At 28.4% G+C, this 63999-nt stretch overlaps 1 protein-coding gene across 1 annotated transcript; it reads right to left on the reverse strand.

The window, feature by feature from the left end:
- Positions 1-20234: 20234 nt before the first annotated feature.
- Positions 20235-60607, reverse strand: LOC119675679 (neuronal PAS domain-containing protein 4). The gene is made up of 9 exons (XM_038086886.1): positions 60550-60607; positions 53719-53780; positions 46404-46493; positions 32704-32964; positions 24262-24446; positions 24052-24158; positions 23758-23911; positions 22001-23325; positions 20235-20498 (listed from the first exon to the last, which is right to left on the reverse strand). Exons 1-9 carry the CDS (start codon positions 60605-60607, stop codon positions 20482-20484), a joined length of 2259 nt encoding a protein of 752 aa, XP_037942814.1. The 3' UTR covers positions 20235-20481.
- Between the last annotated feature and the right edge of the window lie 3392 nt (positions 60608-63999).

The raw sequence follows: 63999 nt of genomic DNA on the forward strand, positions 1-63999 counted from the left end.
CAACCGTTGTGACTGCACATTTTAGTGAGACTATGAGGTTTGGCTTAATAAATAACCCGTTGAGCTATGCTTGATTGAGTGATTTGTCTTTGGACCTTTCGATTAATGGCATAATAAATGGGTTATAAATTTTACATATCTGTGGGGGATTATTGATAAGATTTAAGAAATAAAATAAAAAGTTTATAGCTGCAGATTAAATTTGAATTCATTTCAAGCTTTTAAATGTTTTTCGATTCGAAATATATGACCCTAGTCTAGAAAAAGACATATTGAAAAACTCAAATCAGTATTGCAAATATATTTATAACATGTCATTGTGTATTAATATACATAATGTTTCTTAAGTAAAAACTTAATTTTGTGATTTTTTGCTAGTACGGAAAGACGTTTTTGTTATCAATATTTACCAAAACACAGAGTGTTAAGTAAAAGTATATTTAAAAATAAACTTCATTCAGAATATCCATGATATTTTATAATTGGTTTATTTAAAACGATTAAATCATATAATAATTTACAATAACTTCCCTAATCTTCTTCGTCTTATTCATTTTATTGAAATAAAATAAATAAATTACAAATCATATATTGTTTTTGTTATTTTAAGAGGTGCGATAAGTATTAAAAATTTAATACAGGTGGAATTTAAATTAATGGTTATTCTAGTTAGAATTTTAATCCATGGGAGTGGACACAAATTTTATTGACTTCTTCAATAACACATTTACTAAATATATAAATTATTGTAGACTTTTTATAAACCAATGCCACACCATAATAGTTTATCTATGCATCTTAAAAAAGACAAGTCACACATAGGCTACATTAATCCAGTATTTAATTTTTTTCTTTGTTCTTAGCCGAATTCTCCTAATTTTATGTAGATATAAAGATATATATATATATATATATATAAAATAATACTAAAAGTTAGTGTGAATCGGATTAATTTTACCCAAAGCAAGCAAATAGGAATCCATTACAATATTAGCTTTTCGAATGTAGCTCAGTTCATAGTAGCTCCTATTATAAAAGTTGATCCTACGAAAAAAGTGTCACTTCAGTCACTTTTTTTATAAATAATTGTTCTTTGTTTTCATGCTATATTTGTTTCATGAAGAGATCGTTGAGACCTTGAAGAGACCATATTCTTTTGAAACGAAATGCATGTTATTTTGGAAATACATTTTTAATATCTTATGTTCAAAAATCATTTGTTAATATCTTTTAATTTCAACGTGTTTATTTAAGACATGATTTGTTTTCCAAACAATATCCAAACAATATAGTAAAGTTTATGGCTACTAAAGCCTTTACACCAAAAGCAAATTAGTTCGATAGTGTATTACTTAACATTAATAAAAATAAAATTCAAATTTTAATATGCTACAGAACGTTAAAAATTCGAAATACAAATTCGATTTTCTTAGAAGTAAGAGGATAACATAGGCATGTTGGCTGAAAATAAAGTTGTGATTTGATAAAAATATACAATTCGCCCTTATTCATTGTATTATCCAGGCGGTCTTTCAAAGAATGTGTATTTCAGTATTATTTTTATATATTTAAAAATAAAATATATGTAATAATTAAAATGATCTTTCTTACTCTAAATATTCAAAACATTTTAAACAATGTTTTTCTTTTAAATGAAACTTCAATTATATTTCAAAGGAATTATTTTAAATATTTAAAACTTAAACTATAAATTGTAAATAATAATAGACAGTTAAATCAATAATTAAACAAGAATGAAATCCAATAAGATTATACATTTTCCTAAATACAAGTCAATAGTGAAAAACCTGCTCATAGCAAATTTAGTAAAAGACGAAGGCATTGCTCTTTAGTGAAATTTGTCGAAAATATCAATCCTTTAGCACTATTAAATGTCTTGAAATATATTTAAATAGTTGATTAAAATGGAAAGATCATATATAAGTAAAAAAAAAACAATTTAATTTGAAAATAAAAAAGTGTTACAGTTTCAAGGTCTGCTTCAAGCTTTCGTAATAAAAAGGACTTACATACAAAGCTATTATAACACTAATCTAGACATATAAAATATAGTTGTCGAAAACAGCTAGTATCTCCTATGTAAGAATACTAAGCATGTTCATTCCAATCCAAAACGTTTTTATTAAATATCAGAGCACCGGTTAGTGTCTAATAAATCTATACATAAAGATCTGAATAAATTATACTTCAACATATCTTCAAATATTTAGCAACCACATAAATCCATTGTGGCTCTGTTTGCAAATCTTAGATCTGCAATTCAGATAATAAGAAATTATAGTAACAGATTATAGTGTAGTACAATACCGTAAGTTTTAATACTAAGATCAATATATTTAATGCATGCGTCAAAACGACTCTTTTATACAGCTGAGGGATATGGTCTATCACCAGAACAAATATTAAGAAAATACAAAGGATCATAAACAGAAGTTTAAGGCATATTATGCGCATTTGGTGGTCAGCAAATACCTTGAATTCAGAGTTATGGAGAAAGGCATAACCATTCCCAGTGGAAAAAAAAATCAAAAAGCGTAAATATAAATGGTTAGATCACACGCTTAGGTGACCAATCAATGATATCCCTCATACTGTTTTGGAATACAACCCACAGGGTTAACGTAGGAGAGGTCGTCCTAAATTAACGTGGAAGAGAACGGTTGCGAGCGAAACGAACAAAACGATGAATCAGCTCAGATACATAGCGAGTAACAGAAAGAAATGGATAGAATATGTAAAAACAATTCTGTAAATAAACTATGTTTCTGATGCACTCTATGTAAATTAGAAATATGTCATATTAATAATAATAATAGTATATTACGATATTATAAACCGTAATATTCAATAGACATTAAATATTACCTAAGTAATAATGTACATGGCATAAAATGTACAATAATATAGCTAAATAGATTGTTAATTAAGTATTTAATTGAAGAAAAAAATGTTAAATTTAGATTTAAAAATGTTGAAATTTGATATGCAATCCTTTAAATTTTTTTTAATAAGATTTGTGTTACTGTTTATATATATGCTACACCACCAATCAGGTCTAAATATAGCCTATAACCTTCTCCTTTCATCTGATAAAATTTTCTGATGGATACTATGTAAATATAAAAGCAAAATCCCACTTCGTATATATAACACATCAGTCAATAAGACGAGTGACTAACTAAGAAAAACAAATTTTTTCTGCCAAAAATCGATTTTATTCATCAATATAATCTCCTTCAAGGGCAATACAATCATTCCAACGCTTCTCTAACTTTTCGATGCCGTGCTTGTAGATGGATTTGTCTTTTACCTTAAAATAGGCTTCAGCTGCAGTAATTTTTCAATTCAGATGAATTTCTTACTGGCGAACATTTTTTTTGAGATCAGCGAATAGCCAGTAGTCGCTGGAGGCCAGATCTGAACTATATGCTGGATAAGGAAGCAATTCGAAGTGTAATTCGTGCAATTTTGCCATCGTATTAATTGACTTGTGACATGGTGCATTCTCTTGGTGAAACAAAATTTTTTTCTTCGCCATATGCGGTCGGTTTTTCACAATTTCTGCTTTCAAACGATCTAGTAATGCCGTGTAGTAGTTACCATTGATGGATTTTCACTTTTCGAGATAGTCAATGGAGATTATACCATGTGCATCCCAAAATACTGAAGCCATAATCTTCCCAGCTGAGTGTTGTACCTTTGGACGCTTCGGACGTGGTTTACCTGCTGCAGTCCACTCAGATGATGATCGTTTTGATTCCGGAGTGAAGTGATGGATCCATGTTTCATCCATTGTCATATATCAATGCAAAAATCTGATTTATTACGTGTATGTTAAACATGGCTAAACACTGCTCTGAATCATCAACACCTTGTTGTTTTTGATCGAATGTGAGTAAATGCGGCACCCACTTTGAAAAAAGCTTTCTCATGGTCAAATGTTCATGCATAATTGTAAACACACTGCCGTCTGATATCCTTACGGTCTCAGCAATCTCACGCAATTTCAATTTACGATCAGATATAACCAATTTCTGGACTTTATTGATGTTTTCTGGAGTGACCACCTTAATTGGAAGACCAGACCGTTCGCCATTAACCACGTTTAAATTCAGCAACCCAATAACAAATGGTTCTTTTCGATGGAGCAGAGCCTGGATAACACTTTTGAAGCCATTGCTGAGCTTGTACAGTATTTTTTTTCATCAAGAAGCAATGATAAATGAACACACGAAACTGTTTTGAATCCATTGTTTTGAAAATAACAAAAGTAGCTTCCCTTAAATGGCTATCACTTTTTTCTGACTAATCGAAATGTCATGAAATTTTACACATAGTCTTTTGAAGGTTCGTACTTCATAAACGTCATATGGATTTGACAATGGCAGCGCCATCTGTGTGTCAGTTACACGACTTATTGACTTATTGACTGATATATTATATGTACTTTTGAAATTAACTTTAACTTTATATATTTTAAAAGTACTTAAGAATCCACCCAATTTTCTTGTTTCTTTACGAATAAAACGTTAGATACTCCTTAATATTTCATATTTTTTAATATTATTTTATTTTATGTTATTGCCAATTTACCTCCCTTTTCTATAAAATATAGTTTACTTAACCATATATTTATCCTAATGGGTTAAGAGGTTAGTGAACATCAATAAAATTTTATTTGTTCACAGCAAAATTAATCGTGATAAGGTTAAATATTAATTACCAATGCGTTTTGAAAGTATTCTGGGACTTATTATTAATAAATTGAAATAGCTGAGTATCTGCATATGGCTTTAAAACTCACGAGATGACTGCATGAATGTGATGAGTCCGCCCTACTGCCAAGAGTTGACGGGAAATATATTTAAAAACTAATTTGCTACTTTAAAAGTTTGAGTTCACAAATTTTTTTATAGTAACTGAAAGTAACAAAATACTTAAAATTTGTTAAATCTAAAACAAGTTATTTTTCATTCATCAAAGAGTTTATATTGCATGCAACATAAACTAATAATTTCAATTAACTTTTCAGGCAAGCTGTAATCTAATCGCCAGTAATGACTTTCAAAGCTCAACTATAATATATCTTGTCTCCTAAGTATAAATAGATGGAAAATATGAGAAAACGAAAAGCATTTTTACCAAAACAATTTTGTTTTAAATTATTTATATTTCAAATTACTGGAGCAATAGTAAAAAAAATATATGTACGAGTATAATGTTTTGAAGGCGTATTTAGCAAATATTTGCATTCATTTATTAAATTACTTAATTCCCTCCCCCCACTAATAATTTTTGTGTAGACGTAATGCCATAGTTGAGTTACATTTATGAGAAACAGCAATTTTTCTATTTTGAATTACTTTTTCGTATAATTTACTAAAAGATATATTTCTCCTTTGCAATTGAGAAAGTTCAAAGTGCTTTAAAATATACTGCAGGTACATGTATGTAAGTAACGTTAAAATCTCTTGAATTGAACCTGTGGAAAGATCGCTTCATGTCTGCATCTGTTAAAACTAGCCAAAAACACTAGCGCCTGGTTTGCCATTAAAAATTGCTAAAAACTCCGTAAAATCATCTTCTTTGTCTGTCTGTCCACAACTTCAGTATGTCTTTCTCCTTAGTGTAATTTAAAGTAAATCGGTGCGCGGGAATGTATGTATAGTAGAGTTGTTTAAAAAATGTACTCCGTTGCCATGGTTAAATGTATAGCTATGATGGCTATGAGAAGTTGCGCTTTCACATGCGTAGCAGGATAATGCACATCTTTTTTGCTGCATCATAGTATTTAGTAGTACAACCAATACCACTGGCACTAGTCTGTAGTATTTTTTCTGTTTGTTTTGTAGCTATGCAGTGCAGTATGGTGCACTGCCTGCCTCTTGCCAACTGATTCTCGTAATAATCAATTATTTCTGTGTAATTTATGGTAATGTTCAACCATGATGGATTGACTGCTCTAATGTCGCTCTAAATCTTTTAAAGTACGTTGTGGTGGTTGTATATGTAGTACAGGCGCATGCCCATTAGTTCTTATTTCTGTTTATTTTTTGCTACGGTTATACAATCCTAGAAGGTTATATTAAAGAATGTAATATTTTGTAAAAATAATTAATAAAATGTGTGATATATGTGAAATTTCAAAATTATTTAAATTAATTCTATATAATTTATAATATATAGTAATATGGTAATATAATGTTCATAAAAGAAATATTATTAATATATAGATTATAAATGTATTGTGTTAATAGCTACGATTCATTATTACATTACGCGAAATTCTTAGCCAGTAGTAGTGCTGTTTCTATTATTTAGATTACTACATTTTGGAACAATTTTGAAAATATAAATATCTGAATTTGCACCGAATAATTCTAATCACATACAGAGATATGCGAATTGTTTAAACAGTTCGAATTCTGCGAATATCTCAAATTCTGTGTGCAGAATTCATATTATTCGAATTAAGTGATATTTGATAACTGATATATGATATAATTGAACTATACGGCAATTATGAATATTTAAATTTGCATTAAATAGTTGTATTTATTGGATATATGATATGCATAATACTGGATCCACACTGGAGTTTCAATTTTAATTTTTAACTGTCAAAAATTTTCATTTTGCATTGAAAGCAACAACTATTAACAACTAAACTTACAAACAAAGCTCTCGCGTGAATCCAGTATTATATATTGTCAATTGTTTGAATAGTTAAGACTTTTTTATAATTTTGATTCTGTACGTTATGTTTTTTGTTGGAATTGTTCCAAATGGTAGTAATTTATAATTTTTATACCCCTTTTAGTTTAAACTACTTATATTTGTTCATATTCAATTATTCAAAAATATAAGATTATTTAAATATGTATAGCACCAACTGCTATTAACAATAACAATTTAAGTGTTGTGCGAGGTTCTCACGTTTAACAGACCGACTGTAGTTCGGCATATTAATTCAAGCTATGGCTTTATCGCATTTCACAGTTGTTCATTCCAAAAACTGTTGATTCCTTGCTCCATAGTGTTTATGGAGCATATGTTTCGTTGCTTTCATTGCAGCTTAAGTTACATGTGCATCATATGATTTAAGTGGAGAAGGAGTTTTGTTCTCGTATATTAAATATGTAGATAGCAAAAAAATAATTGTAAAAAATTTTATGCGCTGCAAATTTCATTGCACAATTGATGTATGATTTCTCTGAAGTATTTCAGTGTATTTCGGTTGAATTACAAACTTACTTTTTTCTTAAGATGCACTTGATTCTACATTGTAAATAATTTGAACGTGAAGATAATATTTTAACTGCATTTAATTTTGTAGTAGAAAATATTGTATGAAGTATATAAATAACATATTCGATAATGGGCTTGCTACATTATTTTCAAACCTAAAACCAACAAAACCTTAAATTATACCAAATTGTAGGACCACGTAAATGTATAAAATATATTCCTATGTTAAATTTTTAAAAGTTTAAAAACCCAAAAAAAAAAAAAGAAATTAATTGATGTATCGAATGGTCTTTTAAACATATGGGCGATAAAGTTCAAGAAAAATGTTAAAGAAATCATATTAAAATCAAAATTGTTCGTACTTTTCTTTTTTTTATTTAAAATTATTTTTCTTAACAACATTTATGATTTATATTAGTTCTGGACATGGCAAGCTAAGAAAACATAATGTTGATTTTAGCATTGCATTTCCTGTTAAATTTATAATAACCAATTGGCCCCTAATTTAACCGTACTTAAGTCTGCTCTTTGTTTTCTGTATCTGTTGAGGATGAATTAAAATTCATGACTCTATTTTTATTGAGGGGACACATTCCCTTGATTTAGTTTAAGACAAATCTGTGATGTCTTAGTTAGTTGTCTGTTCTAGTAGTATCTAATAGTTATGTCCATGTTTTGGAGAATGTACTGACGATCAATAGTTATTCACTTCAAGTTTGCGACTGGCTTTAAATTTTAAAAGTGAGTAATCTGCAATTAATTATTAAACAAAAATTTCCAATGCTCTCAGTGTCAAATACTGTATTTGGCCACTCAATCTTGAAGGTGATCTATTCTAAACAGTTACAGATTTGCTAAAGGATAATAGAGTACTAGTTATTAGAAAAGTATAATCCATCAGTATAAACTTTATAGAAGACTTTATCTTAAAATACTGATAACAATTAACTAAAAATATTTTTTGTTTGTAAATAGCAAAAAAAAAAAAACGCAAAAGTTAAGAGTTTCTTAGCTGTAAAAAGCACCATTTTTTAATGAATGTTCTAAATTTTAAGCTTGAAAGTTTTTTAGTAATATGCTAAGCAATAGTGTTGAAAAGTGTATTAAAAAGGTGAAAATAAATTTCAAAGCATTAAAATAAATCAAGCCTTTTCGATATTTTGACATTATTATGAAGAAAATGTTTTTACTTTCGTAAGTTGAAAAGTAGTTTCATATTATAATATAAAATTATAAGGAATGGGATCCATTTTTTGATGTTTTAATATATACAGCCATAGTCAAAAGTATTTACACAACGAAAGTTTTTGTACATGTTTTATAAAAACATGTTCTTATTGTTGTTGTTGGACGTAAGTTGCAAAAAATTTTTTTGTTGTTACTTAATTTTATTTATGCAGAACCAAATAAAAAAAAATTGGTAAGATAACTGTTCATTTGACAACAATATAAGCAACTGCGCTGATGCTTATTAGTTGCCAAAGTATTTACATACATTTTTTTTGCGTCAAAAGTATTTACACAAAACATTAATTAGCATTTATTATAGGATTTTCTTAAAGTAAGTGCAGTTGTTGGCTTTTGTCAAAAGTTACGCAAATTTAGAGATTTCAAAATTTCAGAAATTATTTAGGAAAATGATAAAAACCAAGGACTTATCAGTTGAAATTTGATCTGAGGTTGGTACCTAATATAAGAGTGGGATTTCTGCGACGAACTTAGTAAAGTTGTGCAAAATATTACATAAAACGGTGTAAAATCTAGTTAAAAATAGGAACATAAGTGAAAATTTAAAAAATTTGGAAAGGACTGGGCGGAAACCTCCCATGAATCAAAGAGAATGCAGAAGATTATTACGAGTAGTCGTAGAAAATTTTACAATAAGCCCGGTCAAAGTAGCAGCATCGTCGGAAAAGTTGATTGGCAAGATTATTAGTGATGCTACACTACATCACAGGTTGAAAAATATTAATATCAATACCTACGTGGTGCACAAAAGAGTCAATATTACTCTAACGACCTTATCAAATATTCTCTCATTTGCTTTGAAGTATTTTAAGTAACCTATACAGTTTTTTTACAATGCGTTATGGACAGATGAGTTTGAATTTCAATTCTAGGGTTCGTTTGGTAAGCACTCCATGCACTTAAGACAACGCCAAAAGAATATAGCAGTGTAGCCACTTAATAGAATTGAAGGTGGCACGGGTTTGTTCTGGGGATGTCTATTATGCTTTGCATTTGGAGATTTGGTACCAAAAAATGGCACCTTAAATGAGTCCGGTTATATTGGTATTTTAAATAACCATGTCTTAACGTCAAAAAATAGACATTTTCCAATCAATAACTGGGTTCTACAACATGACAATGCACCATGTCATCAAGGATGTAGACTTAATCCAATTTTAAAAGAGTTAAATCATGCTGTTTTTTTATAGCCTGCACAGAGCCCTGGTCTTAATGTCATTGAGTATGGTTGAGACTTCAGAAAACAACAAAATACTACAGATAAAAATCCAAAATGTAGTGATAGCATAATTGAAATAGGGAATATTCGGTTCAAATTGATTCGCAACTTGATTGGATCAATTCCAGCTAGGTTGCGGGCAGTTATTGATGCCAAAGGTGGTGTAACCAAATATTAATTATATTAATTAAATAAATATAAAAATATTTTTAAAAAATTCATCAATTAAGGAGAAGAAAATGAAATTAACATTTTGTGTAAATACTTTTGACGCGAAAAAAATGTGTGTAAATACTTTTGACAACTAATAAGCATCAGCGCAGTTGCTTATATTTTGTCAAATGAACAGTTATCTTTCCAATTTTTTATTTGGTTCTGCATAAATAAAACTAAGTAACAACAAAAAAATTTTTTGCAACTTAAGTCCAACAACAACAATAAAAACATGTTTTTATGCAACATGTGCAAAAATTTTCGTTGTGTAAATACTTTTGACTATGGCTGTATATCAATATTACTATATTTTATTACTTTTGATGATCATCAAATTTTGACAGAAAATTAATGATGAATCTACCTTAATATGTTATCGATGCACGTGATTGTTAATAGATGACTTCAGTTTAAAGATCTATTTTTATAATGTCCTATTTAGCTTGGAAGGTACATAATACATCTATAGATATCTCAATTATATTGTACAAGTATTTACTCGCAAATATTTTATAATATAATATGGATAATTTAAAAAAAAAGTTTTTTCTTCTGATACACATTTGAATGTTTCACATGTATTACATCTTTATTTACGCTTAAATCCTGCGGTTGTTATATATGAGTATTATATAACAAAATTGGTGTCTGATAAACTCAAATACTTTCCAAACAAAATTCTGATTTGAACCGTTTTGTTTGCATAATTTAGAAGTAGTTCCAAGATCACTACTTTTTATATCTAAATCTGAACTGATCTGAATGTCACATATGAAAGATAAAGATAGATGAAATATAAATTTAGGTGGTTCAATTATTGCTTTTTAAGCCACTTCAGAAAATAAGGTGATTTTTTTATTAAGTCACCCAACTCTTTATGGCTACTCTGAGATCTTTCTATATAATATATTTATTAATTCGGAAATATATATTATTTTTAAAAATTTGTATACATGTATGTAAAGATAATGTGCTGATACTTAGAACTAAAAAGTTCTCTATTTTCTTTCTACTGAAAAATATTACATGATTTAACTTCGTGCAGCCAAAATGGTTGTAATAATAATACAACAACAACGAATCATAACTTACTGTGTACGCGATTGTATCTCTTATATTGCCAACTTCAAAGAAACTTAAGATAAAACAACAATAAGTTTAGCCACTGAAGTTGCAGTAAAAAAAGAGGAGAAATTGTGAAGGCGGCAGCAGTGACGATCATTGTACAATTTGGTATCTGTGGTAAATCTAATCTCTTTAACTGCTTGTGAGAATGTGATGGGATACGACGTAAGTTGCGCCAGCTCCTATCTACTAAATCTATGTATCCATTACTGTGCTGCTAAACACAAAATGCTTACCAAAGTTGCACTTTTTTGCGCTTTAAATTGTTTATAACAACAATAATAACACTAACAACATTAGTAGAAACATCAGCAACAGTAACACTAACTGCAACACCAACAACAACAGCAGAAGCAACAACAAAGCATCCAATACCAGCTCTACATCAAAACGGCAACAGAACATAAAGAATATCAACAACCAAAATGTTTATACGCTTTGTAATTAGAAACGCATCCTCGAGCTGTTTTATTTGCGTTGAAATTCAAGATCTTGCTTTAATGGGCGGCACAATGTATCTTTTTGTAAATCTTGTATCTACAAGATATTCAATTGCTATGTTAGTTCTGCAGTTAATGCGTAGTAAAATTGTAAAATCACTTTGAAAATTGATTCGTTGAAGAGCGTAGTTGATTTGGTATTATTTTTATTTAAACGTTTTTACATGCAGTTTTGACGTTATTTATTATTCTGATATTCCTTTTATTATTATTAATATATATACATATTTTTTTCTGTGTAATTTTTATGTTATGCTAAAAAACTCTTTGTTGAGTTGGTTTCAAGAATATTCAAATTTGTTTTGCAGTATCTTGACCCTGTACTAATTTGAGTTGCATTTGCGCTTGCCTTTAAAATGCATTATTATCCCTTAGCTAGCAGCTGTCGATTGTCAGTAGAAAAAACGCCCAGAAGCTTTTTGGTGGCAACACGTTTGACCCATTGAATGACCCCCTGTAATTGAATTATGACGAACAAATTTTATATGTATTTAATATTAATTTCCCTTAATTGTGATTAAAAGTGTACTTTTTCCATTTTCCAATTAATCAATCAATGTTTAAATAACAATTTTTGTACGATAAGCATTCACTGATTAAGATAAGATGTTTTTTGCATTCTGTCTGTTATAAAAATTTTTTGCGTCAATAATATCTAAATAGTTACTGGAATACTTCAATAAAATATAATTTGTTTAAATGTACATAATATATTATAGTTTTTATTAGGACCAATTAGTTCGCTCAAAAATTATTATATAAAATTTTTGGTCAAAAAAGAAGAACAAAATGTTCTGAAAAATTCTGTCGAACTAAAATTAACTGTTTTTCAGTTTCCATCTTCTGCAAAAAATATTTTGGGACACTAATATCTAATTGTACGATGGAAAAAATCGAAGACATAGAGATCACTTGACATGATTTGACGTCTCTTACACGACAAGTTCTGCCTGACTATTTTGCGACGATAACACTCAATGATAGCATGGATAAGATTAGCATATTCAAGAAACTAACAGATGTAATATAGAGATAAAAATCTTGTTATAGGATTGCTGATAATTTAATGCTGATTATAAAGGTTCAATTTTAAATCTAACTTATCTATGGTTCTAGATTGAGTATTGACATTCATTTCATTGATATTTCATTGATCTCATTTATGATATTCATTTCAACAGCTGTATGGAAAATAAAAATAATGCTTGAGGGTCATTTTACACCGTATGTGTATCATCGATTAAATATGCTATCAAGATCAAATTAGTCAGAAGTAAGGTCGATCTTAAAACCTTTTATTAAGGAATAGAAATTACTAAAATCTGTTGGAGAGTTATACAGTGACTTACTAGGTTTGCAGTGTTTGCTTATAATCAACTAATATTTTCATTCTGTCAGTTGCTGGTTCTAATTTAATTTAATTTTTATTTTATTTAAATTAAAATTAATTTTTTTTTAAATTAAAATTTAATTAAAGTCAAAAAAAAAATTTGGGTTTATTTTATACAAAACAATTTTGTGTTTGAAGAACATTAGAAATGTAAACGTTTCTTCTACAGTTTCTTCTAAAAGACCCCAGTTTTTTAAAAATATGCTGAATATATTAGATTTTATGGTGATTCTACATTACAAATTGTTAACTATATACGGGTTGATAAATTCAACAAATAGTCAGCTAAAATCGAATAAGATGTTGTTTAAAATTATCTTCATATTTGTGTATCAGTAACGCATTTTAGAAACTTAGTAAGTTAATAAAGAAATTAATTTAGTTTAATTGTAGCGTTTGCGTAAGAAAATCTATCGCAGATATGCAGGTTAGTGGGTATTATAGTATGTGATGTATTATAGTATGTGATGTGTGTATTATAATATCACATACTATAATACCCACTAACCTGCATATTTATCATCATAAAGCGTTATATTAGATAACGACAATTGTAGTTGTAATTCAAATTATAAACAAGTATATATCATTAATAAATCACCCTATTTATCATGTCTGGATCTAAGTGAAACCAAAATTATAATTTTCGTTTCCATTTTTAAATCGAGAAATGCTTGCAAATATCATTTTAAAGACTAAAAGACCATTATCATATATGTGTTTTATTAAATTAAGTCTACTACAATAAATAATTAATTATTTGAATTAATAAAAATAGTTCGTTTTATTTCATTTTCTTTTGTGACAGAATGTAAATATAATAAAGCTAGAGTGATGCGTGAATTGTATAAAATCCGTAAAATAAATTATAAAATCCGCAATTTTTTGCTCCCACGAATCTATTTTTCTATAATTTTACAGTGGTACGAAATTTTCAATTTACTTTCTTCTTCAATCTATGTACCTATTAAACACTTTTAAAAAGTTTAATTGTCAATGCCTCATTAAACGATTATTTGAAATGTTAACTATTTCTTTAATATTTGTAATATCACAAGTATATTCAATGTCTTTAAATTCCAAGTACTGTTTTGTATTTTACTAAGAAATTAAACAAATACAAATAGAAAATCACCGTATTCTGACAACCACAAGTAGAAAATAATTTTACATATCTGAGATATTTCTACAGCGTTTATCGATAAAGTGAGGTAGATAACACACAAGTGAGAATTCTATATCTGTGCCTATGGAATAAAATGAATTCCAAAAAACTACTTAAATGTATAGAACATTTGTACATTGCATTTAAAATTGCTATTACAAGAAAAACAAATACTCCGGGCTGCAGGAAAGAACCCCATTTGAATCTTACTCAATACCAATTCACAATAGTCATGGATTGCAGTCGCATAGATTTGCACTTGCGAAAACAAAAACAAAAGTAAGGAAATGTCGTGACCTCAATGTGAATGCGTTTTCAAAAGTACATTAAATGCTGCTAAATCGTCGCTAAAATGGTTTCATTTGTTTTATTTTCTTTGACTTGAGGATTCTACAGTTTTCTGTATATTATTTAGCAATTTCAAAAGCAACTGTGAGTAGAATTTTACATGTTGTTTTAGTAAAATGTAAAAATGTACTAAAAAAATTTCAATAAAAAATTTTAAGATATTTTTTTTTCTGAAAACTATAAACAACATATAAATATAACAACATACCCCTAAACCCCGTTATTAGCCACGTATTCCAAGTTGCAGTGTCCAGTTCAATGAAAAAAGTAATTGTTTTTTAAATTAAAAAAAATGCAAATAATGAAAAAAGCACAACAATAAAAGATGAAAAAACACCTTTTCAAAACAGAAAAAATGCCAAAAATTGCAAAATTCAAACCCTTTTTTGCCACCACAGAAAACACCAAACTACACCGTTTGAGTTTATATATTTCTTTTATTAAAGACTTTTAAGCCTTTTTGGCACATTTGCATACAATGAGGTGCACAGCATGTTATCTTATTGTGACCTACACCAATATTTCTGGGAATGCTGCCGTCGTCGTTGTGGATGTCGTTGTCACTGGTGCTATTGCTGTTTGCTGGCACTGAAACATTGAGCTGCTGCATTTACTGCACTTAATACTCCATGGCAAATATCCTGGCCCAGCTGCTAGCTGCTAACTGCTAACTGCTGCTTGTGCTCTTGGTAAATCTCTGGTCCATTTGTCCGCTTCTCGGTTCATTTGATTGTTTATTTGTTTGTTTTGTATTTTTGTCTCTAAATATTTACTTGTGTCTTTTTGTTTTTTGTTGCATCTTTCTTTTTATTGTTAATGCAACTTTTTATTATATCTTACATTCAAGATTTTTGTGAAAGGGCTTCTTGAAGCTGTGATCTTGGGATCATCATCATCTTGAGATTCGAGTGTCTGGCGTCTGCGTCATGTAGGAGCCAAGTGTGTATATGAATTGGTTGAAATTGTACATTGGTAAGTATTTGAAATTTTTTTGATTTTGTTTTTTTTAGTTTTTATATTATTATTGTTATTATTCTTTTTATTTCATCACAAGTTTACAAAACAAAAAAACTATTAAAAAGCGAGTACTAAATACATTCTTATTGCAAATATAATTTCTTGCGGTTTCATGCAATTTAAAGTAGTTCACTATTATATTAAAGTTTTTAGATATTAATTCTTAACAATAATAATTTTATTTATAATAAATAGCTTATAATTGATATTATTGACAAGAAAAAAGCATTAAGAATCTCTTCCTGATTTAATTTAAAAGTTTGTATGTTATTCTTAGTTTTCTTCTTTATTCGAAGTAAACCTTTTTACACTGTGTAAAGAGAAAACGACTTATAAAATGTTATATAATATAGTAGGACTTATATTAAAAATAAATTATTACACTTTCATTTTAAATAAAAAGATTTAATTTTATTCATATCACTTAAACAATCTTATTTTTCATTATTATATTTTTTAAATTTCTGTTATAAATAGTTCGCTAATTTGCTTTTATATAAGGTTTTTCTGTTTAGATATTGAGTGGTACTACTTCAGAGTCTAGTAGGGAAGCACCTATCAGTACTTCTTAGCTCTGCTACTGAACTCATGAACTCTTTTATTCACGCAGTACACATCAAACTAGTAACAAGTAAGATGATAACATGATATAGAAATAATAACAATAGTTATATTTACTTTAAGTCTAGATCATGTAAAATTCAGTTTATATCTGCTATTCAACAATTTTTTGTTGTTTGATATCATGTTATATATATACAAAACATCATTTGTTGGAGTTGTACCAGTTTTAATAACATTCTTTTATGATTATAGTTCTATAAGAGTTTATTCTTCGGATATCGTGGGCTATGCATATCATAAATAAAGTGCACCAAAGAGTTACACCAAATACTTGAACTTTAATTTCTTAATTCGTATATATATATATATATATCTTTTTCGAAAATCTTATTTTCTTATCTAGATATAGATATTCACAATTTCTTATGTTGTTTTTTGTACATAACTATAATTAAAGATATTTTTGTGCAATATTATTCATATTTACGTTAATTGTAGTTACACTATTATACATCCTACAAAGTCTTATTTTCCCAGCACAATAAAATTGTCCATTCTTAGAATTTTATTACAAAGCAACCTTACAACAGTTGTCATACAATCGCTATCTTATCTAAAATTCTTTTATTCTTATAACAGCAACTGGACTACCATTATTAAAACAAAAATAACTCCTAACAATTAGAATTGCAAAATGGGTTCGGTTGTGTTTGCTTTAGAGGCTATATCTTATCCGCGTAAAGAAAAAACACCCTACTTAAGATACTTACTTAGCTTAAGATAAATTTATTTTTAAAGAGTGTTTTTTTGTTTTTAGCTAGCTTGTTTGGCTTGTTTGCAGTTTATGTGACCTGTGGAAATTATTAAAAAATTATTACAAACACTTATTGAAAGAGAAAAGACACTAAAACAACATAACCAACAACAAATTACGGCGTTAGTACTCGTAGATACTTCAACAAAAAACAGCAATAAAAACTGCATTTGTTATATGCTACGTAATATTATGGGTGCATAAAATGGCTACAGGAAAAAATGCCATAAAAATATTGTATAAAAGTTATGTTTGAATGCTTAACTAACATTCCTCGACAGCTAGAAAATTGTAGGTGTACACCCTACATATTCAATAGAAATATGAACATTTAAATATGCAATATTTATTATTTTCCGATCAATTGTTTAGAGTATTGATCGGAGTATTTGTGTTTGCACTTTGTGTATTGATTACAAAAAGGTAATTTTGGTCAGCAAATGAGTGTGTTAAGGATGTAACTGTTAGTCCTTAAGTAAGTGCTTTAAAATAATCTTCTTTTGTTTAATAAATTATTTTAGTGAATTGCAATAAATTGTCGGATTCCTTTTATAATTGATTTCGTGCTTTTTAAACATATATTATTATGTGATTATTTTATTACAGATCCGTATTTTTATTTTTTAACCAATGTATTTTTGTCCCAACAAATTTGACGTTCCATACCTGCTAAATTCGCGTTCAAATGTTATGTTCTCAGTTATAGGGGTGCACCTTGGTGTGGAAAATTTTTCCGCGAGTTAAGCAGTATTTGGTCTTAAGTATTTTGTGTTATCGAGCAGAATTTGTGTTATCGCATTTAATTCTTAGCTCTAATTTAATTGGCTTTAGCTCATATATCGACATATTTTCATATTTTCGCTGGAGCCATCAAAGGCGTTAACATTATCATAGACACTGATTTATAAAAGTCTCTATTTTTGTTTGGATTTCTATTTCAAGTTTCAATACTATACCATACATACAATACAAGTGTCTTTTACTTGTGTTGAAGAAATCTAGTTTAGTAGTGCTAGATATATGATTGAAGTTCCATATTGTTTTAAGTGCAATTAAATTACCTCTAGTCTTACTGATTCTAGAAATAACATCTTCAACTGATCGACTGGTGTTTTATTATCTTATTATTTTATAGGCTGACTTCTAACGAATTTAAGTAAAGTATGTTATATTGCTATGGAGTTCAACGCAACTATGGTATAATGGTTTCCATAGGATGCTCGCTGGGATGTTGATTTGAATTTCATGCAATTTTAGTTTCTTTGAAACTGGTTTACTAGCGAAATAATACAAATTAACTCAAATCAACTTCCTTTACATTAACTGTATCTTTTTGTATCTTTCTGTATCTTTGCTACAACATTTACATATATGCTTAATGTAGAGTGCTGATCTATACTTTGTTGGTGCTCTTCTTGAATATTTATTATTGTGTTTACACAAAACTAAATGGTAAGATATATTTTAATTTTGCTTCCTAGGGATGTGTACAGCAGGATGGGAGTGCGTAGGATACGCATTTGTACATATGATTGACTTTTATTGCTTTTGACCCATGGCGTTTCGTACTTTGTTTACAAGTCTTCAGCTTTATAGTTTTATTATTTAGTAATTAGAAATAAAATTTTTTATTCTTTTATGTGTCGAGAGTGACAGCGTAATTCTTTGAGCAAAAAGTTATGTATTTTTATTTTATTGTTTTTAACTTTGGTATTATTTAAATAATAAAATTGTGAAGTCTTACACCTAGAGATAGTAGTATAAAATGATCCAGTAAAATATATACTTCTTATAAGATATTTTGCTTCCATTCTAAACTGCATTTTTAAGTAGAAACAGATATGGGTTAAAACGTTTTTTTGCAACGTTTCTACTATATACACGGTTAATGGGCTCAATAATCGAATGTTTATATACTTTATATATTTTTTCAACTTTCAACAAGAAAGAAATGTCAGATAAAAAGACTGCTATGTCAAAAGAGCAGCAGTTAAGTAATTAAGAATGTATGTTTAAGGATAAGCTCTCTGACATTTATTCTTTAACTATTAAATATTTAAATTTTTTGATTTTCTGAAAAAACCTATTGAATGAAAATAGGTACATTATGGTCTCATATTATTGTAACCATAACGATTTTACTCTCTCATCCGGCGCACAATTTTACTATACTCGAAAGCACAAAACTTGCTAAACTGACCTATATTTATTTTTTAACTATTTAATAGCTGTTTGTTCTATTGCCATTGTTCAAACAAACGTACAAGGGTAAGGTAAAGCAAGGGCAAGATAACTCACTTTTGTAATTTTTAATGTTTTAGGAAACTTGTAATTCTTTAACTATTCATCAAGTCTTCTTAAGTTTGGTTATCTTTTCATGGAGTTATTAAGAGTGTTTTTCCTTAACTTTGGTCAGATTCTTCACCAAATAAGTCATATAACATGTATTCTCTATGTTACACATATTTTCTTTATCATTATTTTCTTTCGAAGAAAGTATTTTGTCTCTTTGTATGATTGCTAACCAATAGTTAATCGCCAACAATTCCACCAGACGAATAGTGTTTCTACAGGATATCTGAATATGATCGCCAAATTTATTATTGAAGAGGGATCATGTGGCGTACATATGTGAACATATCTTTAATCCACTATACCTTGAAGTGTTTTTTTTTTAGAAACGATCGGACTTAGAATTCATTCATGAAATCACTTAATTTTAAAATTAATTTAATTTATAAATCACTAAAAAATTAAAGATTAAAAATAAAATTTTTTGATTGGTTTGAAACATATCATTAATATTTTAAATTTCACTTACACCTTTGCTAATTATTAACTTATAAACCTTTGTAATATATGTATATGTACATATACACATATATGTGTTTGCATACTCTATTATTATTATTATCTAATATTATAGAACTTGATTAAAAAAAAACAAATATTTTAATATATAATTTGTTTATTTTAATTTGTATTTGATATATTCTGCGTAAAATTTTACATACAGTACTTTAATTTTAATTTACATATATACAGTTTCATTTACAATAAATAAATCAATTACCTGCTATATAAAATAAATATATTTTAAATTAATATTTACCTCCTTATACATAAATCTATTTTAACATATTACATTACATACAATACATATATATAAATTTGTAAAAAAAATACTTCAACATTGTATAAATATTTTTCTTTAGCTTATCAGAAAATTAATTTTCTTTAATTATAAAATTGCACTAATATTCGTTAAAAACTAATTTACGTGCTTAGATAAAAAATAATAAATATTTTTATGGCTTTCATAAAATATTTTATAACTATTTTGATAAAAATTGCTTCAAGAAATTCCATAAGTTTCCATTTGTTTATAATAATAATAAAAATTATTTATGTATTCTTTAAGATTTTAATTAATACACAACGAAAAATTATTAATGCTAAATAGTTAACATAGTTCGGGGTCTGGGAGCGTGATAGGCGCGTGATCTCTAGCTCTATTTTTGCAATGGTCTATCATGACTACGTAAAAATTCTTCCAAAGTTGGTGAGATGGTTTGATATAAACAAACTTGTTGTCGTCCAATGACCTTGCTAACGCCGTGGGGAGTCTGTAATTTTAGGTGTGAATTAATTAGGTGAGAATTTGAAATAAAGAAAGAACTAATAAAAGAAAGAAGGAAGAAACCGTGCCTTAAAATATTAGAATTAGAATACTGTTATTGCTTTCTCTTTTTTAATTTGTTGTTATTACATTTAATTTTCTTCAGTATATGAAATTAATAATCGATAAATGAACACTTAGAAATGCTTCACCAAACAGTAGTCGAGATAAAAGATATTAGAAGGAGAGATATTTGTACATATGAAAACAAATTGGAAAAAGTTTCAACTAGGACGTTGATGAAAAGGCTATTGTTGGCCATAGAGATACAAAAACAACAATACACAGAATAATAATATCACAGAATAACAATAAACCGAATAACGAATACAATAACTTGGGATTAATGTCGGTATAAGAACTATCAATACTCTGGGCAAGGATACTGTCACTTAGGATGAAATTAAATTTAAATTATTTCTGAAACAATAGAGATTCCGGTTGCAGAGGGCGAGTTGCTAGATAAGGATCAATTTTGTATCGACTTGTAAAGTTACGAAAGCGAAAGAGTTACCAATTTAATGTATAAATGCATTATGCAAAAAGTATTAAGTGAAAGATATGCTATTCTAAACACTATTACTAAATAAAAAATGTATCACTGGTGAATTAGTTTTATTTAACTTATAGGACCATAGAAATGTCAGTGAACACAATTATATATGAGTGAAAAGAACCTTGTCGAAAGGAAATAAGATAAAATATGATGCTGTGGAGATAAATAATGACTTCATACTTTTAAAAATATATTTAAATTTATTGCATATTGTACACAGAAAACGTATTTAAACACGAGACTAGAAAAAGGTGAAAAGCTGTGAGGGGAATTTTGCAATGTCATTTTCTCTTGTTTCTCTCTTGACTCTTTTTTATCTCTATCTTGTCTCACTCGTTTCTCTCTCTCTTTTTCCCTTTCTTTGTTTTTTTCTAATTTTCTTCTTATTTTTTTTTTTATCCTTTTGATTCTCTCATGTACCTGCCTTATCTTTCTGTTGTTTTTTTTATACCTCTTTTGTTACTATCTTGTACTTCTCTTGTTGTTTTCCCTTTCTTGTCTTCTCTTTCTTTCTCGTGTTTTCCTCTTCTCATTCTCTTCCCACCCCTTCGCACCCTTTTCTCATCATCTTGTTATTATTTTTGTCTCGATAACTACGTTATACAGTAAAGAGAACACAAACTTCTAGAAGTTAAAAAAAAAGAAGAAAAATATAATATAATACTGAGGTTAGTTTTGTAAACATTTATAGAAAACCTATGTATCAACAGCTTTAATGTCTATAAAATAAAAAACCATGTGGATAATTCAATAATAGAAAGAAATAGGGTACAACCAATTTCCCAATTATAATTAATATTACAATGTAGTGTTTAATGTTAAAAAATTCTTCAAATTTTTATTAAATAAATTGAGAATTAGAAAAGAATTTCAGCAAACAATTTTAATTATACCTTTTTTATCTCCTTTATCAACGATCTCTTTTTTTGCGGTAGCAGAACTAGTTCCAGTACTTTCGGTTTCATGATTACTATTCAGGGAATTCGTTAAATTAAGCAGCCGATGACTATGAGAAGCTAAATGCTGCGTTAAGTGGTGGTGTGCATCAGTTGTCGGTAAAGAAGCTGTTGTCCAATGTGTATGCGGTAAACATGGATCAACAATTGGCACCAATTGATCAGTAACCCACTCAAATGAAAATGCTGGACCAATTGTTTGTATGTTGTTACTAGGTGCACTTGTTGGTGTAGGCGGTGTCGTTGTAATGCAAGGACTAAGTTCTTGTTGGGAAGATGAGGAACTATCAAGTGAAAGTTTCTGTGCATTTTCTGACCAAGGTGGACTTGGATTCCATTGGTCTATAAAGTCAGGTGGATCGTTTGGTAGAGATTTATTTAGTAACCTCGGTCTTGTTGGTACTACTGTAGCGAAAACAACAGAGGCATGCGTTTCAGCACCACCCGTATGAATCTGTTGTAAATAAGGTCTCTCTAATTCAGTATTTATTGTTCTTGTAGAATCATCTGGCGAGTCATCAGGTAAATACAAAGGTTCTAGTTTACCTATAGCACGTTTTTTCACAGGCGGTGAACTTATACGTTGATGTGTTTGACCATTTTGACTTTGATTATTGGTCGCAATATGCGGTGCATAAGTAGGCGTTGGTGTGTTATGACTGGAAACCGAACTATTTGTACTACTACAACGCATGTCATTTACACTAAGTGCATTACCAGGCGGTGAATTTATGCTACCACTGCTTACTTGACTATAGTCAACAGGTTCTGGACCAAGTCTATGCTGATATATATATTGACTGCTAGGAGCTTGATGTCCATTTGAGCCATTTGTCAGTCCATTACTTGTAGAATTTATGCCATTGCAGTGCTGTTGCCCCACTAAGTGCGCAGGTGATGCAGTTCCATTACTGCTGCCCGCAATGGCAGATGTATGATATGGTACATATGGTGCCATATGATGGTATTGTTGGTGTGGATGATGATGATGATGAGTGTGATGCATAGCTGGATAGACACCCGCTACACTATTTGGCGTTGCAGTTGCCGGAAGTGGATTAGTTGAGTGATGGTGATGATGATGCGTGTGATGTGCGCTGTGGTGATAATAAACTGCTGCTGCGGCTGCCGCTGCTACAGCTGGTGTTGTAGGAGGTACACGTGTTGTACCTTCATAAGGTAAGCCGAAGTGGATTTTTGATTGCACTGAGTAATAGTGATACAGCCATGAGTTTGCAATCATGACGCTTGCCTCACGTTCACTATAGTATTAAAGTGAGAATAAATACAAAATACAATGAAAAAAAAAAAAATTAATATGTAAAGCAAAACTATAGGAAAATAAATCAAATTGCTTAAGAGAAGAAAATAATAATTAGATTAGTATAACTCACTCTAACATAGAGTTTGTGTGGGTAGTTTAAATTGTGTGTTTGGAAAGTAAGTAAGTGAGAACGTGATTTTTCTATTTTATGTGTATAAAGTGAAATCTTTAATAATTTGCTTTTTGGTGCGAGAATATTGCCGAAGGAAAATATATTTGAAGTAGTTTTTTAAGTTAAAAGGGCGCATTTTTAAAGTGTGGGAAAGATATCACTGTTACAGTCCTGAAGTTAATTGAAGTTATTGAAGTTAATTTAAAATTTTTTTTCTCTTAATTTTTTTAATTTCCTATTCTGTAAAATTGGACTTACTTCAACACTTGGTTTGTGCAAACTATTACTGGTTGTTGATTAGTATCCTGACTATCTCGCACTTGTAGTACAACGTGCACCCAAATAAAATCACCATGACGTCTTTGCATACGCACTAATAAAATGCAAGAACGATCCTGTTCTGATTGGGTTACTAAAAATAAAATTTAAAATAAATATAATTTATTTACACATTTATTCATTTATCCAATAACAAACATATTTAAAAAGTTTTTTTGAAATCTTTTTTGTTAAGGATACATAGGTAGTGTTTTAAAAAATTGTGATACTTACTCAACCTATGTTTACTCTGCGCTTCACGCAAATTATCCGAGTGTATTAGATTGTACCACGACAAACCTTGTATCTCATTTCTGCTGTAATTTAAATGAAATTCACCGCTGAAATCAAACAATTGAAGGAAAAAATTAAATTATATGCACTTTTAGATCGAAATTATATTTTCAATTATATTTATTTAAAAATAAATTTAATTCGACTTACTTTTTGTCAATATGCGCTATTTTCATATCCATTGAATGAATTGTAGTAAAAACGTTTGTTGCGCCCTGAACCACACATTCGCGTGTCTCCGGCATTGCAATGGGCGTGCATGTGGCCAAAAATACGGGCTCATTCCGGCTACAAAGCGGTAAAAATGACAAGTAATGACCCTGAACTAGCACAACCTGAAATAAAAATAACGTAATACAATATTAAAATAAAAATATTAAAAAACTGATATAATAATGGAAAGGAAACTTGAAGAAACACAAAAAAGAACTATTAGTAAGAAAATTTGTTACACATAAAACTGTTAAATGTTTGTTCCAATTGCTAATAAACATATTCATGGGCATAGTCATGTTCGCTACCCACCGCTCAAGTGAACGTGCTGAGTTATGGATTTAGTTCTGCTGCGATAAACCCATGTCATATCAATACGAAAAAAACATCAATGAAATAAAAAAAGGAATATGGATTGTTGTTTTTTGCAAAAAATTTTAATATCAGTTTCAAAAATTTAAAAGTCGTGGAACTGCTTTGAGTGTTTGTTAGTTTATTGTTTTAGTTTTTTGAAACGCATTTTTTCTTCTACATGCGAGTTAACAATTTTTTGTATAGATTATATATATTTCAAAAAATTTACTTAATATCAGGCTTATAATAACAGGTGATCAATTAAGAGTTTCTTATATTTTTTTTTCTCAATAAATTGATAGAGATGTAATTCAGATTGCACTTTTCGTCGAGACAATATGCCATCTAATCAAATCATAAGTCATAAGAATAACTGAATCAAGAAAATACATCCAATTATATTTTCAGACTATAAACCACATCAAATCCTTAAATTTTGATGTAAACGTATTTTATGCTGAGTTTTTTATTTACAAACATGACAATTGTGCTTATTTATGAAAATGATTCTAATTAGTGATGAATCCTTTCAAATATTAGTTTTCAAATGAAAACCAAATATTTTGATAAATATTATTATAAATATTGAAATAAATAAATATTTGTTTTATAACAATTTATCTTTTCCCATCCCTACCAGAGCACACTAGATGTAGAGCTATGCACTTCCGTATAGGTGTTTTAAGGTTTACAGAGATGTGCCTAAAATCAAAACAGATATGTATTCTTAGAGAAGCTATAAAAAAATTATTTTTCCGACTGGTTGATTATTTTATTATGCTTGAGTTAGAAGTTGCTACTATTCATCTCGCAAGGAAATTATTTCATCGCTGTGAAATATTTGGTATGAATATTTACATATTTGGGACAGTCATTATGTCCTCAGCTAGTATTTTTTTAATTTCTAAGTTTATGTAGGTTTATCGCAGGGTTAAAGGTTCAGTTGGTAACTATAGGCGTAATGAGTTACCTAGAAGTGGCCCAAGACTCTTTTTAAAATCAATTATACCAGATGTAGACATGCTTTGATTTCGGCTAAGCTGACTATACACATAGAATGCTTTGAAGAAGGTGGCCCAAATACAATACAAAAAATACCTAGGTTAAGGCAGAATATGACATGCGTCTGTTTTGCAGCAATTGATGTTGTACTTTTAAGTCAGTGGAGGTTATTTCAGAATCAATACCTCCAAATAAAATCAATACTTATTTTAAATTATGATTCCTTTTGAGAAAGTTAAAGAAAATATATATAAAATATTAATGTGCGGGAACGTTTATTTAAAGTTGGTTTATTTACAAACATTCGAAACAAATATTATTCGAATATATTTTTCACGTTCTAAATATTGTTTTCCTAAATATATCTAAATGCTAAATTTTAAGAATCATGTTAAGCTTTGTGAAGGGGCATTATTTATCCATAAAAAAAACTACAACATAAATTAAATAAAGTACAAATTTATTTACACAATTATAAATATCAATGGTGCATATAAGATTTTGAATCACATTATACTAGATATTATTCATTGTTTTCAATTAAATTTTTGTATATATCTCAAAAAAAGTTTAAAAATCCTTTCTTAAATGAGTTCCTGCATATGTCTTTGATAGATGAGTATCAATTTATCAATTAATGAATAAATTTTTTTAATTACTTATAACATATGTTAAAATAAATAAAAATAAAAAGCGTAAAATAAAATACTAAAATAAATAAAATAAAAAACAGAATGTAAGAGTTCTTTGTGCGTTAAAAAGAAAAAGGCTCAGAATAATAATTATTTTTAAAAAATATAATGTAAAGAAAATTTAATTATTTTGAAACTGTTTGGAATCTTGAACAATATCTCTTAAAATTAGCTTATCAATACTAAATGATAACACAAATTGTTTATTTTTTTTTGCTACATAAATACGCCTTGGACGTTAAGGAGTGAGAATAGATCAACATTATGCTCTAAGGACTTATCATTTTATAAATTTATATAAGTGCATATTGGAGTAAGTCAAACTCAGATATTTAAATTGTAGACATGCAGACAGATAAGATACTATTTTCTGCATAAGAAAAATAACTAAATCTTCTAATAATCAATAAACCTAGTATTGACATTGATGCAACCAATTTTATGGACCATAAAATGCAGAAAAAAAATTGAAACAACACAAAAATTCACTTTGTAATATATATCGTCTAAATCAGGACCAAAATCTCAGTATTTTAAAAATCTTTAGCAAAGCACGGAACATAAAATTGTAATAATAATAGTTATTCAATATTTTGCAATTATTATTATTTTTTTATTTTTACAGAATGACATCTTCTTTGAATCATTTGAAACAATTACAATACTGACTTGTGAGTAGTTGTGGTTTAATATGATTTTAATGTCTTATAAATCAGTGAAATAATAATTATTTTTACTAATGAAATAATTAATAGCATGTATACATACATATATGGTAATAAATATATATATTTATGTATATATATATAGCAATACCGAAGTGAGTCAAATTAATTGCTGGTTGCAGCCTCATTGATGCTAGCAATATTATTTAAGTGATATAATTTCAAAATTCCATTAAATGATTAATAAATTATTTTAGTCATAATATATACAATTGTTTTAAATTTATGCGTGCAATTACACAATTTGACTTTAAATTATGAGCGCACTTTCAGAAATATCTTATAATACTCTATGCATTTGGTTAAAGTATATTAATTCAACAATGCACACTTAAGGTTTGCAAACGAAAACTTGTTAATAAATAAAAATATTTGTTAACTCTGACAAATATGCAAAGGTATTTTCCCACATTAAAATCGATTTTGTCTATACGAACATTTGCAAAATATTTGCATTAAAAAACGCGCATTGAGATACATAATGTGAGATCTTTACTTGCAGTTTTAAAATACCATTTTGGGCTATTCAATTTCTCAAAAATATGTAACAATCTTTCATGCTTTTGTTGCTTATTAAGATCTCACAAACTCTAAAAGGGCTTTGGGCGCATTCAAACAAAACCCTTAGGCGACCCACAAAACTGGCTGTGCGGCCTCACGAAATGCAAAAAATAATTGTCCATTATCCAATTAAGATTTGTATGTGTGTGTTCGTATGTTAGTATACAAGGGAGCATACAGTAAAAAAAATAAACTACGTACTTATGGAGGAGTGTAATTGTGTAGACTGCCCAATGTGGGCATCGTATGCCACTTACCAGTAAAGCACCAAAAATGTCTAAAAAAGATACACTTACACATATTTTAAATGCAAATGCCATGCGACTGCCATGGATTGCTTCTACACTTATAAATACAAAATATTTAAGTCTAGAGTTTGGCGCCATTTGTATTGTGGCTTATACGAAATTCCAAAATTTTACTTTTTTCATTATTTTTTTTTTTGTTTTTGGAGTAAAGATACTCATCCATATTTATTTCAGGCACAGTGCATTAAGGTGACCTAAATGCTCCAGAAGTGGAGTGCTACATGTTGGTATTTTGTACACATTTACTTATGAGTACGTATGTATGTATAATGTTTATAAAAAGGTTTAGGGTCAGTCATGTTCTTGCTACTTTGAGCTCTATTTTTTGTGAGAGTAGGAGTGCATTATTGCTTAGTATGCACAGCGCTGGTTTAATTTATTCTACATATACAATTTTGAATTGACTTGGAATTGCGTACGGTGCAGCAGGTTCCTATGACTAACGATATAATTTGGTTCAAATGCCATTTATGTTCACCATTTTTGCTCTAAGCAGTTGTGACTGAAACACTTTCAATGCACAATTGCAGCCATAAAACATTTTCACGTTTGTGTGTTGTTTCAATTAACACTCCACACGGCGTTCGCGAAATGCCACTTTAAATGCGTTAACCATTCAGCAAATAACACAGCAGCAAGCCACAGAAGTGCATAAAAATAATGATATATTATTAAGAAAAAATATAAAAAAAATAAACTTTATAAGACAAATCTATTTTCATTCATCTTAAAGCCTGCACATATGCACACGATCTACACACGATCTAAATAGAAGCAGACACACATCAAAGATTGCAGTACGCCTTCGTACACTTGTAAAAAATTGAGGTGGGTGTCAAAATAATTGGGTGAAAATGTTGGTGACAAAACTGTTTGGGCACAAAAAATGTAAAATACTTGTGGTTGCCGCTTTTTAATAAAAAAATTTTTCATTTATAAATCTTGATAATATCTGACCTTAAAGGAAATCGCCACTCTAATCGGCGGAGTTAACATTGTGCTAGTGTTTATAACATGCAGTATAACAATTATATGCAATGATATATATGTACATATACATCTTATTTTATTTCAGATTTTACACTTTTTTATTCTATTGACTTTAATTTTATTTTAACATTGAAAATTATCATGTAGAAGTTTCTTACATACATTTTTTCTTATGTATATTCTGCGGTTTTAGTACAGTTAGCTTGTATTTTGTTGTCTATATGTTTTTCTTCAATTTGATTTTTGAAAAATTATTCATTTGAGAGGAGTATCTGTTAGGAAAGATTTCACTGTAAAGCTTGCTTTATTTTTATTATATATAGTCAATCTTTATGTATAGCTTAATTCTTGTGTCCAAGTTCATTAATAAATTCTTCAAAAAATTAATCAAATTTTTCGGTTTTGTATTGATTCTGGTAGACTTTACTTTGTTTTAATATATATGAGCTTATTAATTTGTTAAAAATTCATTTTAACAGAACATTTAATATACTGATAAGTAATTAATATTGTTTGTTATTGTATATTGTGTTGCCTCATATTAGTCTTTAATTTTATAAATTATTAAATAAAAAATTTCATTTTCAGCGTGACATTTTTATTGTATGACCTATTTGCTTTAAGGATTTTGATTGTTTTTTACTGATAAATTAAAATAAATAAAATGACAAAATATTTTATTTATTTTAATTTATTTTAATCCATATACATAGTTTATTTTATTTTACTTTCGTTTTGTATAACAGTAGAAACTTTATTATTGTCAGCCTATTTTTGTTTGTTCATGAGCGGCAATCGAGTAAAGCAGGCTAACTTCTTCCAAATAATGGTCAAAAGTAATTGGTTATAGAAAAAATGTTCTTCTTAGAATAGTGTTTCTTTACTTGGGGTATTAGCAAAAAAAAAATTTGATAATAATTTATATAAATTTACTTTGATTTTCATTATATTTATTTAGTAATGGTAACAAAATCTAGCTAGACACATATCCATTACAAAATCTACTAAAATTAACATATAATTTTTTATTATTATGTATTATAATTTAAATATGTCGGTCATTATACATCAATGAGTTGTGTTCTGTACTAAAATTTATCCCTTTTTTAGCATTTTCCTTGACTTTTATTTTACTGAGTTACTTTGGTTACTCCATGTGTACTGTATATGTTTATAAAGTAGTTACACATTATTAAAAATCTCTAATATCGTTTTCAAAAACTATCAAAAACGTATCAAAAACTATATTATCCATTTTATTAAAAGCTATTTTGTTAAATCTGGGGTTACAGCATTATCCCGAAATATTTTCAATGTATAAAGTTCCAAGTATTGTGATATAAAATTTTTGAATTGGTTTTAATTAAAACAATTATATTTTAATTTGTAATAAAAATATTAAAAAATTATTTTAAATATTATTTATAAAACTACACTTTTTTCTGTAATAAATACTGTAGTAATTCTGTTCATATTATTCGGGTATTTTAAAAACTAAAGTTATTCGATAATTCGATTAACCGGGTAGCAACGAAGTCTTTGGAGTTAAAAAAAAAGATTTTTTGTTAATCCCCGGAGTCTTTGAGTATCCGGATTTGCGATTATTATGCGCAGTGAAATTATTCAGAGACTCCGTGAGAAAATGTAGATGAGAGAGCACCAAATACAAATGAAGCTGCATCACACAAATAATTCCATTTTTAATAGCGATTAAAAATTGTTATTTTTTGTACGAATTTGTGTTTGATATAGAAACACAAGGAAAATTATATGTGTGATATAAATTAAAATTATATGATGTATGATATTAATTAAAATTTGAAATATAATATAAAATATATAAATATGTTTATGTAAAAGTTAAGTGTATAAATAACATTGAAATATTTGTTTGTGCCTAATATATACATATATTTCTCAAAATATTATATTTAAACAATATATTAATATCATTTATAATATACATTAAAGAACCATTACTTTTAAGTATTATGTATTTGAATTCAAGTGTGAAAAGATTTTTTTTAACTTAATTTAAATTTATTTGGAGTTTGTTGGAAGACCATTACTTTAATCTCAAAGTTAAAAGATATACTTTTTAATTCTAAATTTTGTTCATTAAAAATTTAACTAAATTTATTTTATTTAACAATTGTTATTGTGTAGTTCATTTACAAATATAAGATTTTGTTCATCTTAATCAAATCCATCGTTAAGTATGTTGCTTAAGTCTTTTATTTGAATTAATTTTTCATGCTTTACCTTATAGTTGTTACAGAATATAGGATTCATATTATATATTATCATTATTATATATATATCATGATATTATATGATACTAGGTATTTTGTGTATGTTATATATGAATATATATTTAATTTCTTCATATTTCATATATAATGTATATATATTTATTATATATATTTAATTTTTACAGTAAATCAAATAGCTCCACTATTGAATTCAATTTTGACTTTTTATAAAAAACGATACTGTATAAAAATTTTTCTTTTATTGCAAAAATAACAAAACATTCTTTACTACGTTTTGCTTGTTTCAACATTTTCATAGGTTTAATTTGATTGTGTTTACCCATAAAAGATTCTAACGGTTAAGTTAATGACTTAATTTAAAGTAACTCAAGGATAGATAGGTTCTGAAACACGAATTTACGCAGTCTAGAAATTTCAGAAGTTCGCAATAAGATTGCCAGTTGGTTTTATTGCACTTACGTAGTTAATTGTTATATTTTTTAGTGGGTAATTTTTACTATTTTCGACTAAAAAAAGTATAGTACAATCTGCAATTGTTCTGATTCTATTGGTGTGTAATTCGGGCGTAATGCAACTGGAAGTATTAAATAAAATTATTGTCGTATGATTTCTTTTATTGTAATTTACCCTTGGTACACTCCATGACGATGCTTCGGTTATGGGAAAGGACCAAAAAGAATAAAAAGGAATATAATAAAAAAGATCATTACGTTCGATAAGTAATTTTTTTTAGTCTTTTGGATCCACTAGAGCAGGACTGTCTAATTCACGACCTACAGGCACAACAACAATATCCTAAAATCTATGCTACATACAGTAGATTTTTGTATTAATGAGTACCCAAAAGCCCTATATTTGAAAGCTAGAAACATAACAAATCTGTTTTCTTGAAATAACTAAAGGTGTTGACATTATGCTTGGTTATACTGAGAGTATGGTATATATTTAATCTGTAAATTGGATTTCTTTTCATCAAATGATTGGCCTCCCACATTTTATCAACCATGTAAAAGAGTGTCATTAACCATTGTAGTTCCAACTACTGCCATGACAGACCGAGAACAACTTTATTAAAGTGTGACACTATCGCGCCATCGAATTTTTGACATTTCTTCAAAGAAGGAAATCATAAAATGTGCACTGTAAACATCGCCAACAGCATGTGGCCAATTCCAGTCAAACAAACACACAAGGCGTCCAACAATGCAAACAACTGTCATCGTTTGTCAGTTTATAAATCACTGGCAACATTTTCTCAAGTGAATTTCAACTTAAATGCTTCATGCATAATTCATACATTTTGCTGTTATTATTGTTGTTGTTGCTGTAGGTTCTTGTTGCAACACACGCAACGTTCTGCTTATTGCTTGCTGATGTTTGGTGTGATTCATCCATCAATTTTGTTTTGTTTATATTTTTTTCTTGCTTAAACACTGACAGTTTAACACTCGCACTTATGCACTTATTCACTTACCTTTTGATCTCCAAATCGCATTTGTCTACGCGCATTACGGCTGACATTCATGCGACACAGGAACATGCGATGTTCACCCTCGAGGCTTGTCATTGCGGCCGCTGCTGCCGCCGCTGCAGCTGATGTAGCCGATGATGAGGAGGAACTTGTGTGCTGTCCCGGTTGCGGTGGTACGTTGCGATTAAGTTCGGCTTGTATTGCTGCATGATCCTGTTTGTCAATGATATCGTAAACAGAATCGCCATGAATGAGCAAATCTTCCTGTGAATGCGCATGTGAATGAAAGAATAAAAAGAAAAATACATAAATTAAATAAATTAATTTATTGATTTAGTAATTAATTTAAAAGTAGAGTAAATGTTAATAAGTCCGTGTATTAAGGAAAAGTTATATGAAAACAGCGGCCACCGGTTTTAGTATATTTCATGTTAATTTTAATTTGCTTATGATAAATTCAATTAATAACAACAAACATAAAAAATTTATTTTATGAGGTACATTATCATTATCTAAGATGAATTATTAAAAAGAACTAGTGTTTCTAAAGATCAAAAGCTTTGCAACTTTATTAGCTCTTTTGTACTGGGGATCAATCCATAACTAACTAAATGCCTTTTTGCGTCTGAACGTCTGAATATATGGTATTTTGTCGAGGAGTATCTAATGAGGCACAAGTAGCAAATAAAAAAATAAAACCTTGGAAAACTCAGAAATAAAAAGATTTTCTATAAATATATAATAGTAAATACTTAATAGTAGGATGTAAGTATATGTTTGTTGCAATAAAAATAAAATGGTCAAATATTTTTGTAAAAGACATTTTTTATAAAATAATATATAATATTCTACTTTGGTGAATAGTTGTTACATATAAATTGTTACCATTTACTTGCTGCATATTATTTTTACCTACAATATATATAGAATTTATGACGTTAAGTCCATTTTTGTCATATTTAAACACTAGCTTAGGTCACATATAGACCTTTTCAGTTCTCCGCGATATCAAATGCAGTTAGATATCTTTTTGGAAATGTAATAGGCGTCATGTAGAATGACAACTCTTTTTGTGAAACTATTGAGTGCTAGAGGTCCTACTTCGTTTACCAACTTCCCAAATAGATATGCAGCTCATATCTATTTTAGAGATGTTTACCTATGTTATTTATTTGGTGTTTGAGTGACATTCGTAGAATTTTTGTACGTGTATTACTGAAGAATTTTTTTGAGTGATAAGGCTCACTTTATGTTTAGTAAATATGTTAGGAGACAAAATTGTCGCATCTGAGTCAATGTAATTACACAGATAACTCTTTAAAAACCATAGCATCAACAAAAAATAGCTTTGTGGTGTGGTATTTAGTGGCAGACTCGTACGTTTTTAAAAATGAGCAAGGTGTAACACAAATCGCTTATCCTGATGGCTTATGCTACATGACTACTAATTTTTTTGACGTAAAAATAATGACATAGAAGCGCAAAACATATAGTTTAATATGACAGTTCTACAAACCAACATGTTTTTTATTTTTGGGCACATAATTTTCCCACTAACTTTAACTCTAGAAAATATTCGGCACTTCGATAGATATATAAAATGATTTTCGTTAAGACGTTTATAATCACGGACTAGATTAAGAGCTTTCCTCTCAGTACAAAATATAGGTAGTAACCAATAAGGGGACTCAAAACAACTCAAATTAATATACCTATAATTGCATTTATATATTAGTTTTAATAAATAGTTATTATATTCTGCTAAAATTGCCCTTGAAATATTTCTGAGTGTAATAATTGTGTTTATCAAACGATTTACTGAAATGTTCCTTTCAATCGCGATCATGTTAAGGTTTAAATAAATTTATTATTCTTATTAAATTGCTATCGGCAAAATCTCTATAATTTTTCTTTATTTGCTGTAGATACGAGTACATATCCAAATCAACATTTTGCTACACTTGTTTTGCAGCTGGAAGCAAATTATTCATGCTCTATATTGAGATTGTAAAGTTTATGACAATGGACAAAACAAGTTGTAAACATGGTAAATGGCCTTTTAGATTTTTATTAAGATATTTATAGGGTTGGTAAAGTAATAGTTGCAGATTTGTTTGATAGTTATAGTCATTTATAAGTTTGTATATAAGTTTAGTACTCATAGTTTTGTATGGTTTGCTTAAATTATTTGATTTAAAAATTAATTTATTTCATAAAGAACAAAATAAAAAAAAATGAAAACCTTTTTATATATTATAGTATATATTTAAATTTTGTAAATTTTATTTTAGTTGAATCAATGTTACGTTTTGAAATGACTAAATGCTTGATTATATACAAAATATATTTTTACAATTGACGGTAATATCCTATATAGCGCAATAACCATATATAATCATATTACTTGTAATATTTATAGAAAATCTCAATATTTGGTACTATATCTAAATAATTTGTTTCACATTAATGTTTCAAATTTAAATATTATTTGTTTGCTATACCGATGCTTATCCCTCATTGAGATAAGTGATGAAAACAACACAAATCTTATTGATGTTCTGGATCACATTGATGCAGTGAGAAGTTGTAGAGATAGTGAAGTGGACAAACACGGTATAAGTTTTTTGGAAAATACAACCGTATTTAAGTTGAGACTCCTTATAAATCTTGATTTAATCCTTGATAAATGCTATTTCAAGCATTAAACAATTCAAAATGCAGAGAGTAACTACCAACCAACTAAAGTTACCTTAGTTATTTTACATAAGAGCAAATGCTTTCCTAAATTTAACAAAAGATGTGTTATGTGCATAATAAAGATTTTTACTGTAGCTTTTAGAATGATATCGATTTCTATTTTGTGAAATTATGAGTACGAATTTATGACAACTGACTTAACAATACATAAAAGCTTTGTAGTTAAAACCATATGGTTCACAGAACTAAACGAATAATTATCAATATTCGTGACAATAATTAAATAATAATAACAAAGTATAGATGTTCCATAGAAGCACGACACAGGCAAAAAAATTGAAAGGATATGAATCATACACAAATCATTCTATACCTGGTATACTATAGATTTCAATATACATTTGCTATTAAAGCAATGCAGTATTTTTAATAGTCAGTATGAATATGCATAGTAGCATTATGGTATATAGGACGTGTGCGAGTTAGGCTAAGTTCCGTTCTAAATGAGGAAAATTCTAAGTTGTGCCGATTATGTAGTGATGTGTCGATACGTGTTGATAAATGTGCAGTGTGCAGTGCAAGTTTGCAGTGCAAAAAATCCCAAAAAATCCCCCATTTGGTTTAGCATCAAATTAGCCTAACTCGCACACGTCCATAATACTGCTTTATTACAGTACTTTTGTACAACAAGATATAAATATAAGCATGATTTAGATCAGCGCTGTTCAGACCAAATACGATAACGAGCAAAGTACTGCACTGCATAGATTGGAGGGCTGTAGAAACAAATACATACGTTTATTATTTCTTTGCGAAAAATAAAAATATGACGATAATGTTAAATTTAGTTCTATCAATTCTATCAATATACACATTATTCATTGTAAATTTGTGAATTATCAGTCAGTAAAGATTTACATTTTGATTTTATAAAATTCGTAGTTGCAAACGTATTTTCACAGAGATAGATACTGTTTATCATTGAACTCATTTTTAAACCAAAGTTCCTTAGTTTTGGAAAACGGTCGCCAAGGAGTTTAAAAAATTCAGTTCCAGATTCTATTCTGCCCTTGAAAAAGAGGTCCGATTTTAGGTTCATATTTCCAACTGGTCTTTACATCAGTCTTTATATTTTCAATTGCAATCGTTAATGCATTTGAAAAAAAGGATATCTCGCTCTTTGATTCCTTAAAATTTGTGAAACAATGCTTAATTTCAACAATTATTTAATTAACGTAGTTCAGGTGATTATAAAAATTGAATCCTATAAAATTTTTTATCTTTGTGTTATGTTTTTTGCAACACAGACAAAATGAAAACTTGTGCTCCTCTACTGATGTTTTATATAAGTAATATTAGTTTATTTCTAAATCTTTTTACCTTGTAACTTCAAATTTAATTTGTTTTAGTCCTTGTCATATCAGTTAAAAATGTGAGATCACTCTGGAAATGAGGATATGGTATTTTATTTTCCAGTTCGGAAAAATGAAATCTGATTTTATTTCGTAAAAATAAAGGTATTTCGGGAATTCTCTGAATAATAGTGAGTTACAGGAAATTAACCATACGAAATTGCCATACGAAGAAATATTTTATTTTTAATATGATGACTTACGGAATATGAGTTGTTTAAACCAGTTGAACAAAGAATAATGCTGAAGTTTTTATCAATTGAGTAAATAAATGTGAAGTGTAATAAATTATTTAAAACATTTAATTCAATTATTTGGGACAGCATAAAAATAATGAAATTTTATCAAAATATACATAATTGTGGTGAATTAGGATTATGTCGCGGGAATCATTGATTAGCAGTAATAGTACTGCTTCAAACTCTTATGTTCTTTGTTTGTAGTTGTAACCAACACGTATGTCATTATTGAGAGCAATAATGGCAACCATAGAAAGGTTTGATTGATAGTTGTTGCGCAGTGTCAGCAAAAGGAAGACGAATTAAATTAATTTTGTGTTACCAAAAGTCTGTTTCAGTTTAAAATTATTTATGAATGTGTTTAAATTAAAAGTATTACAAGTTTACAATAAAAACAAAATTTTGAATTCTTAAATATTAATTAACTCACTTTAAAAAAGTTTTTGAAATAAATGTGTCCAGTTCAATTGAAATCAATTGTCGCCATTTTGATATTTTGGACACCTCAATTCAACAGAGCAAAAAATTATTTTTGTTCAATACTTCTAATTGTGTTAATATTATTTGACAAAATTTAATAACTACCTAATGGTTTGAAAATTAATAATTATAAAATTAGAATCATTTTCTAAAAAGTAATATTATTGTTGCATAAAAAGTTATACCTTAGGCTCGCTGCATATTGCATAACAACAAAAAACATGCCTAGTGATCCCAATACATACGTAGGAACACAGCGATTCGGACATTATTTTTTCGGCATTTGCACTAGTTAGTTTTTTTTTAAGACTTTTATGTTCGAAAGTGAATACGTTTTAGATTCGAAGTTTGTCTGCGAAAAATATGTATGTTTAGTAAAGGAGAGACAGTGTATGCAAAAATCTTGCTAGAGTCTACGCAATTTAGACGCAGAGTAATAATTGCTGTTATAATTCAAGGTAAGTTGAAAATAATAAATTAAATTAGGAATTTATTTGAATTGCGAATATAATAAAGACTTTTTGTATTCTAAAACTGAAAAATGTTTTTATTTTATATATTATTTGTATTTATCAGTGTATAGTGCATTACAATTTAGTATGAAAACAAAAATATATATTTAAATGATTTATTTATTTATTTCTACATTCATTAAGTTCTTACAACTTATCGTTATACTTAAAAAAATAATGGGTAAATTCTTCTAGAAAAGAATAGTGCTGTTATGTAGGCAGAACATCTATACTATATGGTATTTACTTTTCTAGTCAATTAAACAATGTGTTCGTTATATAGTTATCTTATTTCTTGTATTGTTTTAATTTCATGTTGTTCATATGTGTGTTATATATTAAACTTTTATATTTTCGGATACATTTTATTAAGTAATATAATAAGTGTCCGTTCTCTTTTATCGGTTGATGGTGTTGGTACGTATGTATTTGACAACAGTAATCCGATAATGTGCAACGATAACGTGTTTGAAAGGTGACATTTCAGTCCTTATTTTTTTGCGAAAGGAATTGTTATTCTTCGCTTGTGTAAAAAATATATCAGTTTTATTAAATTAGTGAAATATCTCAACAAATACGCGAAGTGTTGCTTTATTATTATAAAAAAAGTGAAACTGTTACAAAAACACGCTAAAAAATATGTACGATACAGTAAGGATACTAAACTCCGGATCCTGGAGTGGTTTGGTCGATTCCATTTTGAAATTTCAAAACCAAATATGCACCCCAATCTGGTCGGCCAGTTATTATATAAGTTGATGAAATTTTGCAATTGGTGGAGCAAGACCGACACACGCTGTGAGGAGATATCGGATATAAGAAGGAAATTGTTTATTTCGTGCTGTTCCAGCATGATACAACGTTAATTCTGTCCTCTACAGCTCACAACTCTACTGATTAAACAAAACAATGAAAAGCGATCAGAATAGGTCAATCAGTTTACATATATCTTTGATGACTCGACAAATTGATGGTACGTGGTTAAAAAGCTTTGATGCATTCGCCGTCTAACAACTATTTGTTTCGGTCATTACAAAACTCTCTAAACGGTGAAAAATCGTATGGGAGAAGAGCCGCTGAAAATAACTTGGCAAAGTTTTTCATCGACAAACGGTAGAAATTCTACATCAAGGAAAATATGAATTTACCCTAAAAATTTAAAAAGCTCATAAATAATAATGGCCAACATAAACTTTGTTCCTCATGATATGTAGATATGTAGATAACACAGTCTATGTGTAAATGTGTTGACTTACAAAAATACACTTTCAGAGTTTTTTATTATATATATAAGTTTATTAGTTAAATATATTTTTAATTTAAACCGGATTCTTCATTAAGGTTTCCTAATAAAATATTTGCATATGACTTTTAATTTTTTTGTTTCTTAAGAAATTCAATTTGTTGTCTTTATGATACAATCAAGAAATTAAAGAAAGTGTGTTTAATTTGTATCCGTTTTCAGCTAATTTTTTCCCAACTGATTCATCGTCTCACTGCTTCATATGACAACAAATACTTTACATTGTAGGAGATAACATTTGTATAAAATATGAAAATTTCAATGAATAAAATTAGGAAAAATAAAAATTACAAGATAAGCATAAATTAACATGAATTGTTGTTCATTTGTTTGCAATTATGGACTTAATCAATGAGCAATTTTTGTGTTGCAAAAGCAACAACTGCAGTTTATAGATTTCTAGCTTATTTCATAGAGCTGACAACAACAAACAACAATTACTATAGTTGAATTTGCAGTCGGAGGCTGCAAGTGTAAAACACAAAAAGAAAAAAAACCAACAGAAAATTTCAATTAACCCACCTCCTACCGAAATGCCATGAAATCATACACAATGCCATCTAGCGAAATGCATAATGTACGAGTTTAGTATGCACAATGCTGTGACTTTAAATTTAAATTATGATGCTCATCCACAATTCGGGTTGACCATTTGTGGCAGTGGCAACTGTTGCTGTTGCTATTGTTGTTGTTACATTTGCCATTACTGTTGCGGTTGCCATTATTGGCATTTTGTTAATTAACTTTGCTTGCTAAATGTCTATTTTCAAATCATTTTTGCTTGTTTTGCTTAACCGCATTTCTAGTTACCAATTGGTAGTTGGCAGTTGGCAGCAACTGTCGACAAAACCAAAGTTTCCATATGAAAACTAAGAATTGGTGACTTATATTCAACTTTTTTTCATGTTACCTATACGAAGAAACTATCTATGGTATATGTTTCTTATCAGAAATGTGTGGATTAAGTGATATTTAAAGCAAACAATATTAACACAAAACTTTGAATATGAAACGAAGTCGCTTTATATTTCTTTTTAGTATACAGAATATGTACATATATATATAATTATACGTATATAATAATAATATGCATATTATAATATACATATTCAGTTAGCAGTAGTAGATTCAGTTATAGATTGATCTTTTAAAACGAAGTAGGTCCTTAAAATAAAATAATGCAATTATAATAGCGTCTAATTTTAGTTACGCGTAGAATGTTTACGAGCATATTATCATAACCATCATTTAGGTTTACCGTACACATTAATATTTGGTCTGTATGAGAATTCTTTTCCTCCCACTTGAAAAGACAATCCAGTTTCAAATACCTATTTTTTCTAAAGCTGCCCCTATGTAATGCCGTAATCTTAGTCGTACTTTCATCAATTTTTTGTGTTATATGAATGTCTGTTGATAATTGTCGATTGAATTGGTGAAGAATTCATTTAAACTATATTTATAAAAGACATAGATTTGAACTATAGCACAATACACTTATATGATATGCAATATAAGACCGGTTCTAGGATCCTAATTATAGAATGTTTTAAATAATATTTTTTATATAGCCAATTAAACAAGGTTTGAATGAGTGGAATAAACAAATGATTGATTTTTGTCGGAGAAATTGTACATTAACTGCAACTCAATTATGACCTATAAATCCAAAATTGAAGTACGCTAATCAGAAAATAGAAAATTATACTACTATTAAGTTATAGCATATATTAGTTTAATATATAGTATAATTTAGTTTTAGGCATAAAATTGGAGTTTTATTTATCCGTATATTTACATAAGTAAAGCTTAATTACTTTAGTGTGATAGGAGATACTACTTAACTTTGAATCATCAGGAGCTAATGTCGGATGACCAAAGCAAAAAACATTTTTTAAATGCATTTTAACTGTTTATGAATCAAAATTAATAAGTATATACAAATAATTGTAGGGTCAAATAAGAAGCATTTATCAATAGTAGCTTAATATTCACATGTATACTTCGAAGATTTTCACCAAAATATAAGATTTTGATGTAGTCTAAGGGATTACTTGAAGTTTTCATATAAATGGTAACCTACATACTATTGCAATTTTGAAATTTTTTTGATGTTTAATACATATATATTTAAAGTATGTAACATAGATTTCTAGCTGCACTAATAAATTAATTTAAATAAAAATGAATGGTTACATATAGTATTTTTATGAGTATGTTTCTACATAACTAAATTATACAAGCATAATTAATCAAATTTATTCATATGCCAACTTATCGCCTCAAACATTTTCATATCAAACTCTCAATTAAATAAAAAATAAGCTTTTCAAACCGATCCAAAAGTTTTTTCCAATTTATTTGTATCTTCGGTTTGGTTTGGTTTGCGTCAGCAACTAATAAAGAAGTGTCAGAAGTCAAATTCTTCAAAAAAGGTTCAATATAAATAAATTTTAATTTGAAATTTAAATAGAAAATTATTGTACCTAAAGGTGGAGTGTAAGTTATTTAAATGTAGCTATTGGCATTTAGTGACACACCCACCACCCATTTATGAATAAGTGCTATTGTGCTTAGTATATACATCAATTTTTTTTCTTCTAATTGGATTTTGTTCGCTTCATTTCATATCACAGATTTTGACATATAAGATTGGCTTACATTAACAGCACAGCTGAAGCTGTACTTGTAACTATTCTGCAAAGACCAGACCACTAGACTGAGTGGCTGTGGCTAGTATTAACGACTAATTGAAGTCCAATCTTACAGTATAGAATTTGCATGGTTTTTGCACTGGATTGGTGCCCAAACTGTTTTGACATAATGGAATATTCAGTTTTAACGGCGGCATAAAGTAGCAAATGGTGTCAGTTACTTAATGCATGGGAATAAAATAATTGGTTCATTTTAATAAAAAAAAAATAAATAGAACTGAATCAGTTTGAGCTTAGAACATGACATACAGTCAGCAAGATGACTAATGAAATCAGTTGACAGTTTAGGGCATAAAAATTTCATTTGAACTGTGAGTGCTTCAAGATACAGAATATTACTCCAAATAGGTTAGGGTTTTTAATCTAACATATATATGGCACCTCTCGCCTCTTTAAAGTCTGACGTTATTGTTGTTTGGAGGTGCTTGGTAAATTTAAGTATGATAAGATTGACATACAGCCCCAAAAAAAAGTTATCAAAAATGTTATAAAAATGTTTTTATGATTGTAAGTGCGTACAGACTATATTACACATGAAGATTTAATTATTTGAAACCTATTAGCAAAGTAGTTGGTGCGGTTGCTCACAGTTGTTTGTAAACATATGATACTATCACTTCACTCCTGAGACATTCAGTTGGTTTCTACAGCTGATTGGACAGGAAAACTTGAATAACTAACCAATGGTGAAGATCTTGTACATTATCATCAAAAGAGGCGAATTATTAATATTAAATATGTACAGTAAAACAATAAATAAATAAACCCAAATGAAGAAGTAGATGATAACAATGACAAGTAAAAAGTATTTGGCTAGAATAAAAAGTGATCACTGATTAAGAGATTTACTTTACGGGTTTCAACCAACATATGCTTTAAAGAGAAATCTGCAGAAATAAAAATGAATGTATTAGAGTTGCCAAAAGATATGAAGTTAGTCCCAAAAGTTTTCAGCGAAACTATCAAATTGCGATGTAAATGCTTATAAGCAGAATATTTATTACACATTAAATCCACAAGTATGGAGAAGGAAATACCTATACTACTTCATAGATTCATAGATTGGGTCTATCATTTTTGGCAGTCTGTCTTTACTAACAAAGTTATGTTACAGTTGTTAAGCTAAACTACTTTAATTTTGAACATAGTTAGTATTTTTAAAGGTTGATTTTCGACGTTCGTTGCAATAATTCAAATTGATTAATTTATCTTATAGCTTCTTTTAGTCAAGACTAGATTTCCTGCAATATTTTTAAACGTACTGAGTTGATGTTGTGTATGTGATACATGATCTGTTGAGATTTATATAGTTATAAAGTTTTTATATCCCTATAGCTTCCATATATGTCAAATCAGTTATACTGTTATCAATAATTGAAGAATTTACTCAAATATAGTTACAGTTTTCATATAAACTAAATTTAAATTATTTGATATTCAAATTTGAATATTGGGATTATTTGTTTAATTCATAATACAACTATTTGTATATTAACTATTATATATTGGTGTATTTTACTTTGGAACTAAAAACAAAGGCAAACAACAAAAAAGTATATATAAATTATTTTTAACCAATAATTTATAGCGCAATGGAATGGATCATTCTTTTTTAATTACAAAATTTACTAGAATATAACGGTTGAATCTATTATAACATATGATATGAAATTAAAAAATTGCTTCAAAATTATTTAAATTCTGTTATAAAAATATTTCACTATTACAATTATTAGGAACTTTTTCCACCAGGCTGTAAGCCGATTAGCTTACTCCTCGAAATATCAAGGTTTAAAGTTTTTAACTGTTTACATAAGTTGGTTTTCTAGTGCCAACTAAATTATGTCATTCCTAAGTAGATAGCTAGGTCTGTCTTCTTCTTGTTGTTGTTTTAATTGCAGTGTATATTGTAGTTTGTTATTATGTGGACTATGGAGTATTTGTTTTAAGAAAACTTTTTCATTTATGCAAATGTCATAAAAAAAGATATTAGAAACTATCTTATTTTACAGTGATCACAAAGGAATTGCTTAGATTAATTTGGGCAAGATATATATTAGCTACTGATTATAAGTTACGGAATCTTTAATAACTATATTTCACTATTTAAATTAGATAGTATATTTAATAACACTATTTGAATAAAATAAATTAAATAAATGCCTTTAATTATTTTAAATGCAGTTTGATTCGAAATTATAAAGACAATAAGTCGCCAATATTATTACAAAAGAAATGAAAGTTATTTAATTATTACCTAATTTATTTTTCATATTAAAATATAATATACCTAGAGAAGGTCTTAGAACCTTAAAAAACTTAATGATATGTTATTTTATAATTCTAAGTATTGTACTCAACTAATTACAAATAATACATAAATAAATTAAATATTTATAGAAATAAATTTTTGTAAAGTTAGTATAAACGCAACTAGACTAATTTATGAACTATTTTACACACAATTAGCAATATATTAAATGTAATTTAAATTTTTGCTAAGTTTACTTAAACAAATTTAAATATATTATATAAAACATTATAAAGTGAAAGGTATTTGGAGACCTATTATGTTAACAAAAAAAAAATCTCTGGTAAAGACCCTGTAATATATGCTTATTTTACTTGAAACAACTTTTTTGTTGTTGTTAGTACTCATATTGTTGCTGGTTGCTGGCATCGTAGCTGTTGTTGCAGTTGCAGTTTCACTTGTGTGTTTGCTATCAGTGCCTGACATTGTAAACATGTCAACAACATTTACTTTAAGCACCGTTGCAATGTTTGTACAAAAAAATATATATATAAATCAGTTATTGCTTGGAAATGTAGTTGAACTCCATTAAAATTAATCAGACTTCAAGAGTTTGAACAACCTGTGACATGAGCGTTGTAAAATTAAAACCATCGTCAGTTGTCAGAGATTAGCATCACCTCAACTGAAGCCGTTTTACTTAGTTAATACAATACTTTGTTTAGTATATCAGAGCTCTGTTTCTAAGGTGAGCAAAATGGGTTTTCTATTGTTATGTTCAAATAGTAAAATAAACTTAACAATAGATTATTTTTTTTTAAGGCCAGATATTTTTCGAGAATGTAATTTAATTTGTATTGAAACTAGTTGATTTGCTTTGCTTGGCTAGAGCTATTGTCGCAAGTCTGTTTTTAGAGTATTAATAAACACTATACTAATAAATTTTAATGTCTTACAGGAATTTAAATATTAATTTTTTTATAAGTTTAACAAACGGATGTTCAAGGCATCCAATATTAACCTTATAACAAAAATACTTTAAATAACATTATTCGTCAAATTGCTATCATGACATATACATATATTTATAAATATATTTTTTTGGTTTTTGCCGAATTAATTTGAAATATTATCAAAATCAGAACAAAAGCAATAAATGAGAAATTATTGCCAAATAAGATGAAAGAGTATCTAGAAGGACACCTTAAGCCTTTGGGTCCAAGTATTAGTATATACACATCAGCTTTCAGGGCGGTCGTAAGTCACATGAAATCCCGTTTTATTTAGTTAGTTCAAAATTTGATGGAAGAATTTAAATATTATATAGATCGATACGGTTAAATTAATTATATAATCATCAAATTTTTGCGTAAATAAATTTTTTTTATTAACTGTATTAACTGATACAAACATTTAATTATGAAATGGAATACAAAGTTTTGACAATTTTATGTGTGTACATTCTCAAAACAGAACCTATATATAATATATAATATCTATATCTAGATACAAAGATCAAAAGGCGTTTGAAAATGTTTTAGAAAAATATAATAAAAATAAAATAAAGTCAAATATAATCGACAAAATTCGAAGTCGAGTTAATATCTGAAAAAAACCATGTTAGGATTGATAATGATCAATATTTTATAGCATCAAATAGTCCAAGATATTCTAAAGTTAAATTATGTAAAGTGAGAGATAATATAAAAAAATTATAAAATCATCGCAACATCTTACAAAATGTTATAACTGTTAGACAGTATAGGTTATGTCTTAAAATGTACTTATATATTATACTATAAGCCAAATTACAGGACTCTGCTAAACTAGGTATTTTCCATTTAAAACTTAGATATTTATTTAGAATGTAGATTAAGGCAAATATAAATAATTTTATATCTGGAAAAAATGACTTTAATATAAATGCAAAAATACTGCAAAATAAAATTTAGAGCCGAATATTAACTTACATTATTAGTTTCAGATATTTTATATGCAATATTTATGAAATTAAGTACTGTATTTAAAAGTTCCACTTATAAAAATATCATATTCAGATTGAAAGATTAAAATGAATTAAAAATAATTTTCTTACCATTGAATGTCCAAGGTATTCAGCTGCATTGTCTGATATATACAACAGCTTTCCATTCTGTGTTAGCATCATAAGAAATCCTGAGAGAGCCTAAAATAAAACAAATGAAAAATACAATGTTAAGACTTTTGACAATGCATTCATTATAATAACCTTAAAAAGGATTACTTAAGTATTTAATAGCATTTACGGCAAATAAAAAATTGTCAAAATATTGTCAACTTAGGTATCTCAAAAATTCTTATATATGTTATTGATATCCTTATGCATATTATTTCTGAGTATTTAAAGACTGTCATTATTTAGTGGCACACATAAACACATAAAATATGCATTTAAGTTGCTTGAAAAGTATTTGAAAGTGTTTAATAAGATTTGAGATGAAACTGAGTTGTGAGAATGCTAAAGAATTTAAAAGTGTATGAGTATGTATATACAACCTTTAAAACTAAATGCAATATATTTGTTTTCATTAGTCACATTTTTTTAACCCATTGAGTTTTTTTTATGGTAGTTGATTTTCATCAGCATCTAAATTTACTTTGGAGACTACCGCAATTACAGCAAGTAAGAGCAGCATTGCTGTATTAAAGTTCAGTGTAAAACAAAAATACAAGAAAAAAACTACACTAGTCACGAATGTAGATCAATCTAATATAGTCATACTGAAAATCAAGTGAGTTAGTGACTAAGTAAGTGATTGAGTGCATATATATTTATATTTCCTTACATATACGAGTAGTTGCAGTCATCATTGAAAAAATTGTATGCCTCACTCTGCAAGTGGTAATCCGCGAGCACAGTATTTTCATCTGCTCATATCAGTTTTTATGTCAAGTTATTTGCTTAAGTGAGCAGTTAGTTCTTCAGAAATCAGAAATGTTTTATACTTAATAGAGCTGTTTCCACTGAAGAAGTCATTTCATTAGTGTAAAAATACTGGGCATAGCAAAGAGTTTATTCGTCGCGTTATAGCGGTTAGAGTATCTAGAAGTTATGCGCTTCTATTTTGTGTATACATTCAGTATTATAGTTACTAAAACGATTCACTTTAAGGTTTAATTATTGAAGACAGACTGGTAAATCTAAATTTTATATGAAACAAAATAATATTCTTTGACAAGAAAGTGTTAATAGCACAAAATGTCTGCATGATAATGCATTTTGATATTTATACTATTTACATATTAAAATAGCAGGGAGGTGTTGCATTTTGATTTAAGAAATCATTTCTCTCCTTTGAAAAAATAAATGCATTACCTTAAGTATTTTGGGTTGAAGACATTTAGCTAAAGTAATTATTATGTATTTTTAATGCATTAAATATTAGGTTGTTCGGAAAGTAGTTTCGTTTTTTCCCGACAGAGGACGTAATCCAACTTCACACTTAAGTCGTTTAATTTTTTTATGCTTTAATGGCTTATATAGCAAGGTCAATTAAAAATTTCAATTTCCATGTATATCAGAATTTCTGATGTAACAGACCATTTTGAATATGTTCACATAAGGTGATATTTTTGTGTTCCTCAGTAGTAGTTTTAGATGCCTTACTAAAAAGCCGTAAACCGTATAGAAAATATGGTCTGATAACTTGCTTATTCAGAAGTATTCTATTATTCGGTTTAGCTTTTAGTTTTTTTGAAGAAAGTTTGAAGCTTATTCAGAGTTTGTGTACGATTTGTCTTTTCTGTTTTGCTGTGGTGTTTTCTAATTAAAATTTTGATAAAAGTCAGTTCTAGGTATTTATTTTTATAACTTCACTCAATTCTTGTATTATTGACTGCTAACATGCGTGGATTCTGCTAATGCAAATTAGTGATTAAAATTCTTTATCATAATATAGTTTTATCTTCATTTCTGAAAGTAATTGAGCGGCTTATGTATCGCAGAGGATTAAAAATAAGTGTTGCATCTTTATTAGTATTTACATGCATCCAAGTGTTATTAGCATAACATACATGACTAAGAAATTGGGTCTATTCCCGTCCTTATAAATTGAATAGGAGTTTCAATCATTTTTTTAAGTTTATCACCTTTTCTGACCAGACATTCAAGACATTTAATTGTGAAATTGCAATATCTTAATAGTTTAATATCAATTATTAGGATGTAGCACTAGATTATAACTTAAACATTCTATTATATATATTATTCTATAAATATTTTTGTTGCAATTATTTTCATTTTCATTTGAATTTATTTTATTTAAGATTCAATATGCATTATATGCATCTATCAATGTTCAAACTCATGAAAATGTGCTTTTCACCTGTAGGACAAAGTAGTAAGCAGTGAATATTTAAAATCAAAATATCTAAACTGTGGATGATAGAATAGACGTGACAGCTACATGAAGGCAATTTTGAAACCTTCAACTGTTTTTGGCAATTAAAAATTTTAGCATTAAATGTATCTATTTTAATCTTAGCTAAAGTTAAAAAACTAATGATTTTCGTTATTAAGTATTCTATTCGTTATTATATAAATTTCGCAAAAACTATATAAAATTATAGTACAAAATTAATTCTTTACTTTCAAAAAGTTCAAAATTAGTTCAAAATTTAGAGAACGGTATAGGTTTATGGCAAGTTAAACTTGCTATTCAGCGCTTACGAATTTTAAGATACATTGGTGTACTGAAATAGCCATGCATGCGCTTAAACATTTTCTGTTTTTTTCACATATTTTTATGGGTTCGCTATTTAGCTGTTTGAAGGGAATTTTTTATATATATATATGTTTTTATTTCGAACAAAGCTAGCGACGGCAGTCTTATGGGTGTATTTGGTGAGTCAAAAGCTCATAGCCTTGCCTTTAAGTGTTACCATTAACTAACTGTTATTGTTAAAATTTGACCCGACCTAACTCATTTCGAGTTTTAAAAGGTTTGTACTTGGAAACAAAAGTAATTAATAAATTTATGATTGCGCTGGAAGTTATAGTAGTTAAATTTAACTAAAAAAATTATACACAAAACAAATAAAAATATAAAATGAGCTAAAACTAACTCTAAATTACTTATAAAATCATGGTAAACAACTGAATGCAAAATTCACTAGAAAAAATAAAATAGTACTATAGATGCAAATAAGATTAAAATACTTGTTCCAATTCCAAAGCATTTATCAAAGTATTTCAATAATTTGCTTTTTGGAAATTATAATAGGTGTATCATATCATATCTTGTGCTTATTTTAATATTATTTACATTAAAATTAATTTTAAAGTTAGCTAATAATAAGGAGCTGGACTGGTAGGTCCTTCGGTCTGTGCTTATATTTATGTTAAAATTTTATCTAAATTTTATTTAATATGTCTTAGGGTAGGTGTAACTTTATTTTGTGGTAGTTGCCATTCTTGATTGCGTTGAAAAGGCTGGTATTGTTGGTTGGGTTGTTGTAGCAGTTTATGAGATGGCTCATGGTTAGAATATATTCACATTTGAGGCATGTTGGTTATATATCTCTTTTAGGAACTTAATAGTTACATAATCAACTATCGTTATATGATGTTTTTATATCTAGAGTGTTTCCGATATACGGCATTAACTCCTGGGTTCAGAAAATGAAAAAATCATCGGAAACGAGATAGGGATTGCAGTTTAAGTACTAACAGAGGTATAGGGTGTCAAAATAGGTTAGTCACTTTATTTCTAAAATTTATCTTCTTGTACACACCGATTTTTTTACGTTAGAGTAATTACAAGCTAGATCAAACTAAATGTTTTGGTTTTTTTGAAGCCACAATGTAGGTATACAGTGCAATTTCGTGCATTGCATTTATTAAGAATACTGTACTTTTTCTCTGTAAAAACATTTTATTGAAATATTAGACACAAATGTTGGGAAACAAATATTGGAAACAAATGTTGTGCAGACTTTTGTTAAAACGTTTACCCTATATGTTTCACAGTTGTAGAGCACATTTTAAAACTTTGTTTCGTATTTACCTTGACACTATTGTCTAAAAACAGCTTCTACAAGACAAGATCGCGGACGAATTCTTCTAGACTAACAACTGATATTTCGACTAATATTAAAAGTTAATATTAGACATATAATGTTATAAAGTATAATGTTATAAAGTAATATGGTTTAATCTCTTATTTTCCATTTTCCATAACACCATGGATTCTTGTAATAAAACTTTAAAATTTTTGTTGACTAATGAAGAAAAATAAACTTTGCGTGTCTCTTACTCTGATTAGAATAAAAACAATGAATTTTATGCCGATTTCAAAAGCGTAATTTAAGCCTCAAAACTGACTTCAGTATAAATTCGACACTAACTGGTTCATAATTCAAAAAATTGTCCAAAATGGCTTAGTTTGAAGTATTTATATTTCTGAAATCTGCCAGACATTTAGTTATTCTAAACATTTATTACTTTATTGAATTCTGGCTACTTGATTTCAATCCAACATCAATTTGGACACAAAAGGTTTCACATGTAGTAATACCTACGTACCGATCTATTACATGTAGACTAATTTGGAAAATCTATTTCAAGGTAGTCAGTTAAAACTAGATACCCACCTATTATATGTAGATTTTTTTCACAAACCAATTTTTTTATAATTTGTTAATGATTTGTTTAAGCATTGTTATAAAACTGTGGATAATTATTTTAGTTTTCACAACTCTAATTGGGTGAAAAAACAAAACTTTTAAATTTACTGTTTGAAAAGTTCAGATTACCCAGCTTGGAGCCAAAAGTAAAAATATGCTGGTATAAATTGGTAACAGAAAAAGTGTTACATCCACGGCAACCTAAGCTCTGTTGTTGAATAACAGTTACATTTATATCAGCAGGAGCAAAGGTCTCCCCATAATCAAAGCCTTTTGGTATACATATATCAAGCTATCAAGCATATTTTAGCAGTTAACAACGCGTATATGTACGAGTTCCTCAACCTCACCTACAACAAAATTATTAGTAGAAAAAAAGGTATTGCCACAAAAGTTGCGTACTATTTTCAGATATTTTTTCATACGCAAACAGCACACAGCACACAGTACATAGTACACATATTGTGGGAACAAACTGCAAAATTTTTTCTTCACTATTCTGGCACAGCAATTGCTGTAATCACATATAAAAAGCCGAAAGAAGGTGAAAACTTATAGCAGATGCAACTGATTGCTGGCTGCAACAAACTAAGCTTATTTAAAATAGTCTTGCATAGACAGCGATAGCCTGTTAAAGGAGAATGCAATGCGTACTGCTGCAATCTGACAGCGGTACCAAACCTCTGGCTGTAGTGAGTTTTATAGATAAAAGGAAACTATTTCTTGTAGTTAAATTAAAGGAAAGGGGCTAAAATATCTTAAAAATACTTTAAGATGGCTACATAAGTTGGGTAACGCTGCATTTTAGCTAACGTAGCTCACAACATTTGCGCGAAATGAAAATTACTGATTAGAAAATTCATATAATTTGACCAACAATTTAACGTTGTTTAATGGATTTTTAGAGGCGGATTATTGAGATTAAGTTTGTTAACTTGAACTAAGATATAAATGACGTATTGTTGCAAGCTAAGATGATTATGTTTTAAGTAATGATTATGACAATGATGATGATGATTATTGTGCGGAAGGTGGTAATAGAGGCGTTCTAGTGTTATTGTAGGTAGTTGTGGGTGCCTAAACAACTTGTTATTAAATCAAATTCAAGCGTCAAAGAAAATGCTAAAATTCAGATTGACAGTTGAAAGCAGTACAGACGTAATTAAATAAAGTAAAAGGATAACAAAAAAAAACAAGGAAAACACTAAAAATATTTTTAGATACATTTTTTTATAGAAAAACTATTGTGGTATTTTAGAAGGATATATAAAAATAGTATATTTTAAAATAAAACAAACTAAATTTTGGTTTTATCAAATGTATTTAGAAGATCGTTGAACAAAAATAAATGTTTGTTACGACACTGGACTGGTGCCGCATTTGGAAGTTTTCGGCGCATTGGGTATCACGATTGTTTGCTTACCTCCGACTAAATACCAAATTATTTTAATATTTCCACGATTGTTTTAGAACAATTTAAAAAAAATAATTGAGACTTTTTATTCCGAATCGCAAATATTGATGAAACATAAATATATTACTATATTCTGAAGATAAAAAAGAAAAAAACATTGAATTGAAAATTTGAAAGAATACTAAGGCCATCACTACAATTTTGATTGAGCAATCCCAGCTAACATGGACAACATCTACAGCTTCAAACTAGATGACAGAGTTTGCAATTGCATATTTCCTAACGACTTGGTTTTTGGTACTCGCTTAGAGTACCAATCTTCTTGGATTGCTATCCATCCTCTGGTAATCCTTTATCAACGAGGAAGTTAGCTTTGCCAGTGTTGTGCCAATATAAGTATCTTGACAGAGTCTGATCTTGTGTAACTGTAAGGCAGACGAACTTTCCAAAGGTTCGTAATGCTACTTTCTAAAATTCACTTCTATAATATTAATATCTGCCTTGTAACAGCTAAACTGATCGTTAAGCGTAAATACCTGGGAATAGATAAGAAAGTTTTGGAGGTGATATTGTTATTTAACACAATTTGAATGAATGATTGTTCATATATGTTTGTACCATTGCAATGCACTTAATGATTTACTTTATAAAATTGAAATTTTTAGTCAAATTAGTATTTATTTTCACATATTAGGTTGTTTCTCTATTAAAAAAAATGATTTGATGAGCCCATAAAATTTCCCCAATTTGATTTTTATTCAAGTTTTGAAAATTGTTTGATATTGATATTTTTTTAAATAATTCGAATATCTGAACATGAGCAAATAGTTGCAATAGTCAGAAGTTATATAATATTCACATATAACAATTTGATTATTTTAAAAACTCGTAGGGTGTAGACCAGGGCTGTCCAAAACACGGGCCGTATGTGGCCCGCGGCTAATGTTTCTGCGGTACATGTTTTTAATCTACCGTAATTACGCAAATTTTCTTTTGGTGTACTGATAAAACTCCATTGTTTTATTTTTATGATATATGTATTTATACTTCTTTTATTAAATATAAATTTAATGAACCCAGACTAAGTAAAAATAAAAGTTATTTAAAAATAAATTAATTTAGGTTAAAAACATCTTCATCTTAGGTTAACACATTTCATCGTATTACTTCATTTTATTTATGAACCGCCAAAAGTTATAAATATAAATTTTATTTCCTTATCATATTTATTGTTATATTTTATTGTCTTTTAAATAACATCTTAGTAATGTTATTAATTAAAATATAATATTCATACGAAAATAAAAAGCTCTATGCCGACTTTATAATTTACCTTGGAAAATCCTATATTTGGCGTTGATGCATGATGTGCGGCAATGTCATGTCTTTTGAAAACTGCAATAAAATTAATGTAAAATATATTAATAAATTGAAAATTTGTAATCATTAAAAGCAACTTAAAATATTAATTAAATATAAATAATAAACATATGTATTTTCTTGTAAAATGATGCTGTTTATTGGTATACATGCGCATTTCAAGACTGAATACCTTTTTATGCGGTTTGAACATAATTAAAATTACTTGATTGCAATTAGCATTAACATTTAGTAAATGACATTTTATGCGCTTCAAACATAATTAGTTATTAATCTTCTGCTCATAAACATTTTTAATTTATGACTTAAATATCATTTAAACACCTTAAATATATTTTATTATACAAAAAATAGTAATATTTTATCACACACAATATAGTAATAGATTAAATAATTAAAATAAATTTAAAATAAAATTACCCTAGGAAATGTAAAATTAATAGTAAAGGCTTTTTAATAAAAACAAGAACATAGTTCCTTTCGATTAAGTTTAAACACCTTTACCTACAAATAGTTATATTACATAGAAACTAATTAATTATATTATTATCACACTATATTCATCCTGAAGGCTTGTTTTTGTATACAATTTTAATAAATTCTATACTTAGTTACAGTGGTTGCGAAAATTATATTTTTTATTGATTTTTATTCCAGGACCAATGAATATCATAATAGAAGACAGCTTTAGGAATAGTTGTGATATATTTAGATCACTTATTTATTATAAAATACTATTAATTTATAATAGTTTTTTAATATCACACTTAAGTTTTACACAACTGATATCATTAGTTCAAAGTTTATTATAAAGATAAATTTATATGACAACTATAAATGAATTTAATAAGTATAACTACCACTATATAAATTCTACTCAATGAGTTTAAAACCCAAAATTTGTTCAACTTTTTTCAGACTGGCTATTGTACAAGTTACCACATTGGGATATCTATTTATCGATTATATATCTTTTTGCAGTTTTAAGTTATCAAATATCAAATTTGGTTTGACTATAAATATTTGAAAATGAATACATTTAGTAACAGTTTATGCCCGTTCTGAAGTTATATTATATTATACCTCTTGAGATAAATATTTAAAATTGCTTACAGAAAAATATTTTAAAATTATAGTTCGATTGGATTTATCACTGATACACTAGTATTAATTAAACTTATATTCAAACTAATATACAGACACAAGTCTTTATAAAAGCGATAAATAAATATTATTTACTGGAACAATATAATGGAATGTTATTCAGGAATATATTAATCTTTGTAGTTTTATTATTCCAAGTTGCTATGCTACAAACATTATGAAAAACTCGCAATATTATTGCAGTTGTTTAATACGGTTTATATTGCTAAATCAACATTGTCTTATCTAATATAACGTTTGTGTAATTGCCCAATACAAAAACCTTGAAAGTGATTAAAAATAGAATTAAATACAGTCCAACCTCTCTATAGCGAACCTCCCTATAACGAATTCCTCTCTATAACGAAGTTTTGTTGAAGACACAGCGATTTTCATATATTTGAACCTCTCTACAGCGAACCTCTTTATAACAAAACTCTCTATAGCGAATTCCTCTCTATAACGAAGTTTTTTCAGGTATGCAAAAATTTGTTTCTATAACGAATTTATTCAAATACAAGTTGTAACTTATGAGAAACTTCTTTGTATGCAAACTATTAACTTGTTAGAAGATTTGAATTTGCAAGAGTTCCTTAATAAGAAAAAAGTAAAAATGTCTGAACAAACTAAAATTACAGACTTACCAATATACAATTAATGTTTTTAATGTTTTGTATATATATATGAATAAAATTGAATTAAATATATTTTTAAAATAAATACGTACATATTCCTCAGTCAAATGCCAAAAAAAAAATTCAAACAAAAAAAATTTTGTTCAACCTCTCTATAACGAAGTTTTTTGTAGGTACCAACGACTTCGTTATAGAGAGGTTTGACTGTATATACAAATATATATATGAGTGATATTGACTAATACCAAATGTTAATATGACATTGATAACTGCATCATCTAATTAGTCCATCGTTATATTAAGAAATTAGTATACTGCTTCCATATTCTGTTCCAGTTCTTGAACGAATATGTGTTCCTTTATCCATTAACCTAAAAATTAGCTATGTCTCTTAATTGTGTAATTGGATTCTTACAAAACATTTTCTATATTATTTTACAGATGAAACTGTGCTAAAGATTAATTCTAGAAACGCTACATTTATCACAATTGTTATCTTTAGCTAAATTACCCTTATAAATGCACTTGAAGAAACATTGGCCCGCCAAGTTACCAATAACTAATCTGTCACCGCTCTGATTGGTTAGCGTATTGTTAGATAAGTAATATTGGTATTAGTTACAGTATAAGGAAGTTTCGTCTAGAGCAGTGTAGCGTCTAGTGAAGAAAGTTTGTTAGATATTATAACAACAAAGATTATTTAAATGACCTAGAACAGGGAACTGCTCTCCGAAATTCATTTCTATAATACTTATTTTTCTTTTATACAAAAATACAATATAATATCTGAAAATAGAAGTCCTTTCTATTTCCATTGAGTCAACAAGCAATTTAAGAATAAACAATAGTGAAGAAACAATGCTAAATTGAAAAACGTGTATGATAATAAATTTAATTATATTTGAATTATTACACCTATGAATTTAAAGAAAGGAATTCTCTGATATTTTTTTAATTGTTTCTCTTCTCCTGAATATTTGTTACCATCTCAACGTGATGATTCATTTCGAACTGTATTATTTTTTCATCATTATCCGGCTTTTATTAGCGCCTTACTGCCCCATTATTCTTAATGCTGGATGCTATCTATTTGGTTAGAGTCAACCGTTAGTAAAAAATAACTATTTGACCCTGTTATGTTCTATTCTATTTTAAACTATTAAATAGTTGTTTACTTTTTAATAAAATGCTAAGCTAATATAAATAAATTAATATTTTGAAATTATCTAAAGGTATAAAAATGTTTAGTTAATAACTGGAAAAACTAATTAACTGAGCTGTAATAAATGATTAAATAATTATCATTAAGGCAGTGTGAGATTGGAAGGTTGGAAAATATATATAAAATATTTCTACGTATTTATAAAAATCACACTAATTAGTGCTTGGAGGTGCATTCATTCATTAAAACTAGATATCTACACTTATTTATTGGCATTTAAAAAAATAAATTTTATATGCAATATTAAGAAAACTCTAAATACATTTAAATTAATTTTTAATTTGACGAAATCACCACATAAAAGGAAATAAATTCGTTATAATACCTAAGAATGCACGAAAGATGATCATGTTTCCGGAAATAAATACTAACACATAAAGTGCATAGGACATGAAGTGTTTAACAGTGCTTAACTTTGGTTCTTGTTCCTAAACTGAACCATCCTTCAACAATTGAGTATAAATTTATTGCAATAAATTGCATATTTTATTATAATAAAAGAATAATAAGAACGAAAAATAACAATAATAACAACAATAGTAAAAACAACTTCATTGACATTTATAAACAACCAAATAAAAGTTTGTGTTTGAAAATATTAATCTTTAATGGTAAGAATTTACAAACTTTTAAATTTGTGTATCTATAAAGATACACAGTAATGTACATAATATGCTTAGCTTTATTATATATGATCCTTATTATATTATCATGATCCTTTTACAAAATTTGTGTGTAATTGAATTCATTTATGTACATTTTTATTATATTTATTAATAGTACTTATACTTATGCGGCGATGTAAAATGACGTTAAGCAACGCCATGAGCTCCGTTAGAATCGGGAAGAACCTTTCCGAGCCGTTTGATACAAAATGAGGTTTCAGACAGGGTGACTCATGTCGTGTGACTATTTTAACCTAATGTTGGAAACGATAATCCGAGTAGCAGACTTGCGGATACTGATGATATTCCGCAAATATAAAATAAATCTGTTCGCTATTAAAATGAATTTTGAGAACATTTTGCACACAGCTGATCAAAATAATAAGTAGCAGTTTTTATTTAAAAAAATAAATGATTATCAAAAACTGTAATAAATAAATAAATAAATTTCACTCAATTTATAAATTTTACTAATAAATTATTAAAAGATGTAAAAAACTAATAATGAAATAATTCAGGTCAATTAACTGAGTTGTTATAAAAAATTTATATTAATGAAATAGTATGATTTTTGTCTTCATACCTACAAAACTGTAAGCGTGCTAAGTCATTTATTTAAACTCACGTTCCTGACACGTGTTTTAAAAATATTTTGAGTTAAACAGCACAAATATGATTTACAAAACAAATTATAATAAAATGTATAGATCGTCGTCAAAGTGCGTTTCAAGCTGTAATCTCTACTAAATACAAAAATAAATCTTAAAAAATTGTATTAAATGTAAATATTTATTTTCTACTCAATGTGACAGTCGTGTGACTGTTATTAATATATTTATAACAAAAATGTACATATAATTTTGATAAGCCTTTGCCAGAGAAGAATAGCAAAATCATCATTAAATATCAAATAAATATTGTTGCAAAATCATTTTATTATACTTATAAAACGCACATGCCAAAATTAATTTAATTTATATATGATTTTGATAATAATATTTTATTTGCATCTTAAAAAAACCCTAATAACAACTAATGAAAATTACTTATTTTTAACTTACGGAAATTTTAATTTCTGTTAATTTTATGTTATAAAAATGTATGACTTAGCAAAATCTTTTCTAATTAAAACAATGATAAAGCATAATCGCTTAATTAAATTCATGTTAATTTAAAAGTGTTATATAGCATTGATATTAATAAATAATGTCATAAAATATAGGGGGCAATAATTAGGAAGTTTCGATTCCAAACATATTAACTACGTTAATTACTTTAAATGTAGATAGTCCGTTAGTCTCTAATTCATATTAGTTATATGAACAAAACACTAAAATTGATGGATGAGAAGTGATACGTAGACCTCTTATGCCAAACCGTACGTATGATATTGCATGTGTACCACACACTTGCTTTGGTAACATGGTGCTATCTAATATATCGACTAAATATCTGTTCATCTATTTTGCAACTGCTCACAATTGCCAGACTTGACTATTAAATGCAGCTTCTAACTTTCTTAAATGTCTATCTAAAAAATGTTCGTTATTATTACCATTATTACCACATAGGCAGCTTGTGCGTTCAAATTTTTTCACTTCTTGAGCTATCTTATGTTATAATCTTATAACTTATTTCTCCTACGGAGGGATATAATTGGCTATGACAAAATCTGTTAAATCCTCTTCGTGAAGCGTGTATAAATCATTTGGATATATGCAAAATAAATGCTCAGTAAAATATGTCAACAGAGTGTTATACCAGTAGGTTCAACAAGGCTGTGATTAATTAAAGTAATTAAAGCTAGCATTTTCTAACTATACTCCAGTTCCATTGCTACCAGTAGAGTATATTTCATTGAAAGTGTGTATTCGGCGCCATTTCTATATAGACATATATATAAATTCAAAATTTATTTAGGTGCGTCTTTTAATTGAAATCTGTATTTATTGTTCATGGCGAATTTAGGTAGAACCATTGTGTATATTAATTATGAATTACTATACATTATTAAATTACTTTTCATTGATTTAGATCAAGGCTGTTCGAAGCACGATCCACGGACCACATGCCGCCCTCATATAATATATCTGCAGCCCGCGACATGTTTCCAATCTGCCACAATTACCCAAATTTTCTCTTGATGTATTTTGTTAAAATAATATTATTTTATTGGGACAACATATCCCAAAAAAATTTAAATGAATAAATTAATAAAACTAAATTTAGCATATAGCCGTATCTCCAAAAAAACCATGGACGAATGTATTTTTTTTCTACGGCCCTCCAATCTGCACAGTAATTGATATTGGCCCGCGAACATATCTGGTTTAGACAGCTCTAATTTAGATCATCAATAACAATCCGTACGAAGTGTTATCATAAAGCAACATCGTATATATATTATATTTTAAGAGTAAAAACATTCTCTGACATGATAGTTATACATATCATCTATTAATATTATTTTGACTGAATTGTAATTTAAATACCAGAAAGTGCTTCTTATTTTTTTATGAGGTAAAATATTGTTTGTAAGCATAAACATATTGACGTGTTGAAGTCATAATACTATTTATTAATATAGACTATATTATTGAAGCAGTCATTGTACTCCACTACCAACATTATTGTTTAATATTTTTAATTATCAGTGAATAGTACGAGGGCGGTTTGATAACTTTTTGAATAAAACAAATTTGGCAAATAAACCTTTTATTTTTCTAAATAATCACCTTTTAGCTCGATTCATTTAGTCCAGCGTTTTTCTAATTTTCTTATTCTCCACAAATAATAGATTTTCTCAAGGCTCTCAAAATACGCGTTTGTTTCGGTAATGACTTTTTCATTCGACTCAAATCTCTTACCGCCCAGCTATTTCTTTAGGTTTGGAAACAGAAAATAGTCACAGGGGGCTAAATCTGGAGAATATGTTGGATAGGGCAGCAGTTCGTATCCCAATTCGTGGATTTTGGCCATCGTGACTAGACAAGTGTGCACACGTGTATTATCTTGATGGAGAAGCAATTTTTTCTTCGCCAAATACGGTCGTTTTTGCTTCAAATCAACGTCGAATCTGTTCAAAAGCTTTGAATAATATTCGCCGGTGATCGTTTTACCTTTCTCGAGGTAATCGATGTGAATGACACCGCGTGCATCCCAAAAAACTGTGGTCATGACTTTGTTGGTTGACAGACTCTGTTTGACCTTCTTCGGTCTGCGTTCACTCCTAGCAACACACTATTTCCATTGTTCCTTATTCTCTGACGTGTTGTGATGGATCTATGTTTCGCCCAGAGTAACAAAACGGCGCAAAAATTCGTTCGGTTACGGCTGAACATCGCTAAACACTCTTTTGAAGTGGTCACACAATTGCGCTTATGGTCGAGTGTGAGCAATCGCGGCACCCATCTTGCGGAGTTTTTTCATGTCCAAATATTCGTGTAAAATATGAAGTACCCGTTCAATTGAGATATCTACAGCATGAGCCAACTCACGCACTTTCATTCTTCGATCATCCAATATCATTTCATGGATTTTATCGACGATTTCCGGCGTGATCACTTCTTTTGGGGACCTGAACGTTTGGCGTCACTAGTGCTGGTACGACCACAACGGAACTCTGTATACCACTTCTTAACCATTTAAATTGATGTTGCCGAGTCCCCGTAGTATTTATCAAGTCTTTTCTTAGTTTCAGTGATAGATTTTTTACGTAAAAAGTAATGCTTAATCAACACACGAAATTCACTTTTTTCCATTTTCGTAAAAATTGACCAGGTTGTCTGCTTTGAACGGCTATCAAACACCAACTTAACGACGTAGCTTGCTCAAAATTAGAAAGTTGCCCACTGGTAGATTACAGCTAACGGCAGCACTGTTGCATTTGGAGTAACTGCGCGGGAAATTCAAAAAATCGCTGACTTATCAAACCGCCCTCGTATATAGATTATTTTTCTTATATGCAGATAAGTTAAACAAGGATTTCACCTTTGAAACCTAATATTTAGACTACTTTCATAATAGACAATCTTACACATTCGATACAAATATAGAAATTTGTTGCTGTAGTATGCTGGTTCTGAAATGTTACCAATAATGGCTATTAAACCAAAATCAGTTTTTGTCAAATGATATATAAGATAATACATGAGAGTAAAAAATAATTGCCTCATTGGGTTTGTTTTTCTATAATTTGAAATCCTATAGCACTTAAAAAAACCAGCATATAATTCAAAGATAGTTATAGATGGCATAATAATAATAAATAACAAATCGTACAATTTCTAAAGAAAAATTCAAATATTTCACAATTTTCTAATGAATTGCTAATACGCGAAATGCGAATTACTTACTATATTTTACGGAGGCAGAGACGGAACTTAAAATCAGTAACGGAAAGATCAAGTTTTAACATAGCAATTTAAAAAACATTCATCAGCTCATAATTGAAAACTCATTGATTTATTTTAGTTGATTGAAATTGTTTGGAGAAGGATTACATATTTCTACACATTAGTATGTCGTCGATAGAATTTATATTGTGAAAATATTAAGCTCTTATACTCGGTATGGAATGATAAATATATCTTATACAGGATTCGCACAAGTTTTTTTTGTTATTTTAGCTGTCAAACATTTTCATTTTGCATTGAAAGCAAGGACAGTTGACAGCTAAAATTACAAACAAGGCTCCCGTTTGAAAAAAAAAATCCGAAGATATCATTTGTGATGAGTAGTTCTACTAATATTATTCGAACTGTTCGAAGGATTGTCAGTACAAATGTGTTGGAACACTATATGATGTACGAAGATTTACTGTCCTACGCTTTTGTATGAAATAGAACATAAATAAAATGAAACATTAAGTAATTTTTTTATTTCTATATCTTCTAGTAGCTCGGACATATCTAAATACTTGAAATATGGTCTCCTACAAGTTGAAACATTAATTATTGTTTCTTTTTTCTTTCGTTTTATTAATGTAACTAGTAAATATACTTAAGACTAACAAGCATTTTCAGTTTAATAAATTATAAATATTTACGCTGTTTATTAGAGAGGTCAGAGGTTTTTATAAGTTTTAATCTCCGTGCTGAGTGAGTTGCGTTGAATTATTGTATCATAACATTGCTCTTACTGGTGCATCCCCTTAGCTATATACCGTAAGTCCATACAGGCTTTAAAATTTGATTGTAAATCAGGAGTTTATTTTGTGACGATAACACTGAATGCCTACCGATTAACCATTTTATCTGCTCAATTTCTTGTTTTATCTTTTTCAAATGCTCTTTCCAACTTAGTTTAGCCTAAGGTCATGAGTCGCCATTGTTTCGTCCACTGATGAACATTATTAATGGCTAGCTGGAGAGTTTTAGTTGATTCCATTTCATTAGAACCAATTGAAAGTACAGCTGTATCATCAGCAAACATAGCAATTCTACAATTTTCTGTTACTGGGGTATCATTAGTAAATAAAAGAAAGTGTATAGTATCAAGGACGCTTCCCTGTGGAACACCCGCTTTAATTTCTTTTATGTTTGAGTAACAGTCTTCTTATTTAACTCGAAAATATCTATCTGTTATGTAAAGTTCTATAAGATCACAATATTGTTCTATGAATAGCATTTGTAATTTGCTCATACGACCTTGATGCCACACCTTGTCAAATGCCTGCGATATATCAAGGAACACTGCCGAACACACTTCCTTTTTTTTCCAAACAGTTTTTTATTATATTACTGATTCGATGGACTTGTTCAATTGTTGAGTGGCTGGTTCTAAAACCGAATTAAAGATTTGGAATTAGATTTTGTTTTTCTATAAGATTTGATAGTCGCTTTTTAAATGCTTTTTTATAAACCTTCGACAAAATGGGTAGCAAGGATATGGGTTTATATGAAGAAACTTCATATGCAGTTTTCCTAGGTTTGGCTACCATTATTACTTCAGCTACCTTCCAAAACGAGGGTACGTATCTCAGTTTGAACCATGCCTTGGTAAAAAATGTCAGAAATTTTTTTAAAAGTTCTTTAGAATCTCAGCGGTCAAGAGGTCAAATCCAGCAGCTTTTTTGAGTTTTAAATTCTTTTATTTCCTGAACAGAAGCTGGATGTATGCTCATTTCGCTGTTTAGTTTTATATTAGCCGAAATATTCTCTTCAGCATTTTCTGTTGTAAAAGTACTTTTAAGATATTCCGAAAAGACATCTGCCTTCTGCTGATTGCTTTTATACGGGTTTTCTTTTTTTACTATAGAACTATAAATATTTAAAAAGATTGTGGAATGATCAGCTTTATCCTTAATTTCCATAAAGCTTTTCTTGAAATAAAAAAGTCAACAAGATCAGGTATCTTACTTTGATCTATAGGCCAATAAGTAAGTTTTTCCATCGATATTGTTTCACAGCTAGATTGTTGAATAGCTTTTAGAAGTTCTGAACCCTTAGTCGTAATAAGTCTCGAACCTCAAAAAGAATTTTTAGCATTATAGGTTGGGGATCAGCATCGATTTTAATTGAAACTACATATCTGGAATTCAGAAGCTGTTAACTGAATTCCTTGGCGAT

The sequence above is a fragment of the Teleopsis dalmanni genome, chromosome 2 (genome assembly GCF_002237135.1).
Source record: "Teleopsis dalmanni isolate 2A chromosome 2, ASM223713v2, whole genome shotgun sequence".
NCBI classification, from domain to species: Eukaryota; Metazoa; Arthropoda; class Insecta; order Diptera; family Diopsidae; genus Teleopsis; species Teleopsis dalmanni.

What these genes read in the sequence shown, in the direction of transcription:
- LOC119675679 (XM_038086886.1), bottom strand. Translation starts at nt 60,607, where the DNA reads ATGACCACAGTTTTTTGGGATGCACGCGGTGTCATTCACATCGATTAC. An exon ending in TGCGATTTGGAGATCAAAAG is followed by an intron (nt 24,447 to 32,703) that starts GTAAGTGAATAA and finishes TTTTTATTTCAG; the next exon opens with GTTGTGCTAGTTCAGGGTCA. An exon ending in GCAGAGTAAACATAGGTTGA is followed by an intron (nt 23,912 to 24,051) that starts GTAAGTATCACA and finishes TTTTATTTTTAG; the next exon opens with TAACCCAATCAGAACAGGAT.